At 39.7% G+C, this 72089-nt stretch overlaps 1 protein-coding gene across 1 annotated transcript; it reads right to left on the bottom strand.

The window, feature by feature from the left end:
* Positions 1-12657: 12657 nt before the first annotated feature.
* Positions 12658-71008, bottom strand: VMP1 (vacuole membrane protein 1). The gene is made up of 11 exons (XM_010020774.1): positions 70908-71008; positions 68689-68821; positions 66256-66346; positions 64237-64347; positions 51587-51754; positions 46817-46948; positions 32390-32470; positions 28566-28682; positions 26094-26155; positions 14655-14757; positions 12658-13315 (listed from the first exon to the last, which is right to left on the bottom strand). The coding sequence occupies exons 1-11, from the start codon at positions 70981-70983 to the stop codon at positions 13172-13174; spliced, it is 1218 nt and encodes a 405-aa protein (XP_010019076.1). The 5' UTR covers positions 70984-71008; the 3' UTR covers positions 12658-13171.
* Positions 71009-72089: the final 1081 nt, after the last annotated feature.

Below are 72089 nucleotides of genomic sequence, written 5' to 3'. Positions count from 1 at the left end.
TATTTTTCATACTGAATGTCTATACAGAAGGCTTTTTCTCCAGGCTAAACTCTCAGCATATAAACTATCATGAACTAATATGTGATAAAAATTAAATGTGGGATTGACAGCAGGAGTGAGACGTTCCTGATCCTACAATTTAAATTTTTCATGATTACTCTTGCCCCAAGAATGCTTCAATATTAATAAAAATGCACACTATCAATCAGAATTATTAATCCAAACTCCATATCATTCAAGATATAACAGTGTGCCACCAGTTCCTATAAAGCAAAGCAAGACTTGAATTCTACTTTAAGGACCTTGCCTTTGACAAAATAGCGGAAGTTTGGAACCATCTTTAAAAATAAGGTATGAAGGGCTCTTCATTTTCCTGTCATCCTCAGATTATATTACAGATTGTAATGAATTATATGATTTTCTGGCCATTTTACTGTGCCATGTTGTCTTTTCCCTATAGCATATCAGAGGTCTTGGCTACTTGTTATAGGCAAACCGTAAGTTTAAGCAGGACTACAATTCCTGTGATAATTCTTCCTGTAAAGTTAGAAGCAGGAAGGTTTTTAATTATTTATTTATTTGAACATATCTGGGAGGACATCTCTGGTAGATTTAAGATGTAAAAGCCTGTAATATAATACAATAGATTGCATTATTTCAGAAGTTAAAAATGGGTCTTTTTTTTGCACAGATTTTACCATGACCACAAGGTGGAGCCCCTGTGAAGCTGCTGAAGCTGCTGCCTGCAAACACTGAGCTGCACCAGCCTGGCAGGAGGAACAGAAAGCGATAGCTTGTGAGGGCACAGACTTGGTGCTTATAAACTAAAAGAATACAGTGGAATTGAGGATTCTGTTGTAACACTGAGCTTTCTTCTGCCTCTGTTAGTTCTCACTTCATGGTAGGGAGAGCTTTTGGAATTCTGCCATTCCTCCCCTCATGTCACGCTGTTCTCCCTGTTAATAGAAATAATCTCACTGTTAAATAGGTATGCCAAAGAATAAAAGTGAAAAAATCAGTCTCAAGGGGTTTTCCTTTGACAAGTGGACAAATCTCATAGTTTCCCTTTATGTTTCAGTGTGGTTTCCTGCCAGACCTCTCAGCTTTTAACTAAAGAGGTGAGCACACGCATTGTATGGTGCTAAATACATTGGACGTAAGTGACATGGCCAACAATGCCCATGTAGAAATCTTGCCCTGTTAGAGATCCTGATTTAGTTTTTAAATCTTAAAAAAATTAACAGCGGTAGGTGTAGAACTGACCCTGTAATTCTGCTAGGCTTCAGTTCGAGCACAGTAGACACTATTACTTTTATTTCCTTGCCTGGTTTCATTTACCTCTTCACTTTTGTTCAGGCTAGGTATAGCACCACTAAAATCCCCCCTGGAGCACCTGTTCTCAAAGCAGTTCTGGCACGTGACACCTGGAACAGCAAACAGCCGCCTTGACAAGATTCAAGTAACTGTACAACTGACACTGAAGGAAATAAGTAAGTACTGAGGCTAAGTTCTCAATTGCTCAAATACACCCATAGTAACAGCCCATCACTGGCATGGTTGTGTCAATGTGAGCCTCAATGGATTCTAACAGATTTTACAGTAGCTTATAGACAAGCAATGTTAATCTCTCACGCCTTCCAAAAAAATAAGTTTCAACTGCATGTTAGCAGTAGGGCAAACTTCACTACACATTAGAGTTGAGTCTAGTCCTAGTTCATGGAAAAAAATGACCTGTGTAAATTAAGAGTTACACTGGTGCTTCAACTCAATAGCTGAATCATTAAATATACAGGGGAATTAGAATAATTTGTGGGGGGAAAACAAAAGGGAAAGCAAAGAGGACAAAGCAGATAGGGTAAATATATCTAATAAATATAAAGAACACTTGACGTTTATGACAAAACATTTTGACTATTCTTTGTGCAGACCACAGTACCTAATCCAACAACTTGGCCTGTTTTGCCATCTGTTTCCAGTCAGCTCTGCTGTTTTAGGAGCTCCCTCTCAAAAGCAGAAGACACAATAATCTTACCTCTCCAGCCATACTTCAAGCCGTATGCTGCAATGTAAAATTAGAGTTGTTTGGAAGTTCAAAACTATGTATAACTTTTGTTATATTATTTATGATGGTTTTGGGGGGTTTTCCCACTAAATCACTATCCAACAGCTCAGAGCTGGGGGACCGTGCTGATCCAAAGGCCTTTTCTAGCGTAGTGTTTTTGTTATTTTTAACCATTGTCTCTAACTTAGATATTTTCACAGGAGAAATGGGAGAAAAGATTGCACAAGAAGTTAAGATAAACAGCACAGGCGATTCAAGTCTGCAGGGAACAAAGGGTCAGGAAAGGAGACAGTATGGTGAGGTTCTCCCTCCTCCTTCCTTTAAAAGGCACAGGATGTTTAGCAACATAGAAATACTTTTCCCTACTGTTTTTAACAGATACCAGACTGAAAACTTCTTCTGGTATCAGAAATGAGAGTAGGTAACTCCGTGTCTAGAAAAATGACTAAGGCCCAGGAATGCACACTCTTCCTCATTGTTCCACATGACAGGTAAAAGATTTAAAAAGCTAAAGACAGACAAATCATCTCAGAAACAAGGAAGACAGCAATGTGTTATTGCACTGCTATATCAATAAGTAACTTTATTGCAGAAATAACCTCACGTTATCTCTATGTACTTATAATTCTGAGCATGAAGCAAATACAGCAGGTGCCCAGTGCACCTATGAATGACATCCTCATTTATCCATTCTTTGTAAGTACATTTATTATTTAGCACTTTTAGTTAATGGAGCAGGATATTTGGGATCTTTTGCTTGTTTAAGTTTGATGGCACAATTTGGACCACATTAGGAAACATGGCACACAGCTAAGATGTATAACCCCAGAGCAAAAATTACTATTTCCTTACTTAATCTGTAGTTATATGAAAGCACAGAGGAGGATTCTGCAGCTCAAGGACAGAGCTAGGCCAACAGGTTTATTACTGCTGAACAAGGATATTTCTGTAAGAACTTGTTCACAGTTAGGATTCAGTACTCCTACTTCCATGGGAAAACAGTTTTTGAAAGGAGCAATAGAGGATCACAACCATCAGCCAAATTTTGACAACACAGATTCCTCAAAATTACAAAAAAACCCCAAAAACCAAACCAAAAACCCAAGGAAGTGAAAACAGAAGTGTAGCTATTGTATTAACTGTTCAATCCTTCTCGCTGCCCTGGAGAAGAGATTGGCAGGAATTATTTTAGGCATCTCTAGGCTTCTTCCTGTTAGTGTTTTTCACTACTGGCCTCAGTTCTGAAATTCTCACACCCTTTCCCAAACTAAGCCTTCATTTTCTGATCTATGGCTGGATTACTCTGTTTTTTTCCCCAGGATGTGGAGAGGGTCAAAGTAACAGGAAGTGAATAGCTGTTCTCAAATACTCATTATTTACAATTATATTAGAAGGTGGAGGAATAATTTTCAATTTTATTGATAAAATTACTCATGTAAATAGTCAGAGCCTAGAAAAGGGCCTTTATTGCATTAGAAATTAAAATTAATGAGGCAAACCAAAGGTCAGCACAAGCCAGTGGCTCACTGAGGCAGGAACAACAGAATCAGTGGCCTTGACCTGGCTAGTTTTAGGCAAACTACCCACAGGATGTCCATAAACTGAGGAACAATGCATCAAATATCACTATTGTTTTTTGTAAGGGACAGGTGCAGCTCACTTGGAAGTTGATTCAAGGACTCTAACTATAGCAGACATCTTGAAAAGGATAACTTTTATCTGGCCACAAAAAAACTCTAAAAACAAACCCAAAAATTAACCTGTTAGAAATACTTTAAACATAATAAACCGTTAGGCAAGTGACAGGCCACTAATGTGGTTATAGATACTGATTTGGACTTAAGTATATATTGGTGCTTATAAGGTTAGACTGACTACCAGTACAGAAAGGATAGAGTCTTAGTGTAAATATATAAGGGGTTTTTGAGAGGATTACCTGCACAGATTTACCAAACTGAAACAGCTCAAGATTGAGGGAAAAAAAATCTGTGGTTTCCACAACAACCAGGATTTATTAATAAGAAACAGGGAAGTTATATTCAAATTACCAGCTGATAGGCACAAAAGGATATGGAATAATTGATTTCCTTCTGCATTTGTTAATAAATTTCATATAGATAAATATTATGAAATCTGGGCCAAACATACAAAAGGAAATATTCTCAGAAAGCAAAGCATGCTTCAGAGAAGTTTGCGTTGTGCTGGACACCACTTTAAAAACTGCCCAAGAATCATCAGGAATGTGATTCATGGATCTGAAATGGTACAAAAAGCTTTCAGAAGGAATTGAGCTGCTGCCTTTCCTCTGCTGCTTTCAAGGGCAGCCCAACCACAGCTTTACCAAGGCAGCAAATTCCAGCGTAGCTTCCTCATCAAGCCTCCTGCTTCTGGCTTCCTACCCCACCTCTGCCCACGCTCCAGAAGCACGGCCTGGACATTCAGACAGCTTTTAGCTCCTCTGTATGTAAAGCTGATAATCCTGAATTTCAACTATAGAGCCTTTCCGGCTCTTTCAGTCAAACCCGAAGTTCACAATGGTCCCTCCTGATTTCACATTGTATGAATCCTCTCCCTCTGGACAGCCACTTCCCCTCTACCCGGGTGGGGTAATGAGTCACCTACCTCCGTGAATCAGCAGGACCTGCTTAACCCTTTCACAGAAGCACAAACAGCTGCAAATGGGGTGGTGGTTCAAACAAATGTTACTGCCAGCCATAGAGAGCACACTGGGAAAGGTGAAGAGAGCCTGAAATAAGAGATCAGAGAAGCTGCTTCTGATCAGTAGGAAACTTAAAGGCAATGTTTAGAGGTATAAATGTGTTCCAAGGTCATGGAAGAAGTCTAAATCTTAACCCCATGGTTCATACAAACCAGAGAGATTCTAAACAGTGAGACTTCTAAGAGAGTCTGGTGGTATAAAACAAAGGCACAGGCCTCTGTACTTACCTGTTGGTTGCAGAAACCTTCTTGTCTGTTAGTCTTAAAAGGAAAATCTTTAAAATGTGCAGTGTTATACCATAAGATAGAGAAATAAGTAAAATCGCTGGGCCAAGACTACTAATTTAAAAAAGCAGTAAGTAGAGAAACTAACTAAAATAAGCCACTGGTTAATACAAAAAACCACAGACTAAACATTGCTTGAGCTTCAGTGAGCTAGTTTCACTAGTTACATGAAAAAGAAATACCATCAGATATGGTGTATTTGCATTTAAATTGGTCTTCTGCAAAAATGATTATTGTCCGTATTTGGTTACATGTACAGTGTAATGTTTGTTTAAAGGCTCACAAAAACACACTTCAGTTGCCTGAGAATGGTGTAATTGTGGTCAGATGGCATGATTTAATTTGAAATTTTGCCCAGCAGTCTCCAATATGTAATAGATGATTTACAGGAGCATGTAAGCAGAACACCACTGAAGGAGCCAAATGGGACACACACTTATCCCACACACTGAAGGTGTAATAAAATACTGACTCTGTGCTTGGCTGGCAAGGGTGGCTGGAGCTGTTCATTGTAATAGCCTCACGAAGTATGGTGAGAGCTGGGCAGTAGTTCAGAGCTACTGCTCTCCAAATGGCCCAGAACAATACTGAGTTCAGGAATACGTATTTCCATGTCAGAATGCTTGCTGCTGCCTGTTATGCATTTCTGCCACTTGCAAAGAAAACACTGGGAAATTTCCTCTCCACCCCACTTCGGGCAACTTCAGCCTCGGTTACTACCTGATTCCAAGTCATGTGGTCAGCAACTGTATTTAATATGCAGTTCTTTGACAATGTAAGCTAGCAATTTCTCCTCCCTAGGCCAAATTTTGGTGAAGAAATCTAATGCAAAAAAAACCCCCAAACAGTCGAAAACAAACTGGGCAACTGATGAACAAAAATCCAATTAGATACTCTTCTCACAAAAATAAAGCCTCTGTTCCCTTCCTCCCAGATTCTTGCATTATTTTCCTCTATATTTAGTCAGGCTTTGCCATAAAACTAGTATTTCTACAGTGAAGTAAGGTCCTTTCCAAGCCTAACTGTTCTATGGTTCTATATAAAAAAATAGATACAACCTAATGTGTGCTGTGAAAGGGGAGCTCAATTCTTCAATCACATTATAAAGGAAACCTGAAATTGCTTTAGTACACAGGGTCCTGTTCAAACTGAACAAAACTCCACTCAACAGGCCTGAACTTGTCCAAAAATCACTGTGCTCCAAGGACAGACACGGCTACAGGAGGACTGAGAGGAAAAATAGCAGAGCCAGCTACGACTCTTAGGATCAGCTCTGCGAAACACTTTGACACTTTCCTTACTCACTTAATTAGAATGATCCTGTCTCAGTCACAGCTGAAATCTGTTGCCAAAGGATAGCACAGGAGATTTCCACACTTCCCTTAAAAACACCAGGCTCCTCCCTGGCAGCCCTAACAGCTTCAGTTCATGCACAAATGCTGCAGTGTGATTTGCCAGGGGTGGTTGTGCAAATGCAGAAGTGTTTAAGGCAGGTTTATGTGGAAGTTAAGGAAGAGAACAGAATGAAAAACAATTGCATTAGCACAGATGTAGTGAAAATACTGCTTTGAATTTTTTCTTTTGGGATCTGCAACTTTGAACTTCACTAAACCCTGTCCTCAGGCATCTTAAAAGTGTCTCTCTTCATTGCAGCTCTCCAACTATTGTCTTATGCAACACACATGGCTGCATGTGACTGTACGTCACAACAGGTCAGCTGCACTGAGATGAAACATAAAAATCAAGGAATCAGAGAAATTAAACTGGCTGTGAAAATATAAAAACTATCACAGCTCTTAAGAAAACAGCTGCAACAAGTGAGGCACTGAAAAGCATGGTTTCTGAACAGGGAGATTGTGTGAACATGGCTACATTTGTACAATGTTGTAAACGTGCATTATCTCTTTATGCATGTCCCATTTCTTTCAGAGAACAAGAAGAAATACTGAGCACATAAACCTGCTGTTTTGAGCCTTTTCAACAAATTGGAAGAACCCAAGAGATGTGCAGCCTCAGAAAAGACAGAGTCCCTTAACACTCACATGGTTTCTACATATAAGTGTAAGCCTCACACAAAGTATTTGTTTCAGTTAGTATGTATGCATTTATGTTAGTATTTATATGGTTAGTTAGCAGCAGGTCCTGTAAGAGAATTGCCAGTTCCTTTCCTGACAACATGGAAGGAAAGCAGAGGTGCCACAAGGCCATTGCATGCAGATAGAACAAGCTTTGGGAAACATATCTCATCTCTTAATAATTGTTGTATACTTTGCAAATGGTTTGAGGCAGAGTTTAACCTCCCCAGGCACATGGGGCAGGGGTGGTGCCTCTGCTCGAGTAGGTCAGAGCTCTGGCTGATGCCTTCAGCCGGATCGATGCCACCTTCCAGTGAAAAGGCTTTGGACCTTAGAAACGTCATGCAGATCAGCTGGTACCCAAGTAGGGTAACAGGTGACTACCTAAGATAGATGTCATTGATTTAACTGTGGTCACACCCTTGTGTAAGAGCAGGCTAATGAACAAACGCTTCAATGTGGTTCATAGAATTTGCCCAGCTCTTGAGTTATCTTTGAGATAACTGCAGTATTTCATATACGAAAAAGCAGCGAAGTGACACACTACTGAGGCCACAAGGAAACGTAAAGTTCAGACCACCTCTCATCAAGAGACAGAATCAGACCTGTGTGGCCTGCTCTGTCACATTAGCATTAAAAAAACCAAACCCATCCAAACAACAAAAGCAGAAGCCAAACCCCAAACTGGTGGATTCTGCATTAAAACATGTGCCCTAACCACACAGCCCTTCCCTCGCAGGACCCCTCAAGCCCAGCAGTCACTAGAGAAAAATCAACTTTTTACAAGGACAGAAAAGCCATTTCAGAAGCCATCAGAGAAGGGTGTGGCTTGCAGGGCAGTTACAGGACCAGGGAACAACAGAGGGAGCTGACAAGTCCTCTCTCTTGCCTTTCACCAGGAAATAGCAGCTAGTTTCCTTATTACCAGCTGTCTGGGCAACTCATTTAAGCTTCTTGGGAAACCAGAAGAACAATTAAACTGGGAGTGACTCCCCTGGAGATGCAGCACACTTGCTTACCCATATCTGAACAGCTCGTCAAAGGAGGTTTAAAGATGATTTAATGATTTAACCTTTGATTTAATGCTAATGTAGTCAATGCTCTTTGAATCATTCCATGAGTGGACAGTAACAACAAAAACCCCCTCGAGCACAGTAAAGAGCAGTGTTAAAGGCTCTAACTAAAACAAAGCTTGGTCCACTGAGCAGGTTCACCTTTGTTTAACCACAACTGAACATTGGTTGAATGACTTCACAGCTCAACAGCCTCCTTACGTTAAATTCAGCACACAGCAATCAATCGTCAGCTCCTTCTGAATCAAAATACTGTTTTGCACAATTCCTGACACATGCCAAGAAGCCCATTGGAGATCTCTGGGCTCTTCCTGTTTGCTTGTACCTAGGAGGTGATATTTTGGGCATTGGATGACAGTTTCTACATCTGAACTCCTTTCCTTAACAACAGACCCAGGTTGTTCTCGCCTTTCCCATTCCGAAACATTGTTTTGCTGCTTGTTAATGAAAGCTGAGCAGTACATCAATAATCCAGTGAAACGGATAAAGAAAGAAACACTTCATGCCCGCAATTAGACACTTGAATTAGGGAAGTCACAGCAAGCTCAAAGAGGTTTTCAGTATAATCCTTTTAAAAATGAGTTTGCAAAAGCCTATGCAAATATTTACCTTCATTACACATTAGCAGGGTGTTCACAGGGAAGGCGATTGCTTCACTCCCTGTGTCCTGAAGGCTGCAGCAATCCTCCACTAAAGCCTCACCTGGACCCCCTGATCTCAGCGAGGGGACAGCCCAGCAGGAAGCCCTCCCTGGCTACTACTCTCCTGCTTTCACACTCTACACAGCAATTTGCAGAAGGCTGAGCCAAGTACTTACTGTTTTTTCTTCTTCCAAAAAATAAAAATTACAGAAAACACACCCCTAGAATTTAAATCTCAGAAGAGCAATTTCAATTATCTTACATATAATTACATTCAACCTTTTAACTACTGATTACAAAGTGTTTTTTCACCACGTGCTTCAAACAAAACAGAATTCCTTTCACCTCCAAGGAACACACCCAATCACCACTTATTTTTACACCTGCAATCAATTTTGTTCACTAATATTTATATGTGTGCTTGATAATCAGGGAAACATGCACAGTATTTGTGCTTGCAGTTCACACTGCAGAGGCTGATCCTGACAAATTAAATAATGAAGCCCAAAAGCACAGCAGGGAAGGACTTTCTGGAACAACATTAAGCCATCTTCAAGTATTAATGACAAGTGTTTTTTAGCATGAACAGGCAGCTGGATGATTTCACAGGGAGCTGCTTTAACAAGAAACACAGGGTGACACAGTGGTGGAGGTAAGGAACTACAAACAGTGACAGGGAGCAGGAGGTTTCCCGATGGTTTCGACTGAGCCGAGGGAAGCCTGGAACTGGATGATTTGCCCTGACATGGCCTGTGGTAGTGTCATAGCTCAGCTTGGCCCAGACCAGTGTGACCCTTTTAACTTTGCTTACATCAGCACTGTTCTTGCCCTGATGGGGTATGCAGTGCAGAGGGACGTGGCTGTGTGCTTATGTCTCACACAGCCTTCGAAGCACACTGTTGGTGAGGCACAACTCACAGGTCAGCCAGTAAGCAAGCAAGCAGAGAATTAGGAGGCCAAGCTTCCATCCTGCCTGTCCTCAGCCTGGATGGGCTTCTCTGAATTAGGCTGGCAGCACGGCCAGCTTTCTGCTTTGCTTCCTATTTACAGGGCGCCTGTGAACGCAGAGATTTAGCCATGTTCCACAGGAGAACAGTCTAAAATAAATCTCTATCACCTCAAAGTCATCTTTGATATTTAACCAAACGTTAGTTATTACCAAGGCTGTTACTTTCATGTGGTTTTTAGTCATTCCAAGGGGAAAAAAGCACAATACTTTAATCAGTGTCTAAACACAATCAGCTAAAAATAGTGATGATCTGTACCGAGATTGTTTCTCATGCAGCACAGCTCACTTTGGGTTTTTCTCTAACACACTTTAAACAAGATGATTGACTGCATCCAACGTGTAACTGAAAATAAGTAGAACGAAAGCAAACTTTGGATTGAGGGAGCAAAATACATGTTTTCAAATGAAATCTTAAAGGCTCTGGGACTCTCTCTAAAGCTACAAAATGCAATTACAGATGTCTCGTCTAGATTCACACTTACTGTAGAATGCCTGCGACAACAAATTTCACAGCGTAACTACCAAGCTCAATATATAGAAATTGAAACAATGCAACTGAAATAAACACCAGGAAACAGTTAATTGTTTATTTAAACAACCATAAAACTATCCATTTGCAAATCTCATTAGGTTTGTATAACTTTCATTTCTATTATTTTTTATCTTTTACCGAGTCTTATTATCTCCCAGCATCCAAACAGGTAGAAGCGAGTAGAATGACCAGTCCCTTCTTTAAATAGTGTTAGAAAGCTTCAAAATAACAGCGCAGCTTATTGGGATGGACACATACAAACAGGAGTTGCAGAACAATATATATATAGATTTTGCACTCTATGTATGTAAACGTGTTGAAATAAAAGTGGGAGAAAGCTTTCAATTTCTCAGGTGATTTTTCAGTAGGCAAGGAGGCAGAATTATAAGGAGACTGCTAAAGTATTTAGAAAGATAGAGTTTGTTTTCTTTTTAACTACTGTTACACAGTCTCCTCATTTCAATCTGACAGCATGCAGGGACCTCAACATGGCAAAAATAACATTTACTCTCATGAAAGGTTTTAAAACTCTATCAGAACTGTGTGAAATAAATACCAGTGTTCCTAAGGTGAACGGCAGGTTGGAGATAAAAAGCACTAAAACTGGAGAAAGGAGCAAACAGCTTTCACTGAGCCAAGTATCCTGAAGAAAAATTAAACAAACAGCTATAAACTGCTGACATGACCTCCTAGAGTGCAAAATTAAAGTTCTAGTACACTGAAAAAAGTAAAGTATCAAATAAAGCTGCAATTTTTTGGATCTGTTCTACATTATTGTCAAAGACTGTATTTAGGCCAAAAAATGAAAAGCTGCTGGTGCCGTGATATAAGAAATTCTGTTCATCTTTTAAAAAACAACAGGAACAAGCAACCAACCTTTGTGCTTTTAACTACCGTGTACTACCTCCCAGCACTCACTCAGAGCTTCAGATACTTAAATTTCCTCTAGTCAGCAGCTCTGTTGCAAGATGTCCATATTAAAAGCCTCCCCGTTCATTCAGTAACTTTGAAGTTAAATATGAAGCACACAGGAAAAACTTTACAAACCTCACACACAACTGAGATGAAAACTTTAAGAGGTGTGTCTTAGGCAGACTGCTGTGCTGTGTGACTGCTGAACTCATTCCCACCTAAACTGAAACACATTTATATGCTGTTGATGTTCAATGAAAACAGTTGGAGATGGATGAGCAAACGGTCAGATGAAAGATACCAAAATGTCAGACAGCCTACCGACTGTTGTTGCCATGAGATCCAACAGTCAACATCAGTCTGATAAGCTATCCGACAGGATGGTACAGCCATGGAGATGTCACGACGGTTGGCAACACAAGAGGACATTCAGGTGGGATTGAACAAAATACGTATTTCTCACCCCTTGCTCGAGATCTGCCCTAACGTGCTGTGGGGCTAAACCCAACTTGAACAGGAGCAAGCTCTAACCTACTTTATGCTCATATGCCACCTTTTGATCACACTAATTGAAAGTAAAATGTTACTTACCCCTAGGATAAAAATAGAAAACAACAGTTCAGAAAGTGTTAAAGTAATGAGCTGAGTACAGCAGCAGTGGAATGGACATCTACTTACTATGGGAGGAAAGATCCATTTTGATATTAGTTATGTTCATGCATGTTAGAACTGGAACACACACTGATTCAGAACAACAATCTAAGGATATCTGACTCCAGAAGCCTAAGGTGAAGGTTCTCTAAGGTTCTCTGCACCATTGCTGGGTTTGACATCCAATCTGTTTTCAGTTGGAATCTTTACTCTACCTCCCTCTCTTCTCCATTGCCCACAGTGCTGTGATTGGTGGCAAACATCTGAGAAGAACTTAGGGTAACAAGTACTGCTATTTAACGTGCCTGCTTTAACCAGTGAGCCGTGCTTCAAGCAAGTGATAGCCTTTCTACTTCTTTCTGTTACGTAAGAAGTTCTTAAGAAAAAAGAAAAAACCAAAAAAGAACAAAGGGCTTCAGCACCGTTTGTGCAGGCAGGGTGAGGAAAGCATGCAGTTCATGGGATTAAGGCTCAATAAAGAAGCTAAAGAAACTGAGCATACAGAAGTGGAGAGGGAAAGAAACAGCTTCAAAAGACTGACACAAGAAATTCTGGAATGATCAAAGATGACTTTATAAAGTTTTATCTTAACTTCATTCTAAATATACAGAATAAAAAACGTCAGCTTCAGCATTTTGACATCAATCATCTCTGCGAACATCATGAAGGTAAGAGGGTGGCTTTTTCCAACTGAGAGCACGTGCAATGCAGCGGGACACTGGAGGGTTCAGCTGAAACAGCCTTACCACGAGAGACATGCAACAGTTTGTATCCAACCTGTGTTCATTTATACACATTTTGATGGTCTTGAAAGTTATGGAAAAAGCAAACCAGCCACCCGTCAAAATCAAAAGTTACCTTTAGGTCAGCCTGAAGTTAAACCAGGGAATGGAGAGTATTAAATCATCAGGTTTGGAAAGAATTTGGATGGACATTTGTGTTAAACACCATTTAACATCACATTGTCCATCCCATGTAATACAGCTCGGACTCGTAAAGCATTTATACCTTACCTTAACATTCATAAGTTTGTCAATGAAACGTTTGCTCTAATATCCAAATTACTTTCAAAATTAAATAAAAACTTGTTATAGTTGAAAATGAATGTTAAAAAGTTTTCCCCCATTTTGAATAATGCTGATTTTTAAATATATGGAAAGATGTGTCATTTTTCATGTCTGCTAAAACCCATTCCAGGGGTTTTTTTCCAAGCTCATTTGGTTTTTTCTTCAGAGTACATCTTCTGTTGCAGTCGTTTGGCATAGCTTTGGGCCATGGAGTTGATTATAGATAAGATAAAATAACAAACCATGACAATCACCAGTTTTTCAAACATCCAGGATAGCCAGTTTTCCCCCTGAAGAGACAAAACAGAAGGAGGAAAATAAAGATGAGTGGAAAAGCTCAATGGAGAATTCTCCATTTTCTGGGCACAGGGAAAAGTTTTTACTGTGTAATTTATTAAATTAAAAACAGGAACCAAGTGCAAGCTGACAGGATTCCTGCAGGTCCCTCTATAAAGCTGACTTTAGTCCCTTGAAAGACAATGCAGGCGGGCTTGCCATAGACACTGCAGGGCAGATGACAAATCCTTGATCATTACTAGTGTCCTCCTGAAGTGACTTAGTATTCCTCGTATTGTTTTGTCTTCGCTAACAATTCATAGAGTTCAGAATTAGCAACTCCTGACTGTCATTCCCTGTCATGGTCATTGCAAAGAAAACAATAAGGTCGTTGGTTAATACTGTTTTTTTTCTAAACTGCATACACTGTGTTATCTTCCAATTAGGGTCCGATTCTTCAGGCGTCACTAGAAGTTAATGCGATAACCCCGCAGTCCCGCTTCCAGCGTTTTCCATGGCTACTCCTTTATTGGGTTTTGTCAAAGGAGGGCAGCAATGCACTACATAAAAATTACTTTAATGTGCCTAAAAGGAATCTGCATATTTAGTTATTCTGGCCTGACCCTCCCTAATTTAACCTCTTTTGTGATAAGAAATGGGCAAAGAAATGTTTATAAGAGCTACAAGGATTAGATGTGAAATGTGAATTAATGGATTTTATCTCAAGATGCCTCAGTAGCCTGAGGAATTTCAAGTCAAAGGTGCTCTGATCCCAGGAAACATTTAGAGTATGTTTTCTAACAAGTTCTCCCCCCCCCCCCCCCAGTTTGGTGGTTTGGTTTGGATTTATTTTTTCTTTGGGTGGGGGGAGGGTGTTAATACTTTTTTCTTTTTTTCCTGTAGGAAAGGGGACTTCTGCCCCTTTGTACTGGCTCTAAACACCCAATTTTTCTTTCCCTTTCAGACACAAAAGGTGTGGGGATTTTGTTTCTCTTATTGGCCATTAAGCCATGGATCCCACTGGCTTCTGAAGTACTGATGCCGAAGTTTATTGCAATGTTTTTCTGCTTAAACTCATCTTTCAAAATAGGCAGCTAAGATAAGGCAAGACATGTGACTGGTCTTGCTTTATTGTTTTCTTTTTACTTCCAAGAGGTTTAAGTCCAGTTGCACACATTACAGTACTAGTTTTAATTCCCAGGTTGCTTCTAAAATGAGATTTTAAGCTATTCCCTGGGCCATTGCCAGTCGTTGAAAACAAGGATCAAGAGTTCCATCAGTAAACCTGACAAGTCAAAAGACAGCCAGAGAAGGGAAAAAAATACATGGGGAGGGAGGCAGAGAGGTTCTTACCTGCGGCACGCCACTGTCAGATCTGTGGTGAAGTTTTATCCTCTGAGCTTCCAAATATTCTTGAAATGGCTTCTGAAGAGAAGGACCTATACTTGGAATAGCACTGATGTAAAGTTCATCCCACAGAACAGGACAAAATAGGGGAGAAAAAACAAAACAAAACAAAAACAGAAAAACAAAACCATTGGTTTTTCTTTTCTTTTTTCTTTTTTTTTTTTTTTTAAACTTACCACTTTGACCCAACCAGAACAAAGTTCAGTCTGAGCCAGAGCTCAGAGGGGCATTGCTACAGGAGAAAAGAGAGAACCACGCAGTAAAGCGCACTTCATCTTTTTGATGCATCTGAAAGGGATGCAATTCCCCAGATCCTTAAAAAGTGCTTAAAAAGAAAAGTATTTCAGAGCAAAGCAGTGACAAAGCACTGCTGGTTGCACAGAAAGTTGCTGTGAGCGAGAGCATTTCCTTAAAGCCAGGGAGAGGCCAGCTGAGGCTGTGCACTGGTGCAGTGCTGAGAATCAAATGAATGACTTCTGAGAAGTCCCACATTTATCACCAGCAGTTCCTGTAAGAACTGGTTTGAACCGATTAATAAGGAAATGACTTGTGCTTGTGTCATCCCTCGGTTAAAAAAGAAACTGCTCGCCCTATGACTTGCCCCTATCTTCTCCGAGGAGACGGCCCCTTTCTCAAACTAAGTCCTTATTAGGACAATCTGTGCGTCATCCTTACCCAAAAAGAATGCATTAGCAAATTCTGCAGGCACCTCCCACAAGTCAGTGATTAACAAAGGAACAAAGAAGGAACTATGAACCCTGTTCTGAATCATGCCATGGTTTATGGCAGATGACTTGCACAAAAGCTACAATACGTTACTGAACACCTTGTCCTTAACATTAACGTTAAAAAGATCACACATACATTTTTGGCAATAGGAGCCCCCTCCTGCCTGTGTGGCGGGAAGGTGCTCCCACCGGACAGCCTTGCAGCAGCTTCCAACCTCCATTCTGCAAACACCAGAGCCTGCCCAGGCTCCACCAACACCAACCTCAGTGCTCTTCCTGAAATCTACACATTGTGCCCTTGAGCAAGTCCAAGGAATTTGACTAATTGTCAGGACACTTAAAAACGCACCAAACAGAAGAAATTAGCAGTAGCAACACCAGGAGCTGAGTGGGCGTGGTGAGAACAGCCGCACAGTTTAATTATAAAGAAATTAATACGGTCCTCTACATTCCAAAAAAAGGGGAAGACTCTTAATCTCTAAATTTCAACCCTTCAGTTTCAGATCTCTATATACAACTGCTTCAGGGAGGATTGAGTAAAACACACTTCAAACACCAAGACGCACACAGTTTTACACACTCATCTCCTCTGCGAGTGACTGCAGGAAGGACACAGCCACTAAAATGATTTTCCTCAAGGCTCCTGATGCGACACCATCTTCCCTTTTCCAGGCTAAAGCCCAGTTAAAACCCCACAGCTCTACTCTTAAGAATGCATGAAAACGCACAGACTGAAGCAACACCACAGCTCACTCTCCTCCACTACCTCCATTTCCTTCGATAGCCACAGGCAAGGAATTTATCTGAACATATTTACAAGGAAAACATTGCTTCGCTCATGATTCACCATCATGATGGTACAAACGGGTGAGTAAATCCTATGCCTGCATTGGTAAAATTTCAGGGGAAAAAAACCCAACAAAAGCCAAGCAGAGACCAAAGTTCACGTTTTACACAAGAGCACATCAACTTTGACAAAGGATTTCCAGTGTGTCAGCACCATCCCTTGTGAAGCTGACTGTTCCTGGTAAAACTCCCCGTGAGTCGCTCATCGGTCGGAGCCACAGTTTTAAGAGTTACACTTTGAGGCTTCTTTTCTTTTTCAGATGACACTCGGATGCCTGGAAAAGCGACTGAAAGGTAATAGTTTACTTTGAAACTTCTGCATGGTTATGAAATGAGGAATATTGAAATGATGAGAGATGAATGATTAACAGAATGGTTTGTTGCTCAAACGCCTCCATTTTTTTCTGAAAACCGAAGCACATCAGTGCCCAGTTAACAGCTGAACAAAGCCATGAAACCCAAGCTCTGATAGCGTGAGGAGATCCTGGGCAGCAACACCCAATTTCACCATTTTTTTCACTAAAAATATTCAGTTTTTTCTCTTTTCCCTTTGTGAGCATTAACTAAAAATTAAGCACACAACAGGCATTTTAAAAAAGCTATTTTGAAGAACTGAAAGATCCTAAATGCAAGGACCTTGCCTTCTAAAACTGCAGTATTTTGCACATCCACAGAGACTTTAACACTGAAACAAAATGTGCGTAAATTTAAATAAGGAGTAAAATGAAGCAGACTAAAGTCTAGGAAATAATGAATCCACAGCACGAGGAATAAAATTCTTGAAGTCCCATTTCAGTGGGACAATATTGGTCACTTGTACTCTTTTAACAGAAGTCAGTAATTTCATCAACCAGCTAAAGTATGTGTGACCTAATATCCAAAGTGTAGACATAATCTTACATCTTAAAATCATAATCTTACACCTAATCTTAGACTTAGAGCTAAATCTTAAAAATCAGGTTTCATTTTATTTAATTATGAACCAGCAAGTGTTTTTTCCCCTGCAGACCTAGTGAAGTTGAACTCACTAACCCTGTTCTTACCAAAGGAGGAGAGGGAAGACTTCTGTGCACATTTTCAGGGGTTACACTGAAGCCAGATGCAGGTACATAGGCAGAAGGGTCAGATCTGCATCATAATTCTGTGCTGCTTCGCAAGGACTTCAAAAGACAGTTTCAGGAGTATAGATGCAAACCACAAGCCTATTTACACATCCGACTTCAGAAGGGAAGATGCAGGAAGATAACCCTGTTTGTCAAATAATCTCAAACCAATTCCTTGCATTTTTCTTTGAGAATCAAGCCTATTGTCTTTAAAATAAAGATTAGGAAAGGATAAGAAAATAAAAGGCCCTTAATGCACAGCAGAACTTTGCTCTTACACACTTTGGGGGCTCTATCTGCCAAAACAAAACACACAAGAAAACCCCCAAACACACAGCCTGCTGCCCCTTCTTATAGGCTTGAAATGAAGGTCTGGGCAAGCTGCTTAAGGGCTTCAGCTTTAAAAAGGTAAAAAATAAAATAAAAGGTCATTCACTAGAAGTTGTTCCTCAAAATAAGCCACGAAGTAGGTGGCACTAGTTGCTATCCTTGATATTAATCAATTTTGCAGTTAATCAGCAACAAGGATGCACTCCTAGAAGGAGCGGTGCTTTTCTTGTGTACCCTGTCCTTTCACCAAAATTTACTTGACAAGCAAAGAAAGTTGCTGCAGTTTTACCTTAAGATTCAGAACGAATTGCTTTGGATTGTTTACGGCGTGAGGGAAAAAAACTCTGAAGACATTCTGATTAGGAGGAAATTTTTGGAACAGTGACCACTAAAACACCATTCTTTGTTTGAATTCATCTGCTGAAATCGAATGCTTCACACGGGGTTGAAACTGAAAACAGACTTCCAAGAAATTGTACCAGCTTTTGGTCCAGCCTAAATCCAGTAAAATTATCACATTTCAGTAAAAAACATTACTTGCATTCTAACACTCCAACATACACTCATTAAGAATTCAGCTCCACTGAACAAGACACTGCTGAAGCATGTTTTCAGAGTATTACCTGGTATTTGTAATAAAACGGATGCATCTGATTTTGTTTTGATTTTTTTAATTTAAAGCCATGATTTCTACTCAAATGAAAGATTGTATAGCTTTTTTCCCCCACCCCAACAAATAACCCCAAATTTCATGTCTCTGAATCACCACACATGGAGATTCAGCAAAGTTGCTCTAGGATTCATTTAAAAATTACACCCTCTATGTACAGACTTTGACAGTTTGACTTCTAAAGCTTCTATTCCAGTTACACCAAACCTGTGTTGTTAAAACACACTGTGCAATGTATTAATTTGCTTTTCAAAGAATGTCTGTCAGCACCTGAAAGTCTCCAGTCATGAAGTGGCAGGAAAGATTTTCGGAAACTTGTTTTTAAGAGAATCTTTGGAACTACAGGCAGGAGTTTTCTCAAACACATGTGGATGAAGCACCAAACCAAACGGAGGGAAAACAAGAAATAAGTATTTCCCTATGTTAGTGTAACAAAAAGTTATTCAATACAGTCCACTGCATTTTTATTAATACTAAAAATACTTATTTAAAATGATTCTATCCTGATATTTGCACTTTTGAAAGGCATGTTTTTAATCTTACAAGATCTTTGGGAGCAGAGGTTACTCTTGAGTTACTAAAATTTCATAACCTTTGTTTTTAGAATTGTGAGCAGTCAGGTAATTAATTACAGGCTGTGCTAAATGCTCAAGTACAGATCTCTATCAAATGCTGCATTTTAGTATCATTGCACTAATATTTCACTAAAAAATGTACCAGTCCGTGATGTAGGATATAAAGTTTCCCTCTTATAAACACACACATGTGCACTTGCCTACTTTTCCAGAGTGAAAAGTTAGATTTAGCAAGTATTTGCAAGGAGCACCGAAGCTGCCGTTGCAGACCCACCTTTTAGAAACATAAATATGATGGGGTTTACTGCTAATTAAAGTTGCACATTTGTAAAAGGCCTCTTGGAGCCAGTAATGATTAAGCAGCCGATTAACTCTCAGCAGTTTTTAAAGGCCAGTTATTCTGATGGAAATTAAAAATGTAAATACCAACTTCAGCACCATTCAGTTCTGAGCTTTATACCTCCTCAGCAGCTCACAGGAACAACTGGAATCAGTCCCACTGATCAAGAAACATCAAGCACAGCAGGTTTAAAAACATGCAAGTTATTTTATCATTGAAATAATGATCTGAAGGGAAATGAGAAGTGCCAGAATGGAAGAGATTGTGCAAACAAGCTGCCAGGGTGAAGCGCACCGAAGCCCTGCTTAGAAAGGTGATGCAATATTGAGTCACAGACCCATTTTATGGATGATCTCTGGAATATCCACAGCTGTTAATTTGGAAAAAACCCCAACATTTAACTGTTAACACGGGGACTGGTGGTGTCGGACTGCCTGGCATGCATGCTCTGTCCTTTCCAGACCCTCCCTGGGTCTGGGGACAAACAGCATCGTACACATTTTGCTCAGATTCAGCTATTTGGGCTACAGAAAAACACCCTTTTAGGAAATGTCAGTGCTACAATTCAGAATGACACAGCAGTGAACAGAGAAGCAAACCAGGAGGAAACCAGCATTGTGCGTTTGGTTCTGTCCACACAAACCCTGCACACATTCAGCATCTCAGGGTCCTGCTGCCCCAGAGCAAGCGTGGCCGAAGGCCAGGGATTATCTCCTTCTACAAAAAAGGGAGTTAAGTGGCAGTGAAGAATGTGACAAAGGAAGGAGGGAGCGTGCTGGGCTGGAGTCTTCCTGCACCTCCAACTCTCTTTTTAATAGTGTCTTTAAAGCAGACTAGCTCCTGACAGCTAGGCCAGAGGGCCGGAGCAAAGGCTTCCACCTTCCGAACAATTACGCAAAAGGTCACTAAATCATCACACCCAACACCCATTCCTCCCACAGAGTTTCTCTGGTTTAGATTCACATTTCTCCATTCCCCTGTAAGAACGTAAGAAAAATCCATCCCACAGCTCAAAACCAATTTGAAGGCATTTGGTAAGAGGCGCCGTACTTGGGTATTTCAGCCATCCCTCCCTCAGAAGAAACTGGTAGTTTTGTTCCAGCACGGAAAGTTGATGATTTTAGAAACCATTGAAAAACAGATTCCAACTGAAATATTTTTATGCCACTGGACAATCAGCAAAGCTCATTAACTTGCACCCTGTGCTCAGTGCACAGAGCACCTTTCTTCCTGCAAGTTATCTGAACCCTCAGTGGTTAATTTTTTTCCAGACAGTGATCTAAACGGGCTTAACGGTTAGTATTTTAATGAGCTGTCATTTCCTGCGCTGATAAAGATTCTCACAGTATTTAAACCATCCATTTCCCCGAGGCTCCACCAACACTAAGGACCCGACAGTGACTCAGTGGGCCTCTGGCTCCCTGACTCAGCTCCACACTGATGCTGCAAGCAAACCTGGACCGCGGCTCAGGGAGAGCAGCCGCAGCAAAACTTGGGCTCCCCGGTCACCCAGGGAGTAACGACAGCCTCCGGCTTCCATCCCCATCCCCGCCACTTCGGCCTCAGAACCTTTGGTGAAATTGAGATGTTACCTGCGTTCTAGTGGTCTAAAACTGCAGAAAATAAATCTGGTTCATGGTCAGGATCAACAGAAACATTTTTGGGGGTTAAGAGGCTATGTGGCGGAGTCACTTGCTTTATGAGATGAAGAAAGAAAATATCTTATTTGAAGATTACTAAACTACAATCGGTACATGTTTGACGTCATTTTTACCTTGAGCCATGCTCCAATACCCACGTTAACCAAGCTGCCTGCAGAACTGGGGTTTTTTTTTTGTTTTTTTTCTCTGGGACGTTCTGTTATGTTAAAATCAAGGCTTTCAAAAACAGGAATTGCAACATCTCTGAACTGCTGGTTCAGCCCTGCTCAATATTGCTCTTTGTAAGGAAACTTCTATTTGGGTTTTAAAGATGTATTTTTGAACATGATTTGTAATAAAAAAAGTTTGCTTGTTTGGAGTTAAATCCTACAGGCCGTTTGCAAATAAACCTTTATAATTCTTAAGTGATCCACTGGAAGGTATTCAACACCAAAGCTACTCATATTTCATCTACATCTGCGTTCCTTTCAAGGCACTAAAGCCTTTTTTGTGCAGACCTAATCTATTGTGTAGAGGGTGTATTATGAGGGCACAGTCCCACAGGTTTCTGATATACTTGTGGGAAGAAAGCTGTTGATTTATTATGCCAAGAAACATCAGGTGTACTAGTATAACCTCCCAGCAGCAGTTCCCTGAGACTCCGCAGTCACTGCTCAGTTATCCATGTTCTCAACACTTCAGGTTATTTGTGGTTGAATCCTACTACACAGGTTTTATTTTAAATACCGATCAGAACCTCTTTTCCAAAGTCTCTGCTGAAGAGGCCAGTTAACAGGGTATGGACTGGCACACATGTGAAATCAAGGTCCACCCAGCCAGAAGGAGTGACTGGCAGATGGGGTCGGGCTCCTTTGCAGGGGGTATGCCCAGAGCAGAGCGACATGAGGCAGTGAAGATGGGCACTGGCCATGCTCTGCAGTCAACCAACCCCTGATGGAGGCCCCCAACCCACAGGCACAATGCAAACCCGAAAAAGGCCTCATCCCACTCCAGGCCAACTGGCTCCTATAGTGCCCTTTCTATCCTTGCAGATCCCTGACTTGTATTCTAAAGAAGTAATCTAAGCCTACGTTGTAAAGTAGCTTTGAAAACCATACACAGTCATTAAGCAAACTCTCAGTTACCTTGGTCACCATCATTTCAGGTGTACTTTTTTCTGTGAAAGGAACATCATGCTCCTTACAAGAGTCAACTGAGATAAAGTTGTGAAGCAAAGAATTATGGCACAATAAACAGCAGCAAACTGGTTTGTCAAGGCAGTGATTCACGTCCCTGTTACCAGAAAGCTGTTTTTCCTTTAAGATGTGCACATCATTCGATCCCGCCTGCGTAGCCAGTAAGCATGAACATCTGGTCCACAAAACCCACCAGGTTAAGAAACCCTTCAGAAGCAGTGATATTTTGGGGAGATTTTCAGAGGTTGTGGAGTGACACTTCACAGTGTTGTAACACATCACGGATCACAGCACTTACAAATTCACTTTGGAAACCCGTGGAAGTATGCAAATCTTTCTTATATGCATTTCACTTGTTTCTGTTTAAACTTCAGATTAGTTTATTGACCCAGCTCACTAACTGAATGGATTAGTTTCTACTGCTCTTAAAATCCGCATATTTGCTAATTAGGCATATTTGCTACCGGCAGGCATTCACTCCTTTCGCTGAGGAGCTCGCATACCTGGTGTATCACAGGAGCACTTCTCAGCGTTCACTCCTCCCTCTGAGTAACTCACAGCCTGCAGTTAAGAGGTTCTGCAGCCCACGGGAGTTTCTGTAACACTCAGAGGGAATGTCTCTGCCCGAAGGGCGGGATTCGTCCGAGGGATGCAGCCATACCACTTGCCACTGAAGTTCAGTAGCTTCTGAGGTGAAGGCCACGTGCTGCCTAATGCTATATAAAGCGTGTTTAGGTGTCTGGTGAAGTTCTGAGGGTATTAACTCACTGTCACAAAATACAAACAGGCATTACTAGCACGCTGACCTAACGAAATAAAGTCTAGATTTTTTTGCTTTCTGAACATTCCACCAGAATTGGTGGCAGACATCTCTGAGCACGGTGTGTGCTTTGAGAACTAGTCCTGTAGTAGTATCCTGGGAATTCTTAATCCACATTTGCAACTGCCACTTCCAAGAAAATATGACTGTGATTAAAAGCAACATGCTTAATGTGACTTCATGAACAATCCTGAAGCTGCAGGTGAAAAGGAAATACTTAAGAACCAAAATAAACCCCACGCTACACATGATAATTAAGCTTTTTAAATGGCCCAGGTTTGGCCTAAACCCAGCATTTTACATGGCTGATCAATAAGTTGAACTCTTGTGCAAGTGACAGAAAACAAGACAAAGCTCTGACACCATTTTAATTCACCAAAGCTTATGAATATAACAAAACCTGTGGGGAAACATGCTCTACTAGCATTCTAGACAGCAACAACACAACTTTAAACTATTAACTGGCAGAACAGGTTGATCATTGCCAGTTGCATGTGAGCATTTTGTAATCCTCTTCAGCTTTGATTTCAAGACTTGTGCTAACTTCAGTTTCTTAAACCCATACATGTCTCCTTGTCCCTTCCCGCAAGGCTTGCTGCACTTCCCATCCTTCTCACCTTTGCTTTCGAACACTAGCTACCAGCAGTGTTTTACAAACATTTCTGCAAACAGCTTCTTAATTTCCTCACATATTTTCTTTTCCTTTCTTTCTTTGCTTAATTACTATGAGGAGTATTTTAAGATTCTTTCGTAATGGAGACCTGGACAAAATTGTGAAATCAAATTATCCTAAATTATATTTAAAAAGCCTTGTCATAGCAGGCTTGGTGTGCAATGCCAGCAGCATCCACTAACAGAAGCAAACAACTTCTGGGCTACGGGCAAGGTCCACAGCTGAATCATTTCTGCTTTTTAACTAAGACTCATGGAGTCAGAGACATTCTCTCTGGCTTTTAAAATCAAGTCTTCTCAGACTTTATCTCATAACTGAATCTCCTGTCTAGATTTTAGTTATTCTGTATATTAACATGTTCATTATTTTAAAGTATTGTGCTTAGACATTTCCCAGTGAAAGAGCAACATCCCAGACAAAAACAGTCTCGAGTCATTGTGTTGGACAGAATTCGACTAAAATAAAGTTACCGACCATTAAATGAAACTGCATTTTAATTTAATAATAAGGGATTTAATGCAAGCTATTGTTTAACATGTCTTATACTCCACTCTAAGAGAAATTGATGAGGTAATGCTAACAGACAGCTTGAGAAAAGTCAAGGATACTGGGACATTCCAAAAATCGTACTGTCTCCCAACAACATTTTTTAACTCTGACATCAACCATCTAATAAAATCTGAATCCAGCAGAGGTCTTGTGAATGCATTCAAAGTAATTCAATGCAAACTTATCTCCAAGACAGATGAAGCTGGAAAAAACTACTAGTTTTGGCTCAAAGGTTTGCAGGAGAGTAAATCTTTGGAAACATACTTGACCTAGTAACAGATCAAAAGTTAGTAGTAAAGCATCCAGCGTGATTGGTAACTACCTAATGGTGGTTCAAAGTAACCCCATTTTTCTCTCTTATTTTTTTTAAATTATGTTCAAAGCAACAAATTAATTGTGAAGTTTGGTACAAACCAGACACGCAATCAGAAGATCAGGAAGCGATGTCAGGATTGGTTTCATTAGTGAAAGGCCCTAGAATGTTCTGTGTGACACTCCTTTTTTCTGTCTAGCATTACTACTGCAAGTTTACATATTTTAAAAGGAATTATTTCCAGACATTCCTCCTCTGAAACTGTTCTTGAGGAGTGCGGGGTTTTGGATTTTATGTGAAAACAGTTATTACACTTTGTGTAGCAAAGTGTCTGTCAATTCACACCATAAAACAAATAAAAGACCTTGGAAAAATAGAAAACAGCTTAGAATTTATCTTATGGATCACTAATATGTACATAGTTAAAACCAAAACCATAGAAAACTAAGAAAAATCCCAACCCACAACAATAAAGCTATTTAAATGTTAGAGACTCGCATTTAAAACTGTAAACCCGTATCCCTGACTTCAATCTGATCAGTGTGCTGAAAACAGGCAGCACCTTCCCCCCCCCAAGAACACAATTCTTCCTTTAAACAATTAAGCATGAATTTTAGATGAAATCCATGTGATCTGACCTAGTTACCTACATTTCAGTTAAGGTGCACACTTTGTTTGCATTCAAGCAGTTTATGAAACTGCTGCATGTTTAGAGAGGTGCTGTTGCGACGTTATTTGCTGAATTCCCAGGCAGGAAATGATAACGCCAACAATGGATTTTAAAATTACACAGAATTTCATGACTGAACAGGTAGGTATGGAGCAAAAATCTAACATTTCATCACTGCTGTTCAATCTCCATTTAAACCCACTGAGGCGACATGGAAGTATGTTGTTTTAATTGTCTTTTTCACCACCCACTAACTACTGCTTGCTATGTTTTTGCTTAGTTTTGTTTTAAACTGAGATTTTAACTTAAAATATAAACCAGTAATCAATTACTGAAGAACTCAGTCCAAAAGGGGGAAAAAAACCACCCCACAACAAAAACCCCCCAAACTTCCTCAAAATCTGAACAGTTTATCCATTAAAACTGTCATTTCTCCTACCAAAAAACCCAAGAGAATGGGGATAAAACTTACACACCAAATTTCTCATGCTGGCATTTTATGAGAGATTTAATCTTTTAAATGTATCAGGTAGTTTAAACTATGGAAAATGTTTATTGTCACCTTGAGACACTGCATAGAACACTACAGTTCCTTCAATTTTTGTCACAGGATCACACTACAACGTTGAAGAAATTCCTTAAACCCAGCCTGTTTGCAGTGGTACCTGTGGCGATCTATAATTGCAAGAGTGGGATCACATTTCGGGGTGAAAGTTAACTGTTGGTGCTGTGCACTCAGGCCATCTGACCTTCGGTGCTCTTACGTTTCTGGAAGTACGTGAAGCCTTTGCGGTGAGGAATGAAGTTGCAAGTAAGACTTAAAATTATGTGTTGGCCAAAGGTTGCACTTCGAAGCAAAGCACAATTTTCAGCACATCGAATTTGACTCCTCCAGTATTTTTCCACTTAGTGAATGTTAAAGAATTACTCACCCGATTAGGGACACCATCTGCTCCACTATATGTTTGCTGAATGTTATAATAACGAAAAGTTTCTGTAGGAAGGAAAACATCAGTTAAGAGAAATATTTGATCAAAAGGGAAGCAGAGACAATGGGGTATGACAATTTAGGTTCCTTTCCAGCCAGACAGCTTCTCCAGCACTCACACACAGTTTTCCCTTGTCTTTTCAAGATCTTTATTTTTCAGTACTCTCTTCAAACAGAAGCAGGAGAGCAAAACCCTCTTTACTTTATTATTCTATTCCCTCCTAGACTTCATTTCTTGCAGTGTTTTTGTAAGCCTGTGTTACTAACCATTCGCATCCTCCCCAAACTTCAATTCCCAGAAGCTCAAGGTCACTTCACTCTGTCAACAATGTTTTAATGGAAAAACAGTCATCACTGTGCAGAAAAATTCACATCCCCTTACACAAACACATGTACGTAAAGATCACAGAAGTGAAAAATAATGTATCTTTTAGTCCCCAATCTGTGTGCTTCAGACAGAGACAAAACCAAAAAATACTTAGTAAAGAACAAATTAAGAGCCTCAGGGTACCTGTCTGACCAAAACCCTTAGCCTGTGAGTCTCTAAGGCATCAGCCTATTTGGAACAGAGCAATTCCAACAAAACGTCCGTGACACACAGCTTATTTTGCAGAAAATCCCCGTGTCCATAATTTTACCACTCCCTTCTCCTCTAAGTTCAAATTTTGTTAAAATAGCCTTTGCTAATTCCACTTTTGTCATACTTGACAGCTTGTTCTTTTGCAAAGAGTGAGCAAGACAGTGTGCAGATGAGTAGGCACACGCACAAATGGTTCCCACAGTCTCCCTGAATCCATTTAAACATGATCTAACCAGAACTGCATTCACTAGTCTGGAAATAAGGGATGTGACTGGGACTACACAAAATGATTCTGTGGAGGAAGAGGCCAGTTAAAAGCAGCTCCGGGATGGCCACTGCACCCAACTCACTCGCTTCCTGTCTAGAGAAAGATTCATTAAAAGCCTTTTCCATGACTCTTACATTTCCTAAGTTCCAAATTGCAGCAAGATCACTACAAAATCAAGGCTACTGCACAAGAGCATGCTTGAAACTAAGCATCGCAGAAAGAGACTCCTAATAGCTAAATGTATTACAAAATAAGATGATTTACCAATTGTACAAGGCACTGGGAAGTATTTTTTCACTTGCATTTGATCTGAGTGGGGAGCACTATAAATTACATAGCAAACATTCTGCTAGCTAAACAAGACAAGATAAAATGAGTATTACACAAATACTGTTTCACTTTTCTATGTTGCCCAAACCAATTCTAACAGTACACAGATTTAAAGGCAGAAAAATTCAGATATTACAAAGTAAGTGTGGGGGGAAAGTTGTTCTAATAGTAAATGAAAGCATTTTCAGCCCTGTTTATTGTTTTCTCTCTAAGGACTGGACAAAGTAAAATAACCATTTACAAAAAAGATAGGAATTAAAAAAAAAAGAGGGTTGAAAATTGAAATATGTTCAGGGCAGAAGAAAGATTTTTAAGCAGCTTGATGAGGGTACGAGATGAGTAATTTTATAATACTAATAGCTTCTGCTATTTTTAATGCAGTAACAGCACAGATTTCCAAGCAACACAGCTACAGACACTGCACCAGTCCTAGGGAGATGCTTAAAAAACCCAAATCAAGCCCCAGCTGAAAACACTGGTTGTAACCATTGCAAATGGAGCATGGTAGTTCATGATATAGCGCTAACCACGTTCAGTAAAGAAGCACCAGGGAATCAACACTTCATCTTTTATTGGACAAAATGGTGCCATATTGACATACTTTAAAAGAAAGACTCACAATTTTTTAAAGCAACTGGAGATTCTGGTTGCCAAATTCAGAACATCCAGTAAGGCTCCAAGTTAGCAAGAAAAACTGGACATGCTCTGAAATCAGGCCCTTTCAAAATATAGTCAGAGGACACCACATATTGCTTGAAAACCATGCTTGAAAGCTCTGGATGTTATGCCCAGAGACTCAGAGTGCTTTCTGCAGGGCCTGAAAGAAATGAGGTTTACACACACGCTCAACTGAAACAGAAGAGAGCATTTAAAAGTGCCGCTTAACCGGTGAGGGGTAGCTGCAGAGCTCTCTGAAATGAGTATTTGTTACCAAAAAGGCAAGTTCATTATGAGTATGAAGTCCTTTCAGTCTGGTAAAAGCTGTAGGTAAATAACTTGGCTAACCACCAATTTCCTGAGTGGTGTAGGCAGCGAGCTCATTAGTTTGTAGCTATAAATTATTCAGTTTTGAGCATAAGAAGCCTAGCAGATCCTTTATTGTAAATCCTTTGCACCAAATTAATTTCCATTACTTCAGGCCAGGAAGGGAGACTCCAGAATTCATTTCCAACACACGGTAACAGTCAAAAAAGAAACAAGTCCTCACCCTAGAGCCCTAAGGGAGGTGTAGTACTTGCCTGGATGTGCATTTTAATTACTGCTTTCCCAATCAAGGTTGCACCAAAGAAGGTCCAGAAGGGAACCAGAAAGTGTCCACATGTTATCCCAGCCAGGTCAAACAGAGGGTTTGGAATCTATGAGGGGCAAGGGAGAGAAGTTTGTGAATTGCAGCATGCTTAGATGAACAGGAACATGACAGACTTTGAAACTCTGAAAAATGAATATTTTCCCCTTATCCAACTTGATCCAAAACTCTTGCATCTTAATACTTACAAAAATGTTAATGTCGCACCACATAACTTAAGTCTTTGGGATTCAGCTAGACAACGTCCCAGACAATTCCATTCTCATGGTCCCTCCTTACCCCTGGATTTTAAAAAAGCTAACTGAAAGTTTTCCATGTGCAATGCACAGAAACCACAGTAAAGCCACTCTGAGTGATTTATCAACTTTTCTCACTGACAAGCACATCACTCTTGGAAGGCAGTGTTCAAAAGTGATCCCCAGTGACTTCCATCTGAGAAAGTGCATTAAAATGTGGCATTTGTAGTCATATGTATCCAGTTTAAAAGCACTGATTAGATTTTATTAAGCATATGCACTTCATTTAATTTTAAAATATATTTTATTCTTAAACTGTTGGCTTGATGTTGGGATTGTGATCCTATCTGTAAAATATTCCTGAAATTAAACCAAGAAAGTATCCCGATTCCAAGCTTTTACACTTAGCATGCAGTTCAAGGGCAGTCTGTCTGAGTAAACTCACGGGGTATGTGTAAGTCACAGTAGCAGGGTATTACTGGTCTAATATCCTGCAGTATTTGTGTTGGTTTGTTACACAAACAAAGAGTTTAGGTTGTTAAAGACCATAAAACGTATTAACTTTGACTGAATGGAAGTCTGAAATCTGTAAGAAAGCTTCTGAGGGTTATACTTAGCTGTAGCAGACTAGCAATTCAAATTTATGAGCACCCACACCACCACCTGCATAGGAAGAAATCTGAAACAGTCTCTAATCATGCCCCGAAACGGTCTCTAAACATGCTCCACTTCAACTAACATGATTCTTTACCTGTGACAGCTGTCTTAGGCATAGGAGGCTAGTAAATTATTTACTTATACCATGGCCAGATAATTCTGCTCTTCTGAGCCAAGTCTGTTCTAGATCTCACGTATGTTCTTGGTTGGATGGTTCGAGGGGTTTTTTGCAAGTTCACAGTACATTTTAGTTTCTGTACTGCTATCACCATAGAGGGAGCAACATGCTGGATATCATCAATACTAACATATCACAGTAAAAAGCTACTCAACAAGTCCACATTGGGGTGTATTAGCAGGCCAGCGAGGTTTTCTCTTTGCTTTTGGAAAACAGAGAGTACATGCAGTACTGACTGGGCCAAAAAAGCCCAGAAAGACAGGAGGGCACATTCTCACAAGTCACAGCAAGCATCTTCCAGGGCTAATTCTGACTTCGTTCCTTCCCCAGAGCTGCCCTCATATAGGAAATAAGCTCCAGCCAATAATATGGCTTTCTTATTGCCACGAAACAGTATTACATTCAGTTGACTTCCCTGGATAAACTTGCAAAGTTTTAAATTCAATTTGATTGTGTTTTTATGTAACGTTTAGAAGCCACTGCTTGACAGACAACAACCTGCAGCTAGGACAGTCATGACCACTTTAGAAGCAACTCTCTAATCATAAAAAATATACCCAACTGCAATTATAAGGGGGGCAAGTAAACGAGACACCCTCTGGCATATGGAGAAGCAGCAACAAGCAAGAGAAACCCTGAAACAAAGCCCTGAAACTCATGGGGGGGGGATGCATGAATGCAAGGAGCGCATGTGGGGGACTGTCTGCCTCACCTACAGATGCAACAAACCCCTGTAGCTGTGAACCCCTCTGCTTTTTCAATGTCTCTGCCATGTTCAACCTCGCCCTTTTCACTGCTCCTCTGCAGTTATTCTGTAAACACACTCACAAACCCTCAAGTGTACTGTGGTGGGTTTGTGATTCCTCATCCCGCCCCCAAGCCAGGGCAGCCCATGTAAGCCGAAGGGAGCTTAGAGTGTGTTGAACAGCACAGTGAGTAGGTAAGAAGTTAAGCAAATGTTTAAGTATTACTAAGCAGGAAGTATGAAGAGTTTACACATCACCTCACATGTTTACCAACTCCTTCCTCATGTTCTCCATTTATCCACGTTTTTCCTTGTTCAGCCACTGCAGAAACGCATCCCTGCCATCTACAAGCTGTTCTGATTACACAAGACAGACAGAATAGCCTATGCAGTGATGTCTCACAAGATGGTGACTGGAGAGTAATGAGTCAGAGGCAGCAAAGGAGCAGTTTAAGAGCTTACTGGCTGGAAAGATTTAAAGAACAGCTTGTAACCTACATTTCCACTCTAAACATTAAGACAGTTCAAAAGATGAGAAAACAGAAGTTGTGTTCTGGCAACTTTAAGCAGATTAATTCTTTCCAACTAACACAGGTTACTTACATTTGAGCAAAGAGTTAGCATTGTCACTTCTACAATTTAGGAAACTAAGAGATGCTAGACAAGAGTGGAATTAATACCTCATCAGCTGAGCAGCTGGCTAATGGCTGTGGTTATTCCAGAAGAATGGGATCACAGGGGACCTACACTTCCCTCCATCACCATAATCACATTTCTGTGCATCTCGTCCCACATTTTGTGAGATGGAAGCATAAGGAACATATTCCTACAGTTATCACTAAACTTCCAGATTGAGATTAAGCCTCAACTGGTGCAGTATTTTCTACCTCTGAAGAACAGTATTATCCTACCCAAAACACTCAAATAGCATCAGTGGAGATGCTTGTATAACCTCTTACTTAAAGAGGAAAAAAAAAGCTACAAGTGGTTCATAGTTCATGCAAGTTATGACTTTGAAACTTGCTTCCTCATTCTGCTGTCTGGTTCCTAATGACCCAAAGATGCCTCCTGAGCAGACCCAGAGGAATTACTGTGGATGGATATCCTAATCAGGATTTACACAGGTAGTTTTCCACTTGTCAAGCTGCATATATCTTTGAATTCGAAGGTGTCAAGCACTATAAGCTACAGTACATGAACACCACAGTACATAAAGAAATATATAGGTAACAGTACAGCTCTTGCTGTATCTTGCCAGCTAATAATCTGGGCTAGGCAGGTCCCAACAGGGTAACTGTCAGTGAGCATATGATCTGATCTGCCAAATACCCACCAACACAGTGAGCAGCACGTGCCTCTTTTAGAGGGCATTTGGCCTCAACATCAAATGCCAGGAGCATCCCTGACCTGAAACAGAAACATAGAAATGTCTCCAGTTTTAAGCATGTCTTAGATCAGCCTCTTGTAAGTCTTCCTTACCATGACAAGCCACTGCATCTTTGGTGAACTGACCTGTTTCTATCAGGTTTCACAACACCGTGTTTATGTGTGGAATGAATCTTTTGAAAAAAGGGATCCCTTCCTGCACCATTCTTTTCTGATGGATTAAAAAGGAATAGAACTATTCCAAACTCATTATCTTCCAGGAAGAACTAGTGTCAAGAGGCCCAACAGTGAAGTTGAAGGAAGGGATAACATCACTCTGCTTTTATGCAGAATTCACTGTGTTTGGTACTAATCTAGGACTGGAGTTTCTCCATGCTATTGTACTTGCCAGTACCACAACCATCCCAGTTCTCTAAGCACCACAGAGAACACAGAAATAGCAAACAAGGCATGAGGATCCATATGGACTTGAATAAAACCAAGTCACAGTTCACAGCATTCATTTTGATCTGCAATTTCTGATTATAACCCCTCTGTTACTGAAATGAACTTACTGAAGCACACGCCAAAATGCCAAAGAACCCAATCTTCTGCACCAGGTTCTGGACAGCCAGTTTAGCCCGGGAAGCAAAATCCTGCAAACATGAAAATAAGGTATTAATGAGGCAAACCTCAAAATGAACATACCTCAAAATCTCTGTGTTTCCTGTATCAATACTCAGTGGTTTGGGAGCAATTGGGAGAATTTTTTAAAACAGAAAGGCCCATTTGGAACTCTTGGCTTAGAGGGAAGAGAGGGAAATTCACAATGTTCACTCTGACAACCTGAACACCCACACGATTGAGTTCTGTTTTCCAAAACTCTGCAAGTGGCTCTAAGTTCACACTCATATGGAAACAGGGTTTCTAGGATTTCTTTTCCCATATCTTTGAAATGCCAGGCTGCTTATACCTTATTCCTTAAACAAGCAAAGGGAATGAATTCCTTCGATACCGTTTACAATGCTAAAAAGGTACTTTCTCGGAACACAAAGACAGAACATCATAATTCCATTATATCCTTAGATCTTTCCTCTGAAACACAGGATCTTAATCACAGTAGCTAATTTCAGGTACCCTCTAAAATAGACTTGTAAAATTCATTACATCCGGAGAGTTGAATCTAAAATACTTTAAAAGCAACAAGGGTGACAGAGCATATAACACTGGAGCTATTCTTTATAAAGCCATGCTAAGAACATGCTGCTTGCTTTTATTGTGTGATCTTCACTTTCAAACATTCTCATGACAAACTTTAGTCTCAAAGTTTACTAAATACACAGCAAACATTTTAAAAAGCAAACCTAAAGATTCTCACAGGCAGTTGGAGTGAATTTATACGAGAATAAAATTCTTCTGAAGCAAAACTGGCCATAAAGTTGAAAACAGGGTCAGTTTTATCTACCCAGGCTTGGCACAGTAGTTACAGAAAGCTCAGTATCTTTGGTAATAACAAACTTAAAAAAAATAATTATTACTCTTTCAAACCTACAAAAAGCAATAAAAAGCTTCTTTTCCAGTAGCAATAGTCACAGATTTACATTTTGTAGAAAACTATAAAATTTCACAAGGAACCGGCTTTAAACAATAATTAATGATATTGTAAATTCCACACTTCAGTAGTGTAGAATTTAGAACATCATTAATTATTGATTAAAACTACAAGAAAATCCATCAAAATTTCATTTATGCCATTTTAACTGTTACAATTCTGTTGAAACATTCAATACTACACACCAATGCAAGTGAATGACAATTGTTTGACAATGTCTTGCATATTTACATTCTCAACTATAGACCTGGCAATTTTCTATGCCAAATAAAACAGATGAACAAAGTCATCTACTCTCTTTTTCCATGCCTTTTTCAAGCAGTAAGTGTTCCCTATTACAGTGCTTTAAAGAGAGTTTAATTCTCAAATCTAAAAAAACCCCAAAACCTTATTGAAATAAGAATTCTATTTATTATACTTTCATGTCTGAAAACCCAACAAATTAAAACAAATACTTCAACTTAAAGAAAAATGCCAAATAAATGAGATTTCCTCCATCTTATAGTCTGATATTTTTAACCACAGGAGAATATAAAACCCCCTTAGAATATTCTGTAAGGGGTGAACTTGCTATTTTTCACCAGGAGTAATACCCTGGGATTGTGAATGTCTTACTGCAAAATGGAACAGTTGAAATATTCAATCTTTTTTTGAAAACTTATTCCTGCCATTTTTCTGTGCAATTTCTAAGATACATACAATATGCAGGAGTGATTAAAACCTACTCCTAGTGAGGTTGATACCAAACACCTGAATTTAGGTTAATAAAACAGGTCTCGGACATGTTTACATGACAAGTAAAGTAAAAGTTTTCATGTTTTTTCAATAAAAGAGTGCATTTTGACACAAATTGTGGTAAATAACAAAACATGGTAATTTAACAGTGAACCAAGTCCAAAAGTCTTGCAACACTGAGGGCAGTTCCTTCTCAAACTAAAATTCTCTCATCATTATTTTCAAGTTAGTAAACAAAACTGAAACATGGTAATACATGATCACTAGTATAGGTCAGCACTAATATACAGATTCGGTCCCACTGAGGATTTAGGATGAGAACTGAAAAAGATGCCAGACTCTTCTGCAGGGTGTGATCACACAGCTATGAACAAAGGAAATCAAATGCAGCACACTAAGGACATGACAGGTATTCTAATTCCACAACCAAATAGAAAAGTAGAAATACTGCTTCAGAATTTATCTACAAATTAACTTTAAATTAAAAACTGTGCTAAAGCCCAACAGCAACATTGTCCTTTCTACATCAGATTTTGCTCTTTGAAAAGGTGAACTGAAAAACTAGTGCCTTACATAGGAATTTCATAAGATGTCCCCCCCGTAGTCTACAACAAAGCTGAATGTAACCATGATATTTTCAGTTCCTATTTTGTTCACCATTTCATAATGCTCATGGGGTTAGAACAATCTTTTCACTTTTATAAGCCAATAAATTTTTTTCCACAGCTCCATAAATCTCATTGTAAAGTATCTTTAAAATAAAACACTACAATGCAATTATTCGAATATGTCCAGGGTCTATTTCAATGGAAGTTGTTTCTATTCCAATTTTAACATACCTACCCATCACCTTAGACTGCATTGCTAACACACTGTTGTATTAATTTTCACAAGCTGGAATTGGAAACAAACTCTCTAGCAAGTGACCAATAAACTAATGCTTGCAGCACAGCTGGTTTAATAAAATATAAAATATATTGTATAATTACGTATAGATTAACTGTATTAACTTAGTGTAAGCACAGTGCACCATTTTCATCAGATTTCTTAAAAACAAACAGTGTCCCTCACCCACATTTCTGGCTGCTGCAAAATTAAAGGTGCCTTAAAACTAGTTTTCCCCCCTCCAGCTAAAAAGACAACTTCTATTATAAAAGCAAAGATGAAAGTGTTGAAAAAAGCATTACAATTTCGTCTCTCAAAAAGACCCCACCCCAACCAACATTGGGGCAATTTTTCTCACCTTATTAATTCATAACTTTCTTTATCTGAAGTTATTTCTCAGTTGTTTCTTCAAGCATTTTTTTTTTTAAGTTCATTGTCTATGACCAACTACTTGTAGGAAGCACAGCTACAGCTCTAAACATCTCTGACAAGAACTTCTGATTTGTCTTTTTTAAACTTTCTAAATCAGCCAAAAGAGAAAAATTAAGGATTTTCCCTCCCTATTTTCTATGATCTAATGTAATCATAGTTATGAATAATTTGCATGGTAAGATACATATCAGGGTTGCATCAAAACTATGTATTTGCAGTCTCAACATTCACTTTAATAAGAACAGTTCACAAATACTTGTTTGGTCGCTTCCTTAAATTTTGTTTATTAATTCTTTGCAACATCTGCAATAATAAAAAAACCCAGCCCTTAAAAGTTTCATTTCTCAGAGAATACAACCATCAGTTTCACAACTTTTACCTATTTCACAATATAATTTTTCTGTTATAAAGCCTGCACAGGGAATAATCTTCTCTATTTTTTTTTTTTTAAGCATCGGAAATAAAAGCAAAACAACTTTCATAACTTACTGCTTTAAAAGAAAAAAATAAAAAAAAGGAAATAAAAGTTCAGCTACTTACAGGCAAAACATTTTCCCCCAAAATTAAAGTACCTAGACCGGACTCAACTCCCAGCTAATGTGATTCACTCTCTGTAACTTTTCAGGATACTTGAGCTCACTATGTTCCTTTCAAAGATGATTTGTTTTTTTGGTTTGGAAATAGATTTCCTGTGACTGCTACAATACAGGCTAAGGAAGGATAAATGATTAAACATTACTTCATTGGGTTAATCATCAGATCTCAAGAATTGGAATGGAAATAAGAGGCATAAAACGGTCAGAGCTGAAACACTGATTCACAAGTCGCAGCTGGCCGTTCAAGGAAGTTTGCTTCATATCTGACTTCAGTAAAATGGCACATTTTGTTGATACCAACGTTACTACATGTTGCAAAAGCAAAAATCCCTCCCAAAACCTCCAAACCTAAAGGGATAGTAAAGAGAAATTACATGTTTTGCTGCTAAGCAAGATTTACCTCAATATTCCTCCTGTACAATATTGAGTATAACTTAACATGGACCATTTATCCCTATAAAAAATTCCCTCCTTCTTGAAAGAGTAAAGGGACAATTCTGTCTTAACTACAAGGCTTTGTCACATCCCATTTTGTTTCCATTTACAATTTAATCTCTATTTCTTCTTTGTCTCTTCATTACGAGGTAAGTTGCACAAACTCCTCTGTATTTGAGTAAAGAACATCTCACTAGATTTAGCTAACAAGCTAAAGGAAAAAAAAGTAATTACAAAATCAATTTTTACTCTTTTCCATCTGTAACACTGATTTATTATCAGAAAACAGAATGGTCACTATGAAGTCTCTTTTTTCTTAATCTCCAAGAACAGAGACTGTTGGTGGATCCATACCAAGATTATCAAAGAGCTCTGAATAATCGGCACTGGACTTCAACAGAAGATACTTTCTCAAAAGATTGCACAGATGGGCCTATAACACAACAGCTTATTTTCTAACATGAAGTTGCAATTGATTTTTAGGAGCATCAAGAATGCTATGACTCCCTCACACAAACCAACTTGTCCTTGTATGCAGCAGTGATGGTAGTTGCCAATCTCTGGAAAACCTGATTCAGAGCTCGAATGATTTGAGGCCCAGAAAACCTCTCCTATCACAAGTTTTTCTGCTGTAAATCCATCGAGCACTTTACAAATACTGGTATTTCTGGTATAGTGGTGGATATAGCACAAAGAGGAAGGCCACCAAAGAAGGGAAGGAACATATGAGACTAAATCACAAGTTCTTAGCATGTGCATTTTCTACTAGTAAGAACAGAGTGCTGTAATGTAGGATAAGTATTAATGCTCAAGCAGGATATTGATTACCTACCAGATGGTAGCCTTAAGTTCAAAATAAATTTGTGGAAGGCTTAGAAGGGGTCATAAAGGATTTGTTACTCTAATAAAAAAACAGGATCATGAATGAACATTAAAAATACAAAGACATAAACAGAAAGCTGGAGTCAACGTCTTGCACTTTGATGGTTTTCTACAAGAACATTAAAAATACAAAGACATAAACAGAAACCTGGAGCCAACGTCTTGCACCTTGATGGTTTTCTACAGACAAGGAGAACACTAAAGTTGCTGTAGCGGTAAGTGCTCAGACTAATGCCAGCAAACTCTTAATGCCAGCAGACTCCCCGGCTGCGAATGTGTAACTTACATGGGAGGGAGAAGTGGGTAATCCTTCAATACCTGAGTATAATTTATGCTATATTTTCTTACTAGAAACAATGTTTAATCATGCAAATAATAAAGAACTTTTTCCCCCCCTAAGACTGAAGATGATGTATGAAGCTACCATCTCAGATTAATAAAATTATAAATTCCTTAACATTTAAAAAGCTGCCTACAAAGACAGTGCTCCTTTTTATGTAAAAATCTGAGTCATGTTAAAAATGAGCTGCACAGTATTCTGTTTCTTCAGCTTTCTATTACAACACAATGGAATCAAACACAACTTATGGGAGAATGACCATTTGTGGTTAGGCAAAGAATTCTAGAATTTCAGAGGACTGGGAAGAATTATTAACTCATTGAAATAACATATTAACTGCAGAAGAACAGTTTTAAAGAAGTCCGATAGCTACCTAAAGGCTGAGAGGTTGCAACATATATCCATGCTAAGAAAGCAGTAGATCAGCAATATTTAATGATCAACACAGTAACCTGGAGTTAAGACGAGGAGAACAGAGATCAAGATACAGTTGACGGTCATTGCCCATCACTGCAAACAGCTCATTACTCAGTGACTGAGGAGACCATTTCATACCTCTCCTGCAAGACATCAAAGGTAGCAGATCTCATGAGTAAGGTTCCAGTAAGTTGCAAGCAGGAATATTTTGATCGTAGTTCATGGCAGTACTGATCTCCCGCTCCACCAGCTGCAATGACTGTCAACATCTAAACTTGTATGGAAAAGGCTATGAATTTCTGTTCTAGCTTTCTCAAAAATACTTCCTGCTTACAGTAAATAAGGGGCAAACTAAAAGGGGCTATTTCCATCTCAATGCCTGGAGAGAAGGGGGGATGAGAGATAAGGTGCAAACTTACCACTCCAAACTCTGGGGGGAAAAAAGGCCCTGTCATGGAAACTGGGCTGTCAAAAGACAGAGTTAAAAAGGTTTTCCAGGATTACTGAACACAGCTACAGGAAGGTGGTAGATCTAAGCAAACACTGAAGGTTGATAAAAGAAAGGTATTTACACACAACAGGCAAAGGACAGACATTCCAGATTAATAGGACTGGCTAAAATTCTCAGCTTGGAAAGGAAATAAATTTCACAAGAAGTCTGGGTTTTCCAAGACATTAAATTCCGGAAAAGGAATCGTGTAATGATATAGGAAAGTTACAATAGAAAAATACTTCCATGTTGAAAATGAAAACACGGTTTTAGAAAACACAATATTAAGACAACTGAACAGCAACAAAATAGTGTCCTTGACTTCACAGGCTTTACCAAAGAGGGAAGAGAGCAGTACCTACAAAACCTCACTAAACAGCCTATGTCAGAGATCTGAGGACTTAAAGCTTGTAAGATTTCAAACCATCATGCAGAATATTTGTAGTCAAGGATGAATATACAGTACAGTAGATACTATATACAAATCCCAAATCATCAAGAAATCAGATATACAGGTCAATTCTTCTAGCCTTTCCTAGAACAAAAATGCTGTACACATTGTTGAGGGAAATGCACAGATTTATTTCCAGCTGTTCGTGTTCAAATTCTTGCGGTTGGTTGCATGTTAAGGGGTGATACTGCAATCCACAAAGATAATCAGAAAGATGTTCATCTTTGGGACTTTGTAAACTCAGACATTGAGTAACTACTAGTTCTTGTATCAGAAAAATGGTAGTTTTTCCATAGAAAATGCAGTTAAACCTATTGTCTCCATAATCAGATTTAAAAACTGCTGTAAGAAGAAACAGACATAAGAAGCCATAGATAAAGCAGTGTTCAGAGCTGAATCCTTCGCAAGTCGTATGGGAGCAGAGCATAATAGGGTGAAGTGTTCATTCTAACAGGAAGCTTTGCTTTCCCTGGTCATTTAATTTTAAACTGTCTTGAAGCAAAAGTGTGAAACTTTTGTAAGCATGAGTTAATGGATCTGTGATGTGGCAAACACGACATCCCATTAACATGAGTAGGAAGGAAATAAACCACCTCTGGATTAAGCAGACTAAATCCAATACCATGCTGAAGTTTGAAAGTAATGTATCAAAATGAACCCATTATAGAGCTCAGCAACTGAGTAGGCACTCTCAAACTTAACACCAGCATTTTCCACAGCTAGAACTGAAGCTCTCAGACTTCTACATAAAAAGTCCTTTTGCTTCACACTAAGAATAAAGATATTTTGTAAAGAATAAGACACAATTAAAGGAAACAGTCTGAAGGAAGAGGAAGGACCATGTCCTTTCAGTCTTATCAGATCTGTCCTATAGAGCAGTAGCCCTTTTAATGACACCCCCTGCCACCTCTACGCCTCAATTCAGATCTGTGCAGTAGCAAGAAGCCACATTCCCCTTTGACACTTTGCAATTTTATAGTGCACAAATGAAAATTATTATTTCTTTGCTTGCTAAAGAACTACTTTCTATTCCCATCGTGTAGGAGATCTGGCAGCTAGCAGATCCTGCAATCTGTTTTGTGGAAGAGAGTTGTCAGTTTGCATGCCAGGTAAGTAGCAAGGCCATTAAGGACAGTCCAACATTGGAAGAGATTACCCAGAGAGATTGTGCAGCCTCCAGTCTTGGAGGGCTTCAAGATCAGACTTGACAATGCCCTGAGGAACCTGAGCTGATCTGAAATCTGTGCAAAAAGTTGGACTAGAACCTGCTTCAGGTCCCTTTCAAGATGAATTTTTCAGTGATTCCATAACGAGATACTAGCAGGCATCTACTGAAAGAAGAATGAAGTAAATGAACATCCTATTGCTCTGGGTCCCACACATCAGCCATTGCCCTCTGCAGCTTTTGCTTCTGAAGTTGAAAGCAAATGCTGGCATTGCTTCCACCAACATGCTGGCTGCCTAAAATACCACTACAGCTGCACAGTGAGTGCAAATCTGACAAATCAGAGCCAGAGCCACCAGCACTGAAAAAAATACGCTGTTCCCCCACAGAGAACTTATTTCTAAGTTAATAAAACCTATGCTCAGAAAACATAACTTTTAAAGTGAGCGAGCTACTTCTTACACAGTTGACTAGTCCTTTTGCACACGCAAGTCTTCCTGCTCAGCCTAGCCACCAGATGTACAATGCTAAGCGTACCTCTTGCTTGTTGGAAGTAGCAGAGGTTCCCAGACAGCTTGAGACGTGGTCTGCATACCAGACTCTTGTACAACACAGGTATTTAAACAGTGTCTGGAGCAGGAGCAAAAACAACTGAGCCATTTTCTTGATTATGATACCATAACTAATATCTATCAGTTATTGAAAGGCTCTCCCTGAAAAGATATTTTTGAAGCAGCTTATCTGACCCAAACTTTTAATCATTTATTGGTCTGGGAATACTAGGCGGTGAAATATCGAGTACCTGGGACCAAATTTTTCCCTCGGAAACTAGCATTGCACATTCCTGACACACACAGGACGGGGCATGCAAATCCAATGGCAGAGTTCAACTAACCGCTTCTCTGCGACTACAGTGCAAATGCAGAGTGCAAGATTTCCAGCCAACTTGGTGACATCCCTTCTGAAAAGGTTCATTTCTGTTGTAAAGTGAAATATGTGTTACTGAAAAAAATTCCTCTGAGCCAATACCCTCATACTGAGTGAAAATAGTGCAAAGTAACCCAGATTCCTTCAGTGGCTCCATAATTGCCCATTTATGTACTTACACACTATACTAATTTTAACTTTCATGTTAAAATGACAGAGGAGTTTTAGGGAACAGAAAGAACACTCAAAGAAGTTTAAAAAGTCATCTCCAGACTACCATTAGCAAAGGTAATGTAATGCTCACTGCTGTTTTTGCCTTATCTGTAAGCAGGTGTGCAAATGAATAGAACAATGCAGGCACAAGACTGCCCCATTCTCTTGCCAGTGCCCAAAGAAATACAGCAAGAAGGTGGCTTACACATTTGTTACTCATAGCTCCTATTGTCTACCCTCTGCCTATATTAACTCTTTGCTACCTCTTTTCTCAGGAAATCCTCTATAACGTGTTCCCTTATTTAAAGTTTTTATTGACTTGTGGTAAAGCTTATTTCAACTTGCTAATTTTGGAGAACGATTTAAAACTAAGCTGTTACCTAGTATATTTACTGGTTATTATATTATCTGTGGAAAAAAGCAACCACATTTACTATTAGTTCACTCTCAGTTTTCCATCTCACCCTCTAGCATTCATGGGAAGTTTCTAAAGTGAAGCTTCAAGATTTGCTTAGTTTTGAATTTCCATTTAACTATGGGCCGTTGTAAAAGAGGTACCTTCCCTACATATATTAACAAATGCAGGCATCAAAGCTTCAGGAGCACAGTGTGTGGAAACAAGCCTCCTGCTGGCCACCCAGGAGGCAGCCTAGACCCAACCACCAACAATCTCTTGTACAGTGCGATTATTAAAGAGAGGAAGCTGATGAAGAAAAGGAGTGACTGGAAGACTGAACAAGAGAAATTATGAACAGGATTTAATGCTGGGTTTAGACAAGTTATTTCTGGGAAAGCAAAAATAAAGAAGTTGAGGTTTTCCAGTTACTGTACATGGCTCTACCACTTCCATTTTTATGATAACTGCTTTATAAAAACCTGCTTGTGGTTTGCTTTAACTTCTTTTTTCTCATACCAAATACCCTTAAAATATTTTGATTAAACAAGCAAGCAGCAGGGAATCCTTTTCAAGCCAAAACTTATCAGATACTAGTTGTTAATTTAATCATGGGAGAGATCCATCTTTAATTTGGCCATTTTCTTTTACACTGCTAATTAAGTAGGTTTTTGCTTATTAGGTGAACCTAATCATTCCATTTGGATTAAGTCACAGTGTCATGTCAGAACACAGTGCTGGGTTCTCCAAGGAACCATGGCTGGGTGTGGTAACGTACTTTGTTCTGCTTCTGCAAAGAGAACCCCCACATGAAGATGTGGAAAAGCAATGAAGCTCAAGACACCGGACCTTTCAGAAGTGCTGGAAAGATGGGTTTAACATGTGTCTAACTGTCACTATCATCAAAGTTCATCAGTTTAACTCCTTGCAGACAAGAAGCCGACTCTCTGAGCAGGAAGTTGTTTGGTGGAACTCCTGACGCAATGCAAACTGAAGCAGTTGCAGCTTAGTTTAATACAAACCCTCTTGAGTCCACGTTGACAAATTCTTTAACAAGCCCTGTGGTTACAGGGAAGCTGGTTTCAGTCTGAGTCACTCCTGTTCAAACAGTTTACTGGAAATGGAGGGGAGGGGGAATTTTCAGAGAAGTCATGTGATGGCCAGACAAACCACAACCAGTAAAGGTTCAGTGGAGTCAAAAACAGGTCCCAGCAACAACCCATGTTCAGTGTGCAGATGGCACTCAATCATTTACAAACGAATCCTGCTGCATCTCAGCCTTTCTATGGATTTAACCCTTTTCCAAGTTTGTATTCTTTCAGATCAGTATAGTTTGGAAAGTAAACAAACAGCACTGGCTGATAGTATCATAGGCAACTAGAAAATATTTTTACATCGAAATTTGGCTGCAGCAACACTGCACAGAAGCAAAGCCTGATGTGTAAATCATTAGTTCTTAAAAATATGCCCCTTAATGAATCCAAACACAGTCATTAAAGATTAGATATACAGCAGATAATTAGTACTTTCTCCTCTTAGCAAGGAGTACCATGATGCAGTAAGGGCCCACACATTACATATTATCACTAAGTACCTCGAGGGAAGCTGGCATTAAAAGCTTCATTTTCACAGAAACCTCTGTTGGCTTTAAGTGTTTCAGCATGACAGAGAAAAGATGAGATTACTTAACAATCAGCAACTATTAAACTGGCATCAGAGAGTCCCTGCACACGTGCATGTAGACATGAAACTGTACAAAAGTATGCTTGCACTGTATTATTACCAATGTGCTGCCCCAGCACTAAGTAGTAGATTCACTTCCCCTAATTGAGAGTTTGGCTTGAACGGCTGCACTGGACATACTCCCCATGGCTAAAAGGGGAGCTCTGATAAAACACTCCTTTGCTCTGCAATTCAACTGAAAGAGAGTTAACAGCAACTGAGATACCATTTCAAACATTTGTCATTTTTAAATACTGCCTCAAGTAGTAACAAACCAGACCGAGTTGCTCTGTTTCTATAGCATGCTGGGCTCTGCATTGTGTGGAGCTCTGAGAAAAAAGAGCCCTGCTTGTAAACCACACTCCTTCTTGAGGGCAAAGTTGCTAGATTTTAACAAGAGCAACGACAAGGCAAGAGAAGATCTCATGCTCCCTTCATGTAACCGGGACTAACTCAGTGGCGTGCTCACCCAGGAACAAACAGAAAGCAGAAGTGACTGTTCCTTTAAAATGAGGGGCTTTTTCTGAAGTATGCTAATGGAAAGTACAAGACAGACTTACACATAGAATCATAGAATGGTTTGGGTTGGAAAGGACCTTAAGATCATCTAGTTCCAACCCCCCTGCCATGAGCAGGGACACCACACACTAAACTGTCGCCCAAGGCTCTGTCCAATCTGGCCTTGAACACTGCCAGGGATGGAGCATTCACAACTTCCTTGGGCAACCTATTCCAGTGCCTCACCACCCTCACTGTGAAGAACTTCTTCCTTAGATCTAACCTAAAGTTCCCCTGTTTCAGTTTAAAGCCATTACCCTTGTCCTACCACTACAGTCCCTAATGAAGAGTCCAATTATCATCTGCAATCTAATGAGCTTTCTCAATGCCTAGCTCAAAGACACAGGTCATTTAGATCTGAGATTTATGACAGAAAATCCATCAAGAGACTCTTTAAAGTAAACAGCATTTTATTCTCTGTAACTCAGAATGGGGCACTAAACCTTTATGCTGTTTAATCCTTCTAGGTTCCTTTTTGTGGTGTTTTAAAGTGCCAAGCTAGCAAGCACATTGCCCCTCACAGATCCTTCAGGCTGGATGTTATATTCATGGTCTATTCTCACCATAGAATATCCTCATCTGTTTCTCAAAATTACCATTGTTTTTGAGAAATAGCAGCTTCAAGCTTTCTAAACAAAACACACGCAGGCAAAAACATCAAGCCATTTGGCTTTGCCTTGTAGGCATATAGCAGCTCAGCAGAAGTAGAGGGGGAAGCTATTCTTCCAAATCTAACACCCATTTTCATGCCTTTCAAAAAGGCAGGATGAAGTGAGACCTTTATCCCGAAAGAAGGCTCCTGGCACTTGACGTCAAAGATTTGTAGTAGCCTCCATGGCATAAGATGCTTGTCACATCCCCCATGCTTTCTAAAGCATAAAGCTTCAGCTTGGGAGAGTGGGAGAAGCTGATGTAGGTAACAAAAATCATTACTGAGCTATTTAAAAATAGACATTGTAACTGCTCATGAATAGCAATTACAGAACAAAGTGATAAGCTATGCTGAAGATTGGGATTTACTAAAGGTCATAGGAAAAGGCAGGCCTGTCTCCCACAGACATCTAGCAAAAACACGCTTGAAGCCAAAAGCAAAAAGGAAGTCATATTAGCAAATGGAAAAAGCCGAACTGTCAGTTTTATGAGCACAATACAATTTAATCGGATTGTCAAAGCCTCACGTTGAAAGAGTTTTATAGAAACCAAACCACAAGCGGAGTTTAAAAAGATGATTTTTTTTTTTCCTGGCCATCCCTCCACAGAACAACATGCTTCCATCCAAATCCAACTGCCAAGGAAATAAAATTAAGAGCACTGGTAACTAACACCATCGTTTTTCTCAATTACACACCACCGTTCGCTTACGAAGGGCACTCAATACAGCTCGCTATATTTTGGCCTGTCTGACAAAATGCTCTCTAGCAAAAATTTTCTTCCCAAGAATCTTACTGTGCATTCTGGAAACCACCTCTGGCTGCTCCCACAACTGTACACGCATATAATTTGCTGGGAGAGTTTCAGTAAACACAGATAGCATTTCAGCTCTCGAGTCATGTATTCGACTGGTTTCGTTGTTGGGGTTTTTTTTACCACAACTTGATATTTATACAGTTAGGGATTACTTTGCAAAGCAAAGGCTGATAATAAAGAAAGCATATTCTCCCCCCCAAACACTGTATCTGTAAAGAAATAGAGGAATTTACTATTTACAATAGGAGAAAAAAACCTCTGCAACCTTCTAGTAGGGGGGAGGCTATCAGGGAACACAGGGTTTACTGTTAGAATTACTAGATTGCACTCTGTATTTCCAGACAAACTACTTTCTTTCATGAAAAAAGCTTCATCCATTCTTTGAAGAGGAGGAAAAAAGTAGAAGTATATATTTGTATCAAGCAAATACTTTGGCAGAACAGTTTAAAGACAGCAGTGCATGGTAAATAGCATCTGCTGTTTTTTTAACAGTAGTCTCATGACCCATTTCAACTCAGTGGCAGACAAAACAGGGTGAGAAGGAAAAATACCAAAGAGAAATTCAGTGACAAGTAGTTTGAGGAAAAAAATGTGACATTTCTTCTAAAATGAAAAACTTGTGAACAGGATGTGAACTCCTGACCTGAATGAAAAATTATCTACAATAATATCTGACTGATGTACAGCATCAGTTGCAAACTATGTTGTAACACAAGCAGTTTTCAGTCCACCAAGAAAATAAATGACACGAGCAACAGAAAGGGATTCGGAGCAGTTTGGTTGCATTTTCACATCAGGAAAAATACGTTTCCTCAGGCTGATGAATGGGTCGTGCACTAGCCCTGAGGATGTTAGTGGCAAAGCAGGCAAATGTCATCTGAAGGGGATGAGTCGAAACTGAAAGTCATCTCCTGGCCCAGAGAGGCTTTAAATGCAGGTCTAACCACCATGATTATGGAATAGCATATCCTCTACCACGGGTCTCTTAGCCTACTTCCACGCTACCTTTACTGCGCTTGATCTTGGAAGTCTTAATTAAATGCAGTATTTGTAGCAAATACTTTGCCTGCACTATTCTACCTGCTTCAACAAGCTGCGTTCCTGTACTCCCATCACCAGAGGTATCTCTACACTGTGGAGGATCTTTTTCCATCCCTGGGAAGTCCCTTGTGAACTCACAACTGATTTTTGGCCCATTCCCACTTCATTGGAATGGTTATTTACTTCATCTAGTTATTTCGTGTTTTATTAACTCTGTCTGTTGTTTTGCACTGTTCTTACTTGTGCAGTCTCTGCATGTTCCAGCATCTCCTCAAATTCCTGGTACTCTTCATCATCAGGTTCAGCACCAGAGAGTCGGGCCGCCCTCGCCATAAAATATGGAGGCAGCTCTCCAATGGCTGTGCCAGCACCCTGGGAAAAGAATAATTCTGATTTATTTGTGTGTTCATTAAATAATAAACATGTCATATGCACAGTTCCACGGACATTTCAAATGATTAGAACTGATGAGACCAGCTCATCGGTTTGCTTTTATCCACCAGGTCGGACTTCTCATGATTTCAAACATAATGCTTTGAAGTCCTTTGAAATCCCACCTTTCTCCTTTCCCTGTTTAGCAAAATGCACTTCTCTCAGCACAGACTATTGTGCTGCAAGTCGTGGCTCCTCAGCCATGATCTGCAAGGTCAAAACTACGTGATCCGTGCCTCCCTGGGGCCCTGCAGAGTGGCATCTTGCCCAGCTCCAGCAGAGCTCTGGTGGAGAGGCTGCAGCTGGAGAGCTCGGGGCCCCGCTGTCCCACACGATCCCTGACTCAGCACTGTGCTGCCATCTCACCCCACCGCATGATGCCAGACGTATTTGCTGGAATGCGACAGCCCTTGCTCCTGAAGCAGCCTTCAAAATAATCTGGGAACTCCTCCCCCGTGCCGTCATGGAGTTTACTTGTTCAGTCATGAGACTTCGTGTAAGTGTTTATTAGAAACCAGGCTTGAGTTTTACTACAGCTATGGGCAAGGAAAATAAGGTTAAGCAAAGCAAGGTCTTGAGTTTTTTTCACTCCTTTAGATGGAATAAAGGAAGCCAGAAGAACCCCAGATGAAAGCATGGTTGCTTTCTCACCACAGGAAAATTGTATTTGTTTTCTCAGGACATCAAATGACTCATTTCAATCTTGTGGGTAAATGCAACTTTAGCTTAACCAAGGAAAAGGAGAAAAGAGACAGCTAAGACTGAACATATGGACAAACGGAGGCTAATGAAACAGGACTTGGACTAAACTTGGAATGGTTTAAATATAGGACAGGTAATAGCACAATAGTTGGGCACCACACTGGAAAAGTGTTAAAACTTCGCTACATGCAGATGGCTTTTCTCTCTTAGGATCAGTAGTAACAACTGCTTTTCTATTCCTTTGAAGCAGTGTGAAAGCTTTTCAATTTCCTTTGTTCCTGCTCTACGTGCAGCTGCAAGCAAGGGAGAATTCCAGCTGCTGTGGATATTCCAAATCAACAGGTTGTGGTTTTAAATACCGCCACTCTCCGCAGTTACCCCACTGTTAAATTCTTGGTTTAAGCATACGAAGTGCACAGCCTCACATGTTTATCCTCTTGTTTTCCATAGAAGAAAAATTTAAACTAGTGCAGCAAGCTGAACTCCATTAATCTGCCTCTTTCTGGCACAAGGGAAGATAAGCCTGAAAACAGTAGCAACAACGTTTCAGAAAAATTAACTTGAGGTTATGTTCTCAGGGTGATGCAAGAACAAAAAGTCACATTGCTTCTCAGGGCTCTGCCAATTTGCTTTGGCTTCATTTTGTTAACCAAGGAAGAGGTTTGCATGTGTGTACTGGACATGAACTTTCTTTAAATTGGGTAAGTCACATGCTCATTATTACAAAACATTTCAGAAGTGCACCAAAAATCATATGATTTCATGTCTGCTGGAGATAGGTTCCTTAAGTGCACTGAAAAAAAGGGCAGCAATTAAGGGATTCAAACCAGTAACTATTTAACAGCTTTTTGTAACATTAGCTGTCCATTTTCACCATGTAACTTCACATGCCAGTTTTACATGGAGATTCCTTGGACTAACAACATATTGGAAAGGCAAATGCCAGTCAAAATACTTTTAAACAAATACATTTAGAGAAGGAAACTGGGAAATTACTCCATTAGAAAGAATCTTTTAAATAGATTTTATCCTGGTCAGGTCACAGGCCACTGTTCTGCTAATCCCGAGCAATTAAGCATTTTTATTCTTTCCCCTTATTTCTTGTAAAACCCAAAAAAAGCTGGAACATGTCAAAAATGTAGGGCACTATTGAATTTCCTGTCCCTGTGAGATGGAAGGCTGTGAAAACTGGCATGCATCTACCAGACTGTTTTAAAGAGTCCTTCTGCAGGCCAGGACTGGTGGAGGCAACTTTTATAGTGATTGAAAAAAGCATCATTTTCATTTCACCTAATAATTCCTTAGATTGTGATATTTAATCCTCCTAACACTCACTATCAGCAAAAAAGGCTATCACTGCCATGCAGGGGACTAGTAATGATTTTAATCTCTGGAAAAAAACTACCTGTTATAAACTGGCTGAAAAAGCTGCCGATGTTTTTGTGATCTGAATCAAATCCCTTGTGCAGTTAAATCCCTGCACTCAGATCTTGCAGGACACTTAGTCTGGGTAGCTTTATAGTCAGAGGTCTGCAGAGTCCCCACTGGGACCAACCTGCTTTCATGAAAACATACTGCTACCACCCTCCTGTCTCCCTCCAAATCATCAAGGAGATTGGCCAGATTTCACTTTGGAGCCTTTCAACATAATTTCACTTTACAAGTTTAAAGAAAACAGGCTAATGGTGGTGTTATACCTATTCTTCACAGGGCTCCATGTGTTGCATTAGGAGCACATCTATATGCATCCAATAATTCCTTTTCTTTTGCATTTATCCAGTATTTATCATAACTTCAGATTCTACATCTAAATAGAAGTTGCTGGTTCCATTAAAAAAAGAAAAACAAAAGATGGATTTGAGCTCATTCAATCATACCCAGATAAGGAACTAAACCTCATATTCCTCATGTCAGTTTAAATTATTGGGGTTTTAAACTAATGTTCTGATTTGCAGAAAATTGGCCTTTTTCTTTTCTGGAAGTCACCATTACTTTCCTATTAAGTGGACATTTGGTTTTAAGAGTGACAGAATAAAAAGTTTCTTCAACAGCTTCCATAAGAAATGAACTGGAATTAGGACAAAAGAAACATACTGGAAGAAGCAGCAGCAATTGCCAACTTGATTTGGCTTACAGGAAATTAGCAAGCAAAGTTTATGTACTCGTGCAACATTCCAAGAAAGCACAACATTACACTAGACACCACTGTTAGACAGAGGATGCTCCCAAGGGAAAATCTAGTGGAGACAGAGTTCAGTGAAAAGGTAGCTGACTGAATTTGAAGGCGAGAAGAAAGGGGTGGGGGGGAAGAGAGAGCAGGATAAAAACGTTCTGGCTCAGTCCCATTCCCTTGTCCTTTTCCTAGCCTGAACCCAAAAACGCAGCTCAAATGGGAGACTGAAGGTACTGTTTGTTCTCCCTCATGACTGCTTAGATGGATAGATGCTTTCAACGCTTGCAACTCTATTAACTCATTTCTAAACTACTTAATTCTCATCATAGTTCAGCTATTTTACTGAAGATTAAGCAATGGATGTTTACCCAGAGCTACATTTTTATTTTGCAACCCTAGAAACGTAATTGTAAATGCCATTTTTATTACTCTAGTCTCCATTAAACAAACTTAGACAGAGGAAGATGAGGAAGAAAATAAAAAGAAATCTTGTATTCATGGTCTGACAAGTACTTGTATGCTTAGCTACTTAGCGAGCATTCAGGCAATTCTGTCCTCTCTTTAGAAAGAGTGAAATTTAAGATGTACTTTGCTTCTTGAGAGGGCTGTAAGTCCACTTACTCAGCTACTATTTTGACTTTGGTACTGCTATACAGCAGACTGTAATGTGTACAACCTAACTGGAATTTTTCTAAGTGACACAGCTGCTGATAATTTTAAAAGTCATAGTGACCAAAGTTACCTTAATATATCTTTCCATACCACGAGAAGGAACACAAGGGCAGACATCACATACCATGTTTTCTGAATTTTCTCTCTCTACATTTGAATTGGACAATTAATAATTAAATCATCAGCTAGAACAGGAAGTCAAGTAAAATAAAGTTAATTTGGCATGTAGTTCCCAGCAGACGCATCTGTGTAAACTGCAATGCAAAATAATCTATATGTCATGAAAAGAACATCTTAGCTGACCAAAATCCTTCCAAAAACCCAAACTTCTATAAAAAGCTACTGGGGGGGGGAGGGGAAGGGACAACAGAAAGGAAGTTCCAATGGCAGCGTTTCCTCAGACCCTGATTCACTGAAAAGCTAACCTGCTTTTCCTGTTTTAAGTGAAAAGTTTGCCATGAGGGAAACAGGCAGAGAAACAGAAATAAAATACATAAAAATGTACACCATAAAACTCTCACTTAATCCAATCTCTTGATGCGACCCAGAACATTTCAGCTGTGATATTAGGGGCTGAGTCCTTCCTGTAACTGCAACTTCACACAAGTTACAAGCTCCAAATTTCTGAAATTATTTCTTGCTTAACTGCATGCAGTGTAAGACCTGACAGCTGCAGGATCATTTGGGATGCAGATACCCTTTCTGAAACTTACCTTCCACATCAACAGCTTTGAAACACATGAGCCTTTTCTGCTAGCATTTAGAGAAGTACTGAGCACTGCAATTGATAAAAGACATCTCGATAATATCTTGTTACTTCTCTTTAATGGCACTAAAATTACCCAGGGCTAGAAGGTTGATCAGGAAAGCACCTATTCACACTGCAAATACACACGTTGCTGCTGGCAGTGCAAAATGTCATTATTTTGCTAATTCAGTAATTTGTGTGTTTGCTGGACACAAATTATTGCTGGACACAGAAATTAAGTGTGTGAGTTAAAATTGCTCAAGTTTTATAAACCAAGCCTTACCCACATGCAGGCCTCCAGCCTGACTTTTGAGATGATAGCCCATAAAGAAATGGATCCTTCAGTTGTCTCCTCATCAGGGCAGATAATCTGATCCGGGTAAGGAGGCTCAGGAAAATTAACTGAGTTACATTCATACGCAGCAAGAGTAACTGATGCTATGTGTGGACCCTGAAAAAACACAAGTAATTTCAAATGCATTTTAGGCCAGTTATAAGAAAAGTTAAAATTAAAACCCTCACCTTAGTCCCTCATGCACTAAGCTAAAACTTAGTGTTTCTCATTTTGGCCATTAATAATGCTACCCATGTAAAACGTTGGGGGGTTTGGGTTAGGGAGCCTTTCAGCTTTTGCCATGCCATTGTATAGTAGTATGAGGTTATCGAACATAAGTAAGAATCCTTACTTCTTAAAACCAGGAAAATTTTCAAAACTCTAAAATGTTCTCTTTGAGGCATTTATGAGCTACAGCTTTATTACAGCAGGTGTTTTCCCTACTGTTGCTTTTAGAGGATGGAGGCATTTAAAGTCTATGTTACATTTTTCTTCAACGACTGGTCCTTTACAACACCTTACAGCGAACTTCTTAACTTCCTCCAAAAAGCAGTTGCTTATTTTGTGCCAGTTTTTCTGCATATACACAAGAACAACCTTTCTGCTATTTGCTAAAGATGGTTTGAAATAGAATACAAAACTTAAACATTATTTAAATGCCATATAATTGAATTACTTCTTGTCTCCCATCTTACAGTAAAATCTTATTTTGGAGAGACCTCCAAATAAAACTAGCATACAAGTGTATTCAAGAATTGAATTACTACATACTTAAAAAAAACTGAAAAAATTGCCATTATTTTAATACAACAGAAGTGAGAAGCAATTCTAATAGTTTATGGCCTGAACAGTAGACTTGTAGCTAAAAAAGAAATCCCTTCACAAAAGGTCAGGGAAACATTGTTTGGGGAAGAAGAAAAAAAAACCCAGAAGAGTAGTGACTTGAACTAAAAGTTGCAGATTTAAAGAAATCTTAAAGTTCTATGTGCAGATCAAATTACACGAAGCTAAACTTCTGCTATTAATTATTTCATGGGTTTTAACATCATGTTGGGAAATGTATTGTCAACTATTTTCTTCTATGTTTTTTCCCTTAAATGAGTCATATTTATTAGACCAATAAAGGACCCACCCAAATCAAAGCTAAATTTCTTACAGAATAGCGAGTGTGATAAACCTCAGCACTGCCATTCCCCTGCACAAGGCTTCCAAGCTCACTTTGAAATGCAGGAGCCAGAAGTGTATGCAGAGGACACTGCAGGCTTCATTTGCACCTTAAAGGGTGAAATTCCATAGCAGGTCTGACACAAAAGGTGAGTGAGGCTCCATTACTTTTTCTAGACTTGCTGGGAAGAAGGTTTCAGTTGGGTTGACTCATGTCAGCATTTCAGGTCCCACTGGCGAGACCAGAGCACTGGACTTATGCAATTACACTGACATAGTGATTTTCTAGAGGCAGGGAAATAAGAAAGTTAGGGAAAAAATAACCAGTTGTATTTTTCTGTATGACAGTTGTGACTACTGTTGTCACATGTAAACAATTCAAAACCAAACCATTCTTCTGGCATGCAGTCAGTACAAGACAAGCTGCTCTGATACCAAGCAATTCTTTTATTTATTCCTAGTTACTTTACAGGAGACTAATTCAAAGTGCTTTGGCATACTTGGGGTTACATGAATACATAGATAGACACAGCCTGCTGAGATGATGAGGCATAGTATCTCTTGGAGAAGGTTCACTGAAGTAAAACTGAAAAAGAGGGGATCCAGAAGTTGATACACAAGAGCGATTTTGATATGGAATGGAGAATAAAGAATGGATGAATGAACCAATGACTAGTAAGATAGAGTATTGACATTTCCATAGGCCTCAGTGACAATTAACTCCTTTTTGGTGCTTGTAGCAAGATCATCCCTGTCCCCAGCAGCTTCATATCTAAACAAAAACCAAATCTCTATTTTACCCAATGAGGACAGACAGAAAGAGAGCAGAAACTTTCCTAAAATTGTAAAGTACATTTTAGCAAACCTGGGAACCTCTTTCTCCACCGTACTCTGAAATTTAGGGAACTTAATCCCATGCCCTGCTTGCCCCTCCCCAGTCTGACAGCTACCTTGGGACAAAACAGGTCTCAAGCCATCTTCCTTAAATGAATGGTTTTCACCGGTAGAAATTTGCAATAAATTGCTCTTGAATAGCAAATTTGCATGGAGGAAATCCCCACTGTACTTGAGTTGTACATGACAATTTCCTATGTTCCCTTGAGAGTAAGGGTAAGGTGTTTGCCAAGGCAGTAAGATACGGTGTGTGAATTAAGTACAGTTTTGGTTCCACAAAACTCGGAAGACATACTCCAGTACTGTATAACTACAACCAGCTGCAATGGGAAACTTACTTTAGTTTCAGTTTTACAATAGTAAGAGACAAATTTAATCACAACTGTAGCAAGGCCTCCACCCCCTTGCAAAGTTTCAGTGATGGCATTACCAGCATTTCTTCTCAAACTGCACACAGGGTGGACAAAGACATGATACAATCGCACGACAGAAAGCAATGACAAAATGCCTAACTGGAGACTGCTTGCTCCATGAGCATCTCAATTATAGAATGATGGAATCAAATAGGTTGGAAAAGACTGTTAAGATCATTGAGTCCAACCTTTACCCCAGCACTGCCAAGACCACCACTAAACCATGTTACTAAGGGCCTCATGTACACAGTTTTTGGACACTTGCAGGGATGGTGACTCCAGCACTGCCCTGGGCAGCCTGTTCCAATGCTTGAGCATCCTTTGGGAATTGGACAATTCCTAGTATCCAGTCTAAATAAAATCCAGTCTAAAATCCCCTGGCGCAGCAGTTTCCCTCAATAGAATTGCCATCCTTGAGATGGCCTAATGGTCTCCAAACATTGCCTCTTATTAAGAGAGCTCTCCCACTCCCAACGAATGCCTGCAAAAGGAAAGATTTCGTAAGTAGGCAATGGAGAAAAAGGCATTTCACAAAGCAGCTGCAAACAGCCAGTGAGCCACCTGAAGACTATGCCGAAGGGACAGAATCCTTCCACCGCAACGTAAACAATTCTATAATGGAAAAACGTTGGAGTTATGGAACCCACAGAAGCCATATTTTAACTGGGATAAGAAATAAAGCATAAACGGTTCAGTTAGAGTGATGAAGTGTGGAGTATTGGAACTTGGAAAGAGCCAAAGGAAAGCAGAAGAATCCTGTGTCCTCCTCTGGCAGTGGGGCCCGGCTGTCCTGCTAGTCAAACGGACAACAGCTCGCAGCTTGGCAGGCTGCATGCAACATCTCTGACATCTGCTTTTGTTCTAGCTCAGCTCCGAAAGCTTACACAGAGCAATATACTTTCACAAAGCCATGGTTACCAAGCACCTCAAAACAATGGTTGGCTAAACAGGACTATGGTTGCAATGGGGGTGGGGAAGCAGGAAGAGTGGGAGGGTCACTGCCTGTTTCATAATGGAGGTGCCATTTTGCTTTATATTTAGCAATAGTGGTGGTTTAACTCTGAATGGAAGAGGGAACCAACTTCAAATGGGCTTTAGGTACCACCTTTGGAAAACCACAGTCAATTTACACTCAGGTGTTTTCTCTGTACTCCTTTTTGCACCAGAAGGATTAATCCTCATACAATTTTTTAATCCTCTTCACAAATAATACCTCCTTCAACCTGTCCTCCTCCTTCCCTGCATGGGGCCGCAGTAAATACTCCAAGTGTTTTGCCTCCCTGCAATAGCTCAGTTTATTTCAACACCTTAGGAAAACCTCAATGATATCCCCTCTTTAACTCTAACTACAGCTTTATTTTGGAAAGGGCATTTGCAAAACAACTTCAAACCCTGTTGTACCAGCCAACAAATAATAAACACGGGCGATTTAGTAGACATACTGCTTGCCAAACCAGGAAGAGTTGCTGAAATTCAAGGAATGTAAGGTCCTGAACACCGTCTTTCCCTCTTCCAATGATTTTTTTTTTCCTCCTTTCTCTTTTAAATGGCAGGAGGCACTAACAGGGGTGAACAGAGAAGAAACTGAGAAACATTCTGCTGACTCGAGTGAGAAACATTTGCTCGCCACTACTGACGACCAGAAGGAGCCTGTGGTTAGGCTGGAATGCGATTTGTTAGAAATAGCTGTACGATTTACAAATGCAACAAGACAAGATCTAGTCATCAAGATCAACTCAACACAAATCCATTTTTAGCAATAGTAGTTTAGGGGAGTTTGGAAATCCCTATCTAGACAACCCTAATGTCTCACAGAAGGTAACTTCAGACTCTTGAACTCACAGGACTTCAGAGAAGTTTTAGTTCAATGACTGAAGGCACCCAAGTTAGAATAGACACTGCTAATCCATAGAAATAAGTTACTTTAAATCCTGTATTATGACATTTTTAGAAAGTACACTCTTTTAATCTACAAATTATGCTTGGAAATTCATCAGCGCAGGTAGAAAGAGACGGCAGGCCCACATAAAAAAAATCAATTTAAAATCCATAAAAACATATTGATATGTATAATTTTTACAACAGAGAATTTTTTACCATAAGGAAAACTGACTGAATATCCAATTAAAAGTTAATCATATTTTCACATTATTAATCATTCTGTGCACTTATGACTGTGAACATACTTAAATCTACAGATTTATAAACAAACTCCGTATCAAGTGCTGGTTTCTCACATGCCCCTTCACAGAACAGCCATCCTGCTGAAGTGATACGAGCACAAGAACAACTCCATCTAATTTTAACATTTTACTTTTGGGGAAGACATAATTTTAGACTGGCTCTAATTTAGAAACATTTCACAAAGAGAAGTGATATGTCTGCCAGCAAGAAAAACATTATGCTGAACTCACTGCTGAACTTAAGGCACTTAAAATCAGTTTCCCTCCATGGATGCTTTACATACTGGGTTCGAGACTCAACCCTTTCACAGGGGGGAAACATGTCATGCTATATTTGATTAAGATAAACTGGAAAAGTAGAAGCTTGCTTCTCATGGGAAACATCCTGCAAGTGTTGCCCCAGGCTGCGACTCATCTCATACTTATCCATGGAGTCAGTACACCTCTCAAGAAAGGAATACCACGTTACATCATCTCTACTATAATCAAGAGCAGTGGACAACTACCCACAAAGAACACTGCTCTGTGATTAAGAGGGGAAAGCTTGATCTGTAGGTGACCATTAAATATGTCAATCTAGTCTGTCTGTCTGTTTCACAAGATTAAAGCATCTCGTGATTTTATACAATGTCTGGTATGCAGTGCTGGCTGTACAGCAGGGCTCAGAATGAAGTAGGATCCTGTACCTAGGACATCCTCAAGTGACACAAACATCCATCAAGTGGTCAGGGCTTAGTTTTAGCACATTGTCACGGCACTTCAAGAGATGTATTAATTTTACAATCATGTGTCTGTTAGCAAGTTTCTATTCCCACCTCAGTCAAGCCTTGCCCTACATAACAAAGCTGATGGAAATTCCAAACGATGAGCCAAAAGCTCTGAATATAACTGAACGAAAACCACTGAGGGAGCAGGCACGTGGTACCAGTGCCACGTTGCTGCTTTGAGGACTAACACAAAAAGCAGATATTTTGTAAGCGTGTCCCCACACTACATTCTGTAGGAGCAAACAGGCTCAGGTCAGGAAAAGGCAAAACTGGAAGAATACAACTTTATACTCTGGTGCTGACAGAAGACAAAAATAATCTGTCAGCATCCTCTCCTTGCCCTTTCCTAGCTACCCACTTATTATTTCTGAAGAATAAATCACAGCATCTCTTCAAATTGACACTAGCAGTGATGATCTGCTTTAATGGCTCCAATTGGAGATTGTCTTGCACAGTTATTATTTCCAACCTATTCGAGGAAGCAGTGACATGAAAAGTATAAAGTTCAGGCTGTGCATTAAAAAAAAAAAAGAAGAGAGCAGAAACTCCAAGGGAACAAATCACGAGACAGTACAATGTGACCTCCCAGCAGAGTTATGAGATGCAGAACCAGTGAGAAGGAAGTCAAGAGCAGAAAATGAAAACAAGATGCCAGAATCTAAAAGGTGAAGTCCATCAGCCTTCAAAAGGAAGAAAAGGGTGTACCGATCATCTAACTAACTCCTCGGCTCGGTACAAGTTTAAATCACTACACGTGGCCACGATGCTCAATACAGCTTAAGTATTAATATGACATCGCTATTTTGTGGAGTTCTGACAAGTCAAAGTAAGGTAACTAAGCCTGCACAGATGGAGGTGCTTCACGTTCGCTGTTTCTTGCCACGGTTCCAACTCCAGATAAACCATCCAGACTCTGATGTACACCACTTCCAGCAGCACTGGAAGCTGTATATGGAGCTCGCAGTCACACCATGTTGGGCTCTGACTCATGAGGTCCAGCAATTCACAGTGGGGCAATACATGAGGTGAATGCTTCCAGCTGTTCCACCAGCCCCTGCCCCAGAGGTTACTATCTGGGAGCAGGACAGGGGACCAGCAGTGTCTGCTTGGCAGTTGTCAGGCTTGCACCCAGCAGAACTTACACCACCATCGGTTTCAACTCATGTTAACACACTAGACTGGGGACTTTGGGCTCAGTCCACAACCTCCTAGCCTGAGCTGCAGCTGCTGAAGGGATTGTTCTTCCACAGCATAACCTAAACCAGAGGTGCTGGGTTTATTCTCCACAGGTATGGGTATCCAACACATAGAACAACAACGGGTGCGCTCAGAGAGACTAAGACTCCAAATGCGTATTTTTCTCCCTGAAAATACCATTTTTAATCTCAGATTTTTTAAATGCATGTAAACTCCTAGAAGATTTAAGAAACACCCAGGTCACACAACTAATCTGGCAACAGTTTAATTCATTGTACCCTTCATCATTGTATTATTAATATCAATGCTCAAGCAGAACAGAGCCCATGTGAGCCATGAGCAGGTGTTCCCATCAAGAGCTGGTTAGCAAAAGTGGTGGTGATGTTTTTAAAAGTTCTATGTTGATTCAAGTATTCCAGGATGTTTCAGTTCATTGTAGAAAGCTCAGGACAGCTGGAGGAAGTAGGTTTAAAGGCATGAAGGAAACAAATGAGAGAGTAAGCGTCACAAACAACCCTCGCACAAACAGGATCCACTTCAACTTATTTTAGAATTAACTGTTGTCTTCTGCACGCACCGTGTATTTTTCTTTCAACCACCTTAAAAGGCCAATAGCAATATCTGTGCTCAGATTACTAGAACCATTTTCATTTCATTTGTTTTAAGCTTGCAAGCTGACATGTGAATCAAAGAACAGCAGGGACTGGAAAGGAACACTTCACTTAACAAAAATAATTCAGGGCTGGGAAGGGGAGCATTGCTGCACCCTCCCACCTGGCTGGGGCAGCTCAGCTTTTGTTTCTCTTTTTCCTTTACATACAGAACCCACAGTTTTCTGGATTACTCATGCTAGTTTTGAACCATCCACATGGAAAGAGCAAAACTTCTCCTGAAGCTGACAATCACTATGAAAACACTCCTGGATTAAAGTCATGAGTAAATAAAGGGATGGGAAAAAAAAAAGAAAAAGATAGTAAGTTCTGTGGATTTCCAAATGATTCTGCGTACTTCATAAAAGTGGAGTAAGCCCCATTGTGTGAGCTCTTCTTTATAGAAACACTTTGGTAATTTTATCATGAGTCTCCTTACAAGCTCAGCTCCTGGAATCAGATTATAAAAAGAATTCAGTTTGATTTTTAAAAGTTTTCAGTAGTCCTGTCAGGAAAAGAGGTTTTTATTTGTGGTTTGGATGGGTTTTTTGTTTGTTTGGTTGTTGCTGTTGTTTTGTTTTTTGTTGGTTTGTTTTTTAAATTATGTTTTTTAGTTTTAATTACTTTGCAATCTTTTTGTTTAAAGCTGATGAGCTCATTATTGCACAAGGTGTCTGGGATTTTAAACCTTCAGATTCTAACCGAACCCAGTTCAGATAGGGCCAAAAATACAACACATTTCAGCTGCAAACCACCAGACAAAAGTGGTGGGGGCCAGAATGTGCCAAAGCCAAACCCTGAAACCAATTCAGATCAGAAGCTAGACACTGAACCCTCAAGCCCAGATAAACTCAAACTGGCTTCCTAAAGCCAGCACTGTCAATAAGGACACTCTATTTCCAATTCACTTCTCTTTAGAGGCAGTTTTCTGTTCTTCTTCATGGCCTGAAATTATTGCTGTGCTCTCTTCCAGGCTGCTACAGAACACCCCAGAATAAGAATTGACAAAACCACATATGACAGTTCTGAAGAAATCCGAACTCTTGTGTGACCCCCCCAGCAAAACATTCCTATTGCACCTCACGTTTCCTGTTTGTGCTAGTCCACAATCCGGCCACCAGCAAAAACCTTTTCAGCAGTTGCTCCGCTTGGCTCTATCAGCAAGCAAGCAGAGATCCATATTTAAGACACAAAAACAACAAACAAAGCTTGCTCCACACTTTTGACCCGTGAGGAATTCGCTTCCATTCATCCCCCTCCATTACAGATGTTAACAGGCCATCCGCAGAAGGGACAAGGCTTTGCAATGGGCACTCATTAATTCTAAGCCCATTTTGTTTGCCCCAGCCTCATCTTTTGCAATCCATTTGCCAGAGCTGAACTGAAACCAAATCACGAGACAGAGCATTGTGTGAAGATGGCAATGGTGGCGGGTCCCAATCCGGCACTCCACCTAGTGTCCCTCGGTCCAGTGCCCTCCATCAGCTCGTTCATTTCATTTTGTGGCAGCAAACTGACCTCTCCAAGACATACAAATGCAAGAAATTCCTGATGAGTTACCCTCAGTCATCTTCTTCTGGTAATTGAGTGATTTGTGCCATTTATGTTTTAATACACCACCAACAGAAAACATTTAGGACTAAGAAGAAAAAGCTGTGTGCTGCTAAAACCAGTATTTAGAGTCATTAATCGTAACAGTTTTATTTCCTGCAGAACCAGATCATGATTACTATTTTTAAAATGCTGTTTTTAAAGAATTGTGAAAACCCCTTAATGGACTTTGGGAAAATAAGCCAGCAGACTTCTTTTCAAAGTGTCAGAATAAAAAGGATTCTTGGAAGAGTGGCCTGCTTCCCTAATTTCTGCACTGAAGATCTGCTCTGTGCCAGCCTTTAGCTCAGTGCTGATTTGCAGCATGAGAATTGTTTCCCAAAAAGCCATGTAAAATTTTACATTTAGTGCTGACTACAGCTAAGGAAGCAACATTAAACTAGGAACCAATCCAGCAGACAATGTTCAGCTCCTTTATAACACAGAGTTCTTGAATCACAGAAACAGCAATAAAAAGCCCATTGTCAAACTAACAAAATCGACCTTTCTCTCCTACAGGGATGTTCACAGCAAGGATGTTCTGGTGACCAGCAAAATCCAAATCAGATGTGAACCAATATTAACCAGGGGCAGTAACAATCCCTTCGCACTGGGACAGCTTTAAAACTACTTAAAGCAAACTGTTTCCAAGCACTCTCTTCTCAGCTCACCCCAGGATCAATTCTGGCACTTGGAATTTACGCTGCTCCAAAGAGCGGCTGGTGAGAGATGCTCAGAAGAATCCAGACAAATGACAGTTTTCAACATCGGAAAAACAGCTAACGAAGCCAGGGAAAGCAAACATCCAGAGTCATTCATATACTGCATCTATTGCATAACTGCCTCTGTGATCTGCCCAGCTAACAGGCTGTGCCCATAAACAGTTTGATGTGGAAACAGTCGCAGGCAGTAACTGGAGAGATGCACCTGTGTCGCAGCTGCAGCACTGAGGCTCACTGTCTGAACAGGTGCCCACGTGCCATCAATTCCTACCCCTTGGCCCTTCATGGCAGAGACAATGCTGCAAGCCTCAGCAAGAGCTCTGCAGCGCATGGGTGGGCCCGAGAGCATTGTAATTGCATTCCCACAACCTCACTGTACATACACATTTAAAATGAGCAATTAATTAAAAGCAATTTTGAAAACACTTACTGAGCCTGTTCTCTATTGCCAGTAAATCCAGGCATTAAAGCAGAAGACTATTTGCTGGTTGTAACTTTTCATTTCTTTGAATCAAGAGAAGAATAAGTTTTATCATAACAAAGAAATGTAATTAAAGTATAGGGAACATGAAAAGTAGATACAGAGTAATGTAAGAGTTAACATAGCAAGTTACCAGGTTAACCTGTTGGATTTTACTTTGAGAGGCAACTGCTGCACGACTAATAAAGCAAAAAATAGCTTAAAACTCCTCCTTGTGAAAGCTGGAGTGCCTAACTGCATTTTTTCCAGATGGGTTAGATCCAGAATACTATTCTGAAATAATTTACCACTAAAAGTTGCATCTACCGCTTGAAGGTAGTACTCTGTGTTCCCTTCCAGACCAGGCATAGGCTCAAACTGAGGAGATATGAAGCAGTGTATTACTACATTGATAGCTTATTACATACACATATTGCTGATATGGCTGTATTGACAAGAACATTATCAGTCCAGGTACTTAGAATGGCAACACCCGGTAAGACAGGTCTGTTTTTACAGCCCCAGTGCCATCTAGTGGCTACAAAGCCACATATATTCCCCCAAGTTATGAACCTTTCGGTGTTCAGACAAGCCTTCAGTGCACAGAAAGCATTGACTGAACTTAATTCCAGGCTTATCACTAAATCTTGCACTGGAGAAAAGAGGAAAACAAATCCTTGCTTCTCTTCCTACACTCAGTGCCTTCATGAAGTTCCCTCAGAGTAACAGAAACATGCTTATGTGTCTTACATATGTAAAATGAACAACTATTTCTCCGGTAGTGTTACACATTATATACCAAGGGTACAGTTTTACTATATTTTATTCTACAACCACTTTCTAATTATCCAGTGCCATCTACTTTGCCTGGTTTTTATCCTTCCTAACAAAGATTTGTAAAACTTTCCTTCCTATGTTCCAAATAAATACCTTTACTCACAATATTAAACTAAACTTCATTTCCTAGGTGATACACCTCCCTGTAATCTTTGGAAGGGTGTTCACCTCCTATACACCCACCACAAGCTATATTGATAAGCCAACAGAGAAGTTATATTTTGCATATACGTTAGGTTAATGCAAACTCAGGTCAAGGTTTGAATATATCCACTAGATTTGCATATCCCACAGGAAAACTTAAATGATATGTTATGAAATTTAATTTGATTTCTATTAAAGTAATTTAGAACTATTTAAACATCTAGATTGTTGAATACAGAGTAAAAGAGAGGTCAATTCCACCTACTTTTATTAAAAAGGTGGTGCTGTCTTACGAAGACTTCATTACGTGAGAAAAATAATCTTGGAGTGGCCTAGGGTATAAAAAGCACTCTTGCTGCCCTCTCTCTGTCCTGCTGCATGTTCACTCCCACCATAGGCTGGCAGAGGACCCAAAGCGAGCAGAGCATCTTGTTTCAGGACTGACGATTTTGACTGATCCTCCTGCTGTGCAGTGCATGTGTCTTACCATCCCCAAGTTATCAACAGCATCATCTCCAAGTCAGAAAGATCCATGTATTGTCAATTCACTGCTAATCACCATCCAGTGTTACATAAAAATGTTCAGATACTGTATTCATTAGCTTTACTGAATGTTCATTTCCAGCCATTTAGACTGACACCAATATTTTTGCCTAGAAGGCTATGCACGAACTTGTTTCTGTTTAGCAATAGTTTCCTTTCTCCTGCACTTTCTGCCTCCACAGTCTTCAGGAAAGAAGCTACACTAAGAGCAAGGTTATGACTTGCTAATGTAAATGCAGCCCATGCAGATGCCATTTGGTCTAACAGGCATTGCCCTGTGTGGAAAAGCACGAGTTTCTTGTTTGTTGTAGTGTTTTCTGTGTTATTGTTAATGATTAAAGCAGTTCTGAAAGTAAACATCTTTAATTGTTCCAAATACAAGATGACAGTTGTTGCATAAACTGGTTTTAATTATTTTGTGGCCATGAATCCTTTTCTTAAATCCAGCACAGTGGTTTCATAAACAGGGAACTAATCCAATGGCCAAAAGCAAAACACACCCAAACATTTCCCTGACTTTCCTAGCTAAGTTGAGATAAACAACATCATACAACTTTTCAGAACAGATATTATTTTATCTTTGTAGACATTTTTCTTGCTATTAGTTTCAAAGCAAAATCAATACTTTAGCATAGCTGCCTATTTCAGCCAGAAAAATGACCATTTTAAGCCACCAAAAAAGAGTATGCTGAAAAATTTTAAATGGAAACATTTGAGCTGCATACACACCAGAAAATGCATCACTTAAATTAGGAAATTAGAGGATAGAGCTTGCAGATTCTGATCCATTGTTTCAAATGAGGATTAACAAGAGTTCAAAAAAACATATCATATACAAACTACAAAACAAGGTTATATAGCATAGAATATGACTAGCATTCGCTAGAGCCCAGGAGCATTACACCAAGTATTTCTCTTCCTTCAGAAGTACTTAACATTTAGGACTCATGGAATATGCTTTATTCACATAATTTAAAATATGCAACAATTAAAATAATTTGATTCAGAAAGAACATGGTGCAGAAATATCCTTACCAAATAGAGCAGAAAGGTGTGGAGACCTGTTCCAAGTCCAACAGAGGACAGAATGCCCAGTCCTACCCAGTAGGCACACCAGAAGAACTTCTTCTCCATATATCGCACATACTGAAAAAGAAAAGTCACAGAAGAGAAAGACAAACCAAGAATGGTGATATCTCCTAGGGGAGAAAGTTACAGCTACAGAGTAATCTAGATTACAACAACTGAAATAGAATTCCAAATACTTCTATTTGCAATTTATTACAATTACAGTACAGAACATGTACAGAAAAGAGAGCACTTTGAAAGGAAAAGCCCACACGCCTTAGAATCAGCAAGTTTCCAAGAAGATGAATGAAAAATTCAGGTTCAATAGCAGGGAGCTGAAATCCAGAACAAGCATATGAGGTGTGAGCAAGGAGCAGCAAAGCCCCAGACAGTGTCTACTAGAGCCCAAGGAGTGAGCACACAGCTCAGGGAATTGCCCAAGCAGATTAAATGAAGAATTAGAATTAACTGCACTTTCGATCTGTTGAATGCTTTAGCTTGGACTAGCAAGTAACCAGGCTTGTTACTTTTAAGAAAAGATTAAAATGTTGGTTGCATTTTCATCTTTTGCAATGGTTGCATTTTAATTTACGTGCTGCACACATAAATGAGGGATTATGGGGAAGTCACAGCAAATTCTGGACATAAAAAGTCCAGTTGGGTACACTGGAGAAACAGGAGACAGTAGAGACAGTATCTCCCTCCCACTGGCACAAGAACAATGCAAAGCGGATGAGCCAGGTCGTCAGCTTGTCTGCATCAGAGCCCCAAGAAGAGGTGACATTTTATACCATCTAGGTTTGTTCCCAACAGGCTCAAGGAACCCTTGAGCAGCTCTGCTCAGCCATACCTTAGTGCAGTGGAGGTCCAGTAGCCAGCCCAGGGCCCATGTGCCCCAATACCAATTTGTAAGAGCCATCTAGTGGCAAATGTTGAGTGTGTCACTCTCCAGCCTTCGTGCTGACAAAGCCACCAACCAGGGCAGTTTTTAATGAACTGCCTGATGGTATTTGTCCATCAGGAACGGGGCACCAATTTATCATCTACTAACTTGCTCCGCATGGAAGTGCTTAGATCTCAAGCATGGGATTGAGCGAGCAAGAACGTGATGAGCTGAAGGAACTCATTTCACTACACTGCAAGACCCACACTGGGAAGCCAAGACTCATGTTCCAGCCCTGCACGTCCCTCAGGCAGAGACACACCAGAGCGGTTTGTATGTAAGCAAGTTCTCTGAAACTGGGAACCTGCTGATTTCAGAGACAGAGTGGGAAGATGATTCAGTTGCACATGGAAACGCTCTGCAGGGTTTAAAACAGCTGTCTGCCCTCAGGGAAAACTCAAAGAGAAAAGGGGAGAGGAAAGGTGCAGCCAACACTATCACTTCGTGCTTTAGCAATGGCTTACACTTCAAATGGTGCAAAAGCATCAGTCTTCATGTACACCAAAGCACAAAGAAGGGTTTTAAACATGCATTTGAAAACAATGGGGGTATGAGAAGCATCACAGAAACAGATTTGAACCATGAAACCATTTTATATCCAGAACTATGCCTATCCTAGCTGGTCAGGAAACCCTTCCAAAGCAGCAGATGAAACATTTATTCGGAACCACAAAATTCTATTATGACTCAATTTAACACTGTATCTCAAGAGCTCACACCACTATTAAAAGCTTGTTAACAGCAGATGTGAAGGAGTACTGCGGCATCAGAGGTATGCTTATTTGGGAACAGATGAGAAGTGGAACACCTACAGACATAACAGAATAGATCAAATGATACAGCTCATCATTCCCCAAGTCTAAAACACAACTCATCCACACACAACAGAGAGGAGTCATGACATGAAAAACAAATATCCTTAGTAAGAGTTCAAAAGATACATTACTATTTCATGGAGACCGCATTCAATTCCCAGGACACCTACTTTAGCACAGGGACAGAAAGCATTAGTCACTAAGGAAGGTAACTCGAAATCCTCGTACCTGTTGATGTGTTCCTTCAATGTAATAGGTAGCTGTAAGCACTGCGAGCGTCAGTAAAAAAGACACCAAGATACTTCGCCGATGCCACAATCTTAAAAAACAAATGGCAATTAGAGGGTTTTCATAATTTAGCACACATTTCAAAGTAACTGAAGTTATCCCACAGACTGGATCTTTGTGGATGCAGTCAGGAGGGACAGTGGCAGCTGACAAGTTTGCTTAAAATAAAAGCATAAGCTTCCCAAGAAAGTATCTGGGGACCCTTTATTCCTTATGGAAAAATCTCTGCTTTGCTGTCAAGTGAGATCAAAGTTCACCCATGGGGGTTAGTTTTTGTGGAGGGAGGAGAGGGGTTTGTTTATTTGGGGTTTCTTGGTTTTGTTGTTTTTAATAAAAGCAAAGTAACCATCTGAAAACAAACACAACCTGAAAACAAATAATCCAGCTTCTGCAGCTAAGACAGTCTCAAACACAGAGCCACCAAAACCACCCACAATTAAGCAAAGTGCAATGCAGGCACTGCACTGGCCCTGTGCAAGGGATGAGCAGTGGGTGGAACACAGAAGCGCCAATTTCACACTGCGTACTGGTGGGTAGAACCACAGTGAGAGCAGGAAGAACAAATCTTTACACTGTTTTGGTTCCCCTGATGTATTGAAATTAATCTCTCTCCTAACAGCTCAAAATTTAATAAATACATTTTAGCCAATTATGAAGCATTAGGAAGCTACTACTGTAAGGGGAGAGAAGTGTTTTCCTATGTAATTTAATACCCAAATACCTTTGAGCCTGTTTAGTTTTACATACATATTCTGCTTGATGTGTATATAGCTCACACAGCAAATTAGCAAATGCATTTATTATTTTCTGAGAAACACTATTATACTGTTGTTTAATGACTCAAAAAAGCAAGCACTAGCACCAGTTAAAAATCTCAGACATGAAATAGCAAACTACGAAAGTAACTGATCTATTTAGACAGATAGACAAAGATAGAAGTGAGACATGTAATACAAGGATATAGTCACAAACGTTTGCTATTGAGCAAGTTGAAAAAAGTCAATCTAATTTTCCTTTCATTTTAATATAACTTGTGCTGCTTATATTAGTATGACAATTGGATTTAAGTGATGGTCATCATTTATATCACAATTTACTCAAGTGGAACACAGGAGATCATCATGAGTCAATCTGAGGTCTCAACTTAATAGCTTAGAATAGTTCAGTATTATTTTCTGTAAAGATATTGTCATGCTAATGCCAGACAATGTAAACGTGCTGTACAACAGAGGGTGTGAGTGCTACCTGTAACAGAATTTGATGCCTAGGAAGCCAGGTAATAGCTTAAAATAAGACCTCAAATGTTATGTCTGCTGGGTTTAAATAAACGCTTGGAGGTTGTCAGAAATGGCTAACACAAGACCCGATAAAACACTTTGCTAGAACAACTCCTGATGATAGTTGAGGGAATGCACACAGTAAAACAAGCAGGTTTGGAGGTTAGGTTGGGCAGGGAGTAAAAGAGTATTAAGACTGCACTACATGAACTTGGTATTTTTCATACAAATAATTTCAGAAGATCAAAATGGAAAACGGAAGTTTCTCTCCATGGATCTTACGTATCAGCACCTCAACCGTGGGCCAGAAGGGTCAATGAGCACAGTCCATTACCACCAATCTCAGCTCATGCTGCAAAGGGGTGGTCCAACATCTAGAATCACCCACAGTGATATTAGATCCTATCTTCCAACTGGGAAAATGACTGTAAACTCAATCCCAAACACAAGAGATTCCAGTTACCAACACAAGCACTAGCGCATTTCAGCACTAGCAGGGGACATTAGGACTGCTACTCACAAATTTCCTAACTGAAACAAAAGCATTTTATCCAGTGTGTAAATAATGCTTAAAGAAAGAGCTTTAATAAATCATTTCATGCTGTGAAAGGGACAGTGTAGCTTAGAAACAAAGTCCTCTTTGCAGCAACATAAACAGCACTGCAAGTTCCACATAATCCTGAAGCCTGTTCTAGCTGAGCTATTTGAAGATCATTCAGCAACACTAGCACATACATTAATAAATCACTACTTAACACTGCAGTCGTAAGTACAGTATCTCTTGCCTTAAGAATCCCTAACCACTGACCCACTCCTTCAAATTGGAATATTCAACCCTTCAGAAAGTAAACTTGCTATTTTCCTCTACTGACACCTTACTGTATTGACACTTAGGTAATTTAGGCAGAAGGTCTGTGTACACAGCTAGAAGTATGGGATGTTCCAGCAGCCACCTTTAAGGTACAAAAATCAATGTTTTCTGAAAGAAGAATTTTAAAGTTATGAATCATCAGGGAATGAGAGGTCAGAATGGCCTACTGAATCAGAGCATAGGTTTCCCCAGAATGCTTAGTAGAAGTTAAGAAATTATCTTTACTTTATGGTCCATTCCTTCGAGTTTGTTAGAGTTTCCAGGAAAAAATACTGCAAGGTGACAAGCGGTTGTCTCCACAGTACAATATTCAACCTCTCTTCTCGGTCCCTTCGCTTCCGTTCACTCAAAGAGGAATCTGTAAATGAAAAGCAACAGAAATGCAAAAGCACAGGCTGACAGTTTGGATCCCACCCATCCAAAACTGTACTGACTTTTTTTTTTTTTGCCTGCTTTGTTAGGAAATTAATGTGAGCTCCTGGTCCTCTCTTCTACTCATCACAAAGCATTTGCTCCAAGTGCATCAGAAATCAGGTGGCTCCAGCAAAGGAAATCAGGTGGCTTTTTCCTTCATGCAGCTGGCAACCATTCAAGAATCTATTTGGCCCAGGGTACAAAAAGTCTTGCCTATCTATTAGCCTTTACGCAAGGTACTGCACTACCAGTTACAAATCAGCTAATATGTTAGGACAAATGCAACTCTCTCCCTCACTACAGAGACCACATTTCACTTGGAACTTTTGAATTTGGTTCCCTTCCAAAGCTATTCTCAGACTCCTTCAATCAAACTAGATTGAATTACACATGATCTTTATACACGTCAGTCAGCATGCAACTGGGTAACAGCATCTGCCCTCCCAGCCAGGATCCTCAGGCCATAGTAAGCCTTGCCACACAGCTCAGCTTCTCCAAAAGGAGCCCATCAGAGAGGAAGTGAATCCTGCTTTTATATCACAGTCCTTCACTGGACTGACACTGTTCATTTGGTTGCTTTTAACTGCAGTTAAAAGCAGCTTTGGTTATAAATGCAGAGCTCAACACTGCTGTAACACCAGTCACTGTACACTACCAGAACAAGTACAAAAGAAAGGTCCTTCTAACAAATGTGCCATTTTATGCTTACAGTACAGTCCGGATTAATAAAAACACCAGCTATTTTTTGGATGAGAATGGCTTGTTCAAAGGTCATCAGGCTAATGATAATAATTTTTAAACTTTTAAAGAAAATGAATTCTGAAATGAGAGAAAAGTAACTCCAAAACAATGGAAAAATACTCAAAAATAACTCTTGTATCCAAACAGACACCAAACCTGTTTAAACATCATTTGCTACACAAAGTCAAAACATGTATCCTGTTTTGCATATATTTAAAGCAATGCAGTAATATTCGTAAATTTTAAATTTTTAGAAAGCTGTTACATTTATAATATTAATCTCATCCGAATCCTCAGCATATTGCAATGTAAGATGTAGTATTTCAGTCTTACTCCAGTAATTGAAACATGCTGCCTTATCAGATGCTAATATTTACATAGAAATTGTATACCTCATCTGTCATAGTCCATTTAATTTTATATTCTTTATCTGAACTAACAGAAATCCTACAATGGCAGATGCTGGATAACATCCACGTTCCCTCGGAGTTACAGAATGATTTAAGCCTTTAAGTAAAAGGCTTTGATTTGTTCCATACATACAGTTCCTCTCTAAATTTTGCTGTGTTCATTGCTTCATGAATTTCTGTTCTCTACTTGTTTAATAAAAATGCTCCAACCTTGTTTTCAGTAAAGGTCATAAAAGACAATGGTGTAAGACTGCAGACAACTTGAGAAATCACTTGGTTACAAAACTTAATTAAATATGGAACTGGCACATTGAAAGCTGACAGGAAACAAACCAAGATGATCATAATTTCGGTGCTATACTACACAGCACAGATAATTCAGTGACATAAGGCTCTTTGTGAAATGTTCTCAGGTTATTTTTCATGAATCCTAAACATTAACCTGAGCTTACTTCAGATGTATCAGTAGGAAAAACAGGCAAAGATGGAGATGAAGTAGTTAACCGTTTTGTTGGTAATTTATAATTGAAAACTAGTAAATTATAGTGAAGCTAAATGTCAACAGAAAAGCTTAAAACTGGGAGACTAATAACTGGATTTCTCCCAGGGTAAAACAGATTTTTATTACCAAGTACTAACTTTCCAGTGCCAAAGGGTGGGGCTGGACAGCCAGACTTTGACAACCACATACTTGCCAACATAGTTCAGCTTTTTAGCTCAGTCCTGTTGCACCCCTGTTGGTACCCAAGTCAACTTTACAGGGCTTACATGCAGAGGAACTATAGAGTAAGAACTCTGGAAGGAGAAAAGAGTGCAAAGAGAAAACTGAATGGAAATACACAGCATAAAGCTGAGAACATCAAGTTATTTTCCACTTACCTGTAAAGTTTCCATTGTGCTGTTCTTTGATCATTCCTACACGTCTCTGGTCACAATCTGTTCCATTCTCTGCCATTTCATAGATCAGTCACGTATGGGGATCTAATAGCAGAAGAAAACCAAAACGCATAATGTCTCAATTTCTGGTTATGAAGACTCCATTTACTCCATAGTGAAAGAATACAGCCAAACATCCAGCAGTTCTCCAAAGCCAAATCACAGTTATCCTATATTACACCACCACAGAAAGTGATTCAGTTCCCACAATGGCAGAGATTAAAACAGTTCCACCTACAAAAATCTAAATTTTTCACTTAAATGACAAAACTCCCTCAATTTTAACAGCTGAACAAAAGCTTTTTAAACAACCCCTTCTACTACTCAGCTCACTGTTTGGGCTCCAGCAGCAGCAGAGCTTCACGCAAACCTCAGTTCAATACTAACAGAGAGGCACTTAAGTTTTGATTCTCATGTTAGAAAGCAACTATAGTGACACTAAGCTTCCAGGTAGGCAGTATGCAAACAGACCTCAAAAATCTCACAGCCTAAAAAGTTGGCCCTCAATATGGTAACTAAAATACAGAACTGCATCTCATGTTTTGCACAGTCTTTTATCTCTAAACCAGAAAAGGTAAACCCTTCAGTGGATGAGAGCTCTCTGATGGAAAGCTCTATTGAAAAGCATACATTCTGCCTGCTAGTTCAGCCTATGGTTAGATCAACCTCATAAAGCCCCAAAGAACAGCTGTGGTTTTCCTTATCCAGGAGAGCAAATACTGCAATAATTGGAAGTCAGCATAAACTGGGATGTTGCAAGAGCTGCTTTTTTTCCCCCCCTTAAAAACCAAACAAAACCTGAACAGCTGACAATTGTTATGCAATCAAACACAAAGAAATTAGCCAGTCAGACTCCTTGCTTTAAAAACCCTCTTTTGAATCTTGAAACAGTTTCTGGAATTTTATTTTGGAAAAGAATCCCACAGAGCTAAAGAATCTTATTTGCATCGCATTTCTCCCTGTAAGCAAACATGATCTGCAGTTTTTGACATGCTGCTTTTGTTGGAAAGAAAAGTAGTGTAGTATTAAAATGACAGGTTATATAAAACTGTCTAGTGGAGGAAATTAAAGTTTTACAGAAAAAATACCTCCCCTTTGATTTATGTCAGGCTTTAGAACCATGCA

The sequence above is a fragment of the Nestor notabilis genome, unplaced genomic scaffold (assembly GCF_000696875.1).
Source record: "Nestor notabilis isolate BGI_N333 unplaced genomic scaffold, ASM69687v1 scaffold1208, whole genome shotgun sequence".
NCBI lineage: Eukaryota > Metazoa > Chordata > Aves > Psittaciformes > Psittacidae > Nestor > Nestor notabilis.
This window is presented reverse-complemented; position numbering and strand designations above follow the sequence as displayed.

Excerpts from the sequence above, each read along its gene's own strand:
- VMP1 (XM_010020774.1), bottom strand. The coding sequence starts at position 70,983 with ATGGCAGAGAATGGAACAGATTGTGACCAGAGACGTGTAGGAATGATC. Across the intron at positions 51,755-64,236 it reads ACACCTTTCTGCTCTATTTG|GGTCCACACATAGCATCAGT; the intron begins GTAAGGATATTT and ends GTGTTTTTTCAG. Across the intron at positions 14,758-26,093 it reads CAGATGGTGTCCCTAATCGG|TGCTATTCCAAGTATAGGTC; the intron begins GTGAGTAATTCT and ends ACTTTACATCAG.